General features: G+C 46.4%; 2 protein-coding genes across 3 annotated transcripts; both read left to right on the forward strand.

Annotated features, from left to right (window-relative positions):
* The first annotated feature begins 18,884 nt into the window (after window positions 1–18,884).
* LOC127305853 (ATP-dependent DNA helicase DDM1) lies at window positions 18,885–34,141 on the forward strand. 2 transcript variants are annotated; one of them, XM_051336431.2, is made up of 6 exons: window positions 18,885–18,921; window positions 24,095–24,219; window positions 24,298–24,713; window positions 24,782–24,968; window positions 25,057–25,232; window positions 33,029–34,141. In XM_051336431.2, exons 2-6 carry the CDS (start codon window positions 24,211–24,213, stop codon window positions 33,873–33,875), a joined length of 1,635 nt encoding a protein of 544 aa, XP_051192391.1. In that variant the 5' UTR covers window positions 18,885–18,921; window positions 24,095–24,210; the 3' UTR covers window positions 33,876–34,141. The 2 variants fall into 2 exon arrangements, with proteins under 2 accessions (XP_051192391.1, XP_051192392.1); XM_051336432.2 differs by having other exon boundaries at window positions 24,305–24,713.
* Window positions 34,142–36,828: 2,687 nt separating this feature from the next.
* LOC127305854 (patatin-like protein 1) lies at window positions 36,829–40,267 on the forward strand. Its single transcript, XM_051336433.2, has 4 exons — window positions 36,829–37,310; window positions 38,232–38,412; window positions 39,013–39,174; window positions 39,259–40,267. Exons 1-4 carry the CDS (start codon window positions 36,862–36,864, stop codon window positions 39,787–39,789), a joined length of 1,323 nt encoding a protein of 440 aa, XP_051192393.1. The 5' UTR covers window positions 36,829–36,861; the 3' UTR covers window positions 39,790–40,267.
* Window positions 40,268–72,089: the final 31,822 nt, after the last annotated feature.

The raw sequence follows: 72,089 nt of genomic DNA on the forward strand, positions 1-72,089 counted from the left end.
TAGATGTTACTTTTATGATATTGTTGCAACTTGTTATGCTTGATGCTTGTCACTAGGGCCCGAGTGCCATGATCTCAGATCTGAACATGTTATTGATTCATGAAGATATTCGTTGTTTATGATCTTACCTGCAAGTTGTATACACATGTCGCTGTCCGGAACCAATGGCCTCGAAGTGACAGAAATCGGGACAACCGGAGGGGATGGTAGTGATGTGAGGATCACATGTGTTCACGGAGTGTTAATGCTTTGCTCCGGTACTCTATTAAAAGGAGTACCTTAATATCCAGTAGTTTCCCTAGAGGCCCGGCTACCACCGGCTGGTAGGACAAAAGATGTTGTGCAAGTTTCTCATTACGAGCATGTACGACTATAATTGGAACACATGCCTATAGATTGATTAGTACTTGGATACCATTTTATTATTATCTGCAAATGCCCCTGCTTGACTGTTACATGAGTTTCTCTCATCCATGCAACGCCCGTTCATCCGTCCCCGTGCCTACAGTATTTTAATCCTGATGTTTACTAAAATCACTACTGCTGTCTTTGTTACTCTGCTGCTGTTATTTCACTACTGCTACTGCTATAAAACTGTTACTACTGATAAACTCTTGCGAGCAAGTCTGTTTCCAGGTGCAGCTGAATTGACAACTCCGCTGTTAAGGCTTTCAAGTATTCTTTGTCTCCCCTTGTGTCGAATCAATAAATTGGGTTTTACTTCCCGCGAAGACTGTTGCGATCCCCTATACTTGTGGGTCATCAAGACTATTTTCTGGCGCCGTTGCCGGGGAGCATAGCTTTATTTGGAAGTTCACTTGGATTGATATTGTTCGCTGCAAATTCTCCATCATGGGTAAACCTCGCGATACTTAGGTCGCCATATTACCATCCACTACAAGAAAAGGTACAACTCTGAGTACCTCTGCTGCTCTTGATTCACCATCTGTGATAAGTAAACTTGTTTCACCACCACAAGCTTCAAATGCTGGTACTTCTGCTGAATCTGAAAATTCCCCTTATAATTGTGATGATGCTTCTACTGTGCTTGATAATGATGGTTCGTTAGGATCTTTTATAGATGCTACAATTGCTAGGTCTAGACAAATTGAAAATACTGAAACTCCTAATGAAAATGCTGTTACACCTGTTAATTCACATGAGTCTGTTGAATACTCTAGTGATGATCTTGATGAAGATTATGTGGAACTTGATGATGATTTTATTGAAAAATGCAATGCTACTACTGATGCAAGAAAAATTAAAAAGTTGCTTGCAGAACATGTTGTTAGATATAAACTGTCTCCTGATCCTAAGTTTGCCACATCTCCTATAAACATTAAGGATAAAGATTATGATTTTTCTCTTGATTTATCTCATATAGCTATTGTTGAGAAAACACCCTTTTGTGGTACTGAAAAAGAAAGTCTTTGTTGAACACATGATTGAGCTATCTACTACGAGTAGCTTGTTTTCTGATGATGTTAAGAAGCGTACTTACTTTGTTGCTAAAATCTTTCCATTCTCATTAAAGGATGACGCTAAAACTTGGTATAATAGTTTGCCACCTAATTCTATTAAAAGTCCAAAAGAATTGCTTGATGTTTTCTTCCGTAAATACTTTCCTGCTAGTGCTCAACATATTGCTTTGCAGAGAATCTATAATTTTGACCAGGGAGATGGAGAGAAATTTCCTGAGGCTTTGGCGAGATTTTGCTCTCTTATTAGAGCTCGGCCTGACCATGATTTGGAAAAGCGTGATTTACTTGATATATTTTATAGTGGACTAACCATTGAGTCTAGGGCATACCTGGATAGTTGTGCTGGTTGTGTTTTCAGGAAAAGAACTCCAGACGACGCTGAAGAATTATTGGCTAAAATAGGCTGGAATCATGATGATTGGACTACGCCTGAACCAACTCCAACGCCAATATTGAAGAAGAGGGGTTTAATTAAATTGAATGATGAAGATATGAGGGAAGCCAAGAAGTCTCTCAAGGAGAAAGGTATTAAATCTGAAGATGTGAAGAATCTTCCTCCCATAGAAGATATATGTGAGATAATTCCCCTTCATCCATGATTGAGGTAAATTCCCTTCAGCACTTTACTAGGGAAGATATTTCGTATTCAAAACCTCCTGCGCAATGCTTAGATGAGTTTGATAATTATATTGTTAAGCAAGAAAATTTTAATATGAGAGTAGAGAATCATCTAATGGAAAATTCTCAAGCTATTAGTGAATTGCATGATATTGTGGAGAGAACCTCCAATGATGTTAAGATGCTTGTTAAACATTTTCATATGGTTCAAACTCAAATTGATCAACTCACTAAAGTGCAAAATGACTTGTTGGGAAATAATTCTAAAGAAAAACATGCTTATGAAGTAACAACTAGAGGCGGTGTTTCTACTCAGGATCCTTTATATCCTGAGGGACATCCCAAAAGAGTTGAACAAGATTCTCAACGAACTAAAACTAGTGCTCCATCTAAGAAAAAGAAAAAGAAACATAAGAATGTTGTAGAATCCTCTGAACCTGTTAATGATCCTAATAGTATTTCTATTTCTGATGCTGAAACTGAAAGTGGTAATGAACATGATAAAGCTAATGATAAGAATGATACTCCTGATAAAGAAGCGGTTGAAGAAGAACCTGAAAAGCATGCTAAAAATAAAAAGTATACTAAAGAAGATTTTATTGCTGAGAAACATGGTAATGAAAGAGAACCTTGGGTGCAAAAGCAAATGCCCTTTCCTGCTAAGAAACTAAAATCAAAGGAAGAAGAACACTATAATAAATTTTGTGATTGGATGAAACCTTTATTCTTGCAAATCCCTTTGACTGATGCTATTAAATTGCCTCCTTATTCAAAGTATATGAAAGATATTGTTACTAACAAAAGGAAAATCCCCAATGAGGAAATTTCCACTATGCTTGCTAATTACTCTTTCAATGGCAAAGTTCCAAAGAAGTTGGGCGACCCAGGTATACCTACTATTCCTTGTTCTATTAAGAATAATTATGTTAAAACTGCTCTATGTGACTTGGGAGCCGGTGTTAGTGTTATGCCTTTTTCTCTTTATAAGAGACTTTACTTAGATAAGTTGATACCTACTGATATATCTTTGCAAATGGCTGATAAATCTACCGCTATTCCTGTTGGTATATGTGAGGATGTTCCTGTTCAAGTTACTAATAACTGCTTGATATTAACTGATTTTGTTGTGTTGGAAATGCCTGAAGATGATAATATGTCTATTATTCTTGGGAGACCTTTTCTTAACACCGCATGGGCTGTTATTGATTGCAATAAAGGAAAGGTTACTTTCAATGTTGATGATAGGGAGCATACCGTTTATTTTCCCAAGAGGATTGAGAAAGCGTGTGGAGTTAATACTATTTCTAATGTGAGAACTATCAAAGTGGGAACTATTGATTGTCCTATATATGAGCCTAAAGAAGAATATCAAACTCTTATGATTGGATCCATATCAATACAATTCAAGGTAACATGATTGATTTGAGGTTTATTTCTTCTTATGCTATGTAAAATTTATTTGGTGGCAAGACTTGATCAACCTTGTTAACAAATACTTTTTATATGCATAGAGGAGGTAAACAACATCTCTTTCTTCCTCCACTTGCTCTAGTTGCTGTAGCACTTTTAATTTGCAAAGTTCCTTAGTTAATTGGAGATTTCAAAAATTTTCCTGGCTAGTAATAATAAACTTAATACCCAGAAATGTGCATTTTTCAAAGTTTTCAAAAATTCACAAAAAATTATACCGTTGGTCCTATTTTTCGACGAGGCACCTGGGAGCACCAGAGGATGACCTGTGGGGCACCACAGGGTGCCACACCACCAGCCGGCGCGGCCAAGGAGGTGGGCGCGCCACCCTGTGGTGTGGGCCCCTCTTTGCCCCACTATTTCATCTCTTTCTCCCAGCATCTTCTCTCTCCCGAAAAAAACTCGCACCAGGTTCCTCTCACTCGCGTTTTTGCTCAAGAACTCCAGATTTCTCGATCTCTTTGCTCAGCCCAGATTTCTGTCTGAGATTTGGCACATTTGCTCTTCGGTATGTGACTCCTCCGATTATCCAAGTAGAATTTTGTTTGGTGGAGTATATCTTGAATATTTTGCTGCTGTAGGTAACATGTTTAGTGAGCTTGCATGCTTGTTCTAAGTGGTAGAAACTAGTTTTGATGCATGATTAGTACTCTAGCAAGTTCCTATGGTAGTTTCCCTCAATTATATGTCACCAAATCAAATTTTATATCACTTGTTGAAAATTTTAGAAAAGAGATGAAGAAGTTCAACTTTGGAGAGTTGTTCAAGAAAGGAACAACCAGCACCGGGAGACCTTCTAGGACCGCCACCCAACTTAGGCGATCGTACAATGAGGATATCATCGCGCCTAGCTTCGCGCCCGAAGAGGACAATGGGGCTCCTAATGCTTCATCCTTCCCATGTTATGATTTTCTGACAAATGCAGGGATACTGGATGATTTCTTCACCCTTGTCAACAAGGCGGGCTTAGCCACCTACGTGGGAGATGAAAGGGAGCAATACTACATGCTCACCAAAATCTTCGTCGAGAGCTTCAAGTTCCAAAACACGCAATATGAGCCGATAGTTGCATTCAAGATCTATGGTAATCCTGTTACTATGGAATTGAAAGAATTTTGTCGTGCATTGGATATTGCCCCTGTAGGTACAGCAAGGAGGATTGATGACAACCCCCGGGACTTGTTGGAGCTTTATCGAGGGATCACCAATGATGATTATCGCACCATTCAGCGTGGCAAGATAAGGAACATTCAACTCCCCGCCATTAAATATTTTGCATATTACATTGCTACTAGCATTCTTGGTAGGGAGAACACTAGCAATATTTCTAGTTACCATCTTGCTTTCTTGAATATTGCACTTACTGGACGGACATCTTATCATCTTGGTTCTCTTATTGCTCGCCGCCTGTCTAACAGGGGGCCTATTTTTGGAGGAACTATTGCATTGCGCGTTTTAACACATTTAAGACTTCCTATTGATCCTAATGATGTGCCATTAACCCATAGGAGGCTTGATATCACTGCTATGAAAAGCCATCACTTTGTTACCACTGATTCCACTTTAGATAATATGGTCTATAGAATGTTGTTTGCTGACGGGGATGAGAAAGAAATCCCTCTTCCCCAGCCAGGTTTGTTCTGTATTGACAGGCAACCATGGTCGCGCACTAAGGAGGAGGTGGATGAACATATGAAGATACAAGATTTCCACCAGCAGCATGACTCCGAGGACGCCGAGCCCTCCTACGACTACACCTTCACGTATCCGGGTGCTTCTTCTAGCACATACCCGGAAGATGATCCATCTTCGTCGTACTACGGAGATACTACCTCATGGGGTCGATGGGATTGAACTCCACTTAGGCCCAAAGCCTAAGCTTGGGGGGAGGTATACCGGCATCACTCATTCTTTGCATATTATGGTTGCTGGATACTTGTACATACTTGTTTAGTCTCTTTGAGTGGTTTTCTAATGAGAGGGAGATGATATTTGGGGAAGTGCTGCCTGAAAACAGATTCTGGACTGTTACTAGAAAAATTCGTGCGCACAGCCAGAACGTTATTTTGAGCTGCCAATTTTTGTGCAGGTTCCCCAGGTTGTTATCTAACTTTCATTAGTTGAACACTTTTCGAGCTGAGCAACGTAAGATTTTTGTAAAAATCGATTTCTGTACTGCTGTCAGGTTTTGGCAGATTTCTGCCATCTCGCTTTTCTGTGTTTCTTTTAGTTTTCATTTTCTTGTTCTTGCTTTGTTTCTTTCCTAAAACACAAAAAGACCAAAAATATTTCTGCTGTTTCTCTTCACCATTTGTTTATCTTGGTTTCTTGCATTTGTTTCGCTTTATTTGCTATTGCCAGTTTGCTATAAGAAAACCCAAAAAGATTTTGCTTTGTTTGTTTGTTTCCTTTTGTTCTTGTTCTCAAATTCGAAAACACCAAAAATATTTGTTGTTCTTCTTTGGTTTTGTAAAGTTCTTTATGAGTTCAATGGTCTTCGGTGGCTGGAGCGTGGTTTTCATTTCATATTATCCAAGCTACACAAGTGAAAGGCAATAATGACGATATTCGACAATCTGATTGTGGTGAGAGGCTGGTATGAACTCTATTTGTTTTCATTTTTGTACATATACTCATCCATGTGAGCATGCTTAGTTGGTTCATGTGAGGTATATGTCATTTAAGAAAGTCTAGTAGTTCATGATCTCTCATGTTTAGCTCCAATTTATTAATATGAGTAGCATGTCATGGATGTTTGCTTGCATTGTTTTATTCATAGATAGGTATGATATTGTGGTATCCTCCTCTGAATAATTCGTTTGAATTAACTTGGCACATGCTCACACATGCATATGACTGAACAAGAGTCAATTAAGCCTCAATGATTTACATTGCTTCAGAGTTCTTGTATCACTTTTATGCCTCAGTTAATTTATTTTGCCGCAAGCATGATTATGACAGTTATTGCTCTCTTGATTTGTCGCTCCCTAGTCTTTTGCTAGCCTTCACTTGTACTGAGCGGGAACGCTGCTCGTGCCTCCAAACACATGAAAACCAAGTTATTCCAGAGTGTCCACCATAAATACCTACGCATGGCATTTCAAACCATTCCAAGTAAATTCTCATGCGCTACCTTTAAACCTTCAAAAATGCTTCTCAATTTGTGTTAATGTTTCATAGCTCATGAGGAAGTATGTGGTGTTTAACTTTCAACCTTGTCATTTACTCTTGACGGACCTTCATATGGACTAGTGGCACATCCGCTTATCCAATAATTTTGCAAAAAGAGCTGGCAATGGGGTTCCCAGCCCCGATTAATCAACTTTCACTAATAATTCTCTTCACATGTTTTGCTCTGATTCATCAGTAAGCAACTTAATTTTGCAAATAGACACTCCTCCATGGTATGTGATTGATGGAAGGCACCCGAGGATTCGGTTAGCCATGGCTTGTGTAAGCAAAGGTTGGGGGGAGTGTCACCCATAATAAAACTAAAATACGTGTGTAAACAAAAGAGAAGAGGGATGATCTACCTTGCTGGTAGAGATAACGTTCTTCATGGGAGCCGCTCTTGAAATTCCGGTTGGCGAGGTAGTTGGTGTACCCATTACCATTCGTTGACAACAACAAACACTTCTCAAAATAATTTTACTCCTGCTTTACAAATGAAAAGCTCTAGCGCATGTTAATCCCTGCTTCCCTCTGCGAAGGGTCAATCTTTTACTTTTATGATTGTGTCTCCATCCTTTCTTTGAGCACTTTCTTGAGAGCACAACTGTCATTCTTAGTGTAATATGCTTGTCTCAAAATATGATTGATTGTGGTATAACTTTGATGCTTTTATCTTTGACAATCACTATTTCTAGTCTTTCTATGAACTTCAGAGGTGCCTGAGCATTTATGTTTTGCTGATCAAATATGGGCAAGCGAGATACCACTCTATCATATTCTTTTATGAACATTGCAATCCTGCTTATATACATGGTTCATGATGCTTATTATTAATTGTTGGTACCTTTCCATGATTGACATAGCTATGGATGATCTTATTTGCATGTACCTTATTATGAACTGCCTAAGTGTTAGCCATAGCATGAGAATATTTACATCATATGAACAAATGTGTTCGTGAAAGTTCTTTTATCGCTCAGTTGTTAACTGAATTGCTTGAGGACAAGCAATAAGCTAAGCTTGGGGGGAGTTGATACGTCCAAAACGTATCTACTTTCCCGAACACTTTTGCTGTTGTTTTGCCTCTAATTTGTGTATTTTGGATGCAACTAACACGGACTAACGCTGTTTTTAGCAGAACTATTCTGGTGTCTCGTTTTTGTGCAGAAATCCAACTTTCAGGAAAAACCTCGGGATTTTGACAGAAGGCCCTATTTTCCCAGAATACTGACGGAGCCAGAAGGACAAATCAAGTGGAGGCCCGAGGGCCCCACACCATAAGGCGGCGCGGCCTAGGGGGGGCCCGCGCGGCCCTATGGTGTGGCCCCCTCGGCCGGCCTCCGACGCCCTCCTTCGGACTACTTATCGGCCTCGACCTAAAAACGCACGGAGAGAAGTCGAAGTCGCCAGAAACCCTCCAGAACGCCGCCACATCACGAAACTCCGTCTCGGGAGCCAGAAGTCTCCGTTCTGGCACTCCGCCGGGACGGGGAATTGGAGGAGATCATCGCCGCCATCACCACCGACGCCTCTCCATCGACCAGCCATGTTTCCCCCATCCATGTGTGAGTAATTCCCCCGCTGTAGGCTGAAGGGGATGGTAGGGATTGGATGAGATTGGTCATGTAATAGTCATAAGATTGTTAGGGCATAGTGCCTAGTATCCGTAGATGTTACTTTTATGATATTGTTGCAACTTGTTATGCTTAATGCTTGTCACTAGGGCCCGAGTGCCATGATCTCAGATCTGAACATGTTATTGATTCATGAAGATATTCGTTGTTTATGATCTTACCTGCAAGTTGTATACACATGTCGCTGTCCGGAACCAATGGCCCCGAAGTGACAGAAATCGGGACAACCGGAGGGGATGGTAGTGATGTGAGGATAACATGTGTTCACAGAGTGTTAATGCATTGCTCCGGTACTCTATTAAAAGGAGTACCTTAATATCCAGTAGTTTCCCTAGAGGCCCGGCTGCCACCGGCTGGTAGGACAAAAGATGTTGTGCAAGTTTCTCATTGCGAGCACGTACGACTATAATTGGAACACATGCCTATAGATTGATTAGTACTTGGATACCGTTTTATTATTATCTGCAAATGCCCCTGCTTGACTGTTACATGAGTTTCTCTCATCCATGCAACGCCCGTTCATCCGTCCCCGTGCCTACAGTATTTTAATCCTGCTGTTTACTAAAATCACTACTGCTGTCTTTGTTACTCTGCTGCTGTTATTTCACTATCGCTACCGCTATAAATCACATTATCGATAAACTCTTGCGAGCAAGTCTGTTTCCAGGTGCAGCTGAATTGACAACTCCGCTGTTAAGGCTTTCAAGTATTCTTTGTCTCCCCTTGTGTCGAATCAATAAATTGGGTTTTACTTCCCGCGAAGACTGTTGCGATCCCCTATACTTGTGGGTCATCAGCCCCCTCCTCACAAGGCGGCGCGGCCAGGCCTTGGCTCGCGCCGACCTATGAGGTGGGCCCATGGCGGCCCTCCTCGGCTCCCCCTTTTGGCTCCCTCCGTCTTCTGGAAAAATAGGATTTTTCATATAATTTCCGTCAATTGTTGATCTTCCGAAATATTGCATTCTGACGACGCTTTTTCCAGCAGAATCCTGACTCCGGTGCGCGATCCTCCAATAATCATGAAACATGCAAAATAGATGAAATAACATAAGTATCATCTACAAATATGAAATATATCAATGAATAACAGCAAATTATGATATAAAATAGTGATGCAAAATGGACGTATCAATAACCCATGTTTTATTTTGCTACTGTTTTGTTGCGTCTTGGAAGTTGTTACTACTATAGCAACCTCTCCTTATCTTTGTTTTATTGCATTGTTGTGCCAAGTAAAGTCTCTAATAGAAGGTTGATGGTAGATTTGGATTTCTGGGCAGAAACAGATTTCTATCTGTCACGAGTTTGAGTAGGTCTCTCTGTAGGAAACTCAGAAAAATCTGCCAATTTACATGTGTGTTCCTCAGATATGTACGCAACTTTCATTAGTTTTGAGTTTTCTGATTTGAGCAACGGAAGTACCTCTTAAAAATTTGTCTTTACTAGCTGTTCTGTTTTGACAGATTCTGTCTCTGTTTTTTTTGCATTGTCTCTTGTGGACTTTAAGTAAGGATTTCTAGACGTGGAGAGCTGTAGCTAATGTTTTATTGAGTTCTTGCAATGTGTCACTACAGGACCAAAGTGGATTAAAGTTTTTTGAGTACTAACCCTTCTAATGAAGTTTATGAGAAATTTGGTGTGGCAGAAGTTTTCAAGGGTCAAGAGAGGAGGATGATATATGATCAAGAAGAGTGAAAAGTCTAAGCTTGGGGATGCCCCCGTGGTTCATCCCTGCATATTTCAAGAAGACTCAAGCGTCTAAGCTTGGGGATGCCCAAGGCATCCCCTTCTTCATCAACAACTTATCAGGTCACTTCTAGTGAAACTATATTTTTATTCAGTCACATCATATGTGCTTTACTTGGAGCGTCTGTGTGCTTTTATTTTTGTTTGTGTTTGAATAAATTCGGATCCTAGCAATCCTTGTATGGGAGAGAGACACGCTCCGCTTTTTCATACGAACACTGGTGTTCTTAGCTTTATTTTAATGTTCATGGCGGAGTTGAAAACCGTTGCACTTATTGATATTTGGTTGGAAACAGAAAATGCTTCATATTGTCTTGAATAATTTGATACTTGGCAATTGTTTTGAGCTCTGAAGTATATCATGTTTAAGCTCATGCACCATGTAGTTTGAACCTATTAGTGGAGAACTACCGTAGAGCTTGTTGAAATTTGGTTTGCATGATTGGTCTCTCTAAGGTCTAGATATTTTCTGGTAAAAGTGTTTGAGAAACAAGGAAGACAGTGTAGAGTCTTATAATGCTTGCAATATGTTCTTATGTAAGTTTTGTTGTACCGGTTCATACTTGTGTTTGCTTCAAACAACCTTGCTAGCCAAAGCCTTGTACTGAGAGGGAATGCTTCTCGTGCATCCAAAACCTTGAGCCAAAACCTATGCCATGTGTGTCCACCATATCTACCTACTATGTGGTATTTCCTGCCATTCCAAGTAAATACTTCATGTGCTACCTTTAAACAATTCAAAAGCTATTATCTCTTATTTGTGTCAATGTTTTATAGCTCATGAGGAAGTATGTGGTGTTTATCTTTCGATCTTGTCATTTACTTCTGACAGACTTTCACCAATGGACTAGTGGTTCATCCGCTTATCCAATAATTTTGCAAAAAGAGCTGGCAATGGGGTTCCCAGCCCCAATTAATTAACTTTCATTAATAATTCTCTTCATATGATTTGCCCTGATCTATCAGTAAGCAACCTAATTTTGCAAATAGACACTCCTTCATGGTATGTGAATGTTGGAAGGCACACGAGGATTCGGTTAGCCATGGATTGTGTAAGCAAAAGGTTGGGAGGAGTGTCATCAATAATGAAACTAAAGTACATGTGTAAACAAAAGAGAAGAGGGATGATCTACCTTGCTGGTAGAGATAACGTCCTTCATGGGAGCCGCTCTTGAAAGTCTGGTTGGCAAGGTAGTTAGAGTACCCATTACCATTCGTTGACAACAACAAACACCTCTCAAACTTTACTTTTATCCTCTCTATATGATTTCAAAACTTGAAAAGCTCTAGCACATGATTTAATCCCTGCTTCCCTCTGCGAAGGGCCTTTCTTTTACTTTATGTTGAGTCAGTTTACCTACTTCTTTCCATCTTAGAAGCAAACACTTGTGTCAACTATGTGATACGTCTCAAACGTATCTATAATTTCTTATGTTCCATGCTACTTTTATGATGATACTCACATGTTTTATACACATTATATGTCATTATTATGCATTTTTCGGCACTAACCTATTGACGAGATGCCGAAGAGCCAGTTGCTGTTTTCTGCTGTTTTTGGTTTCAGAAATCCTACAAAGGAAATATTCTCGGAATTGGACGAAATCAACGCCCAAGGTCTTATTTTTCCACGAAGCTTCCTGAAGACCGAAAGGATCACGAAGTGGGGCGACGAGGCGCCGCCACACTAGGGTCGCGCGGCCAGGGCTGGGCCCGCGCCACCCTAGCGTGTGGGGCCCCTGTCAGCCCTCCGACTCCGCCCTTCCGCCTACTTAAAGCCTTCGTCGCGAAACCCTCTGTACCGAGAGCCACGATACGGAAAACCTTCCAGAGACGCCGCCGCCAATCCCATCTCGGGGGATTCAGGAGATCGCCTCCGGCACCCTGCCGGAGAGGGGAATCATCTCCCGAAGGGCTCTTCATCGCCATGATCGCCTCCGATTTGATGTGTGAGTAGTTCACCCCTGGACTATGGGTCCATAGCAGTAGCTAGATGGTTGTCTTCTCCTCATTGTGCTATCATGTTAGATCTTGTGAGCTGCCTATCATGATCAAGATCATCTATTTGTAATGCTACATGTTGTGTTTGTTGGGATCCGATGAATATTGAATACTATGTCAAGTTGATTATCAATCTATCATATATATGTTGTTTATGTTCTTGCATGCTCTCCGTTGCTAGTAGAGGCTCTGGCCAAGTTGATACTTGTAACTCCAAGAGGGAGTATTTATGCTCGATAGTGGGTTCATGCCTCCATTGAATCTGGGACAGTGACAGAAAGTTCTAAGGTTGTGGATGTGCTATTGCCACTAGGGATAAAACATCGATGCTTTGTATAAGGATATTTGTGTTGATTACATTACGCACCATACTTAATGCAATTGTCTGTTGTTTGCAACTTAATATCGGAAGGGGTTCGGATGATAACCTGAAAGTGGACTTTTTAGGCATAGATGCATGCTGGATAGCGGTCTATGTACTTTGTCGTAATGCCCTGATTAAATCTCATAGTACTCATCATGATATATGTATGTGCATTGTTATGCCTTCTTTATTTGTCAATTGCCCAACTGTAATTCGTTCACCCAACATGCTATTTATCTTATGGGAGAGACACCACTAGTGAACTGTGGGCCCCGGTCCATTCTTTGCATCTGAAAAACAATCTACTGCAATTGTTCTTTACTGTTCTTCGCAAACAAACATCATCTTCCACACTATACAATTAATCCTTTGTTTACAGCAAGCCGGTGAGATTGAAAACCTCACTGTTACGTTGGGGCAAAGTACTTTGATTGTGTTGTGCAGGTTCCACGTTGGCGCCGGAATCCCTTGTGTTGTGCCGCACTACACTCCGTCACCAACAACCTTCACGTGTTCCTTGATTCCTACTGGTTCGATAACCTTGGTTTCTTACTGAGGGAAAACTTGCTACTGTACGCATCACACCTTCCTCTTGGGGTTCCCAACGGACGTGTGTCTTGCACGCATCACTATGCATTGATTCTTACATGCTTACTTATTGCACTCATTATATTACTTTGTGTTGACAAATATCCATGAGATATGCATGTTGAAGTTGAAAGCAATTGCTGAAACTTAAATCTTCCTTTGTGTTGCTTCAAACCTCTTATTAAGAATTTATTGCTTTATGAGTTAACTCTTATGCAAGACTTTTTGATGCTTCTCTTGAAAGTACTATTCATGAAAAGTTTTGCTATATGTTATCTATTTGTTAGCAAGCTATAGATCATTGCCTTGAGTCACTTCATTCATCTCATATGCTTTACAATAGTATGATCAAGATTATGTAAGTAGCATGTCACTACAGAATTTATTATTTTTATCGTTTACCTACTCGAGGGCGAGTAGGAACTAAGCTTGGGGATGCTTGATACGTCTCCAACGTATCTATAATTTCTGATGTTCCATGCTAGTTTTATGACAATACCTACATGTTTTGCTTACACTTTATAATGATTTTATGCATTTTCCGGAACTAACCTATTAACAAGATGCCGAAGTGCCAGTTCCTGTTTTCTGCTGTTTTTGGTTCCAGAAAGGCTGTTCGGGCAATATTCTTGGAATTGGACGAAACAAAAGCCCACGATCTTATAATTCAAGGAAGGTTCCAGAAGTCCGAAGGGGAGACGAGGAAGGGCAGCAGGGGGCCCACACCATAAGGCGGCGCGGGTGGCCCCCTGGCCGCGCCAGCCTATGGGGAGGGGGCCCCGTGGCCCTTCCGACTCCGCCTCTTCGCCTATATAACCCCTCATGACCTAAAAACTCGACACCAATTGACGAAACTCCAGAAAGACTCCAAGGGCGCCGCCGCCATCGCGAAACTCCGTTTCGTGGGACAGAATCTCTGTTCCGGCACGTCGCCGGGACGGGGAAGTGCCCCCGGAAGTCATCTCCATCGACGCCACCGCCTCCATCATGCTCCGTGAATAGTTCCCCCATGGACTACGGGTTCTAGCTGTAGCTAGTTGGTACTCTCTCTCCCATGTACTTCAGTACAATGATCTCATGAGCTGCCTTACATGATTGAGATCCATCTGATGTAATCGGTGTTGTGTTTGTTGGGATCCGATGAATTGTTACATTATGATCAGTATATCGATATAAGTTTGTGAAGTTATTGTTGCTGCAATCTTGTTGTGTTTAATGCTTGTCACTAGTGCACGAGTGGCATGATCTTAGATTTGAGCTCTATAATTATTGCTTAGATTGTATCTACAAGTTGTTTGCACATGTCTATGTCCGGAACCCGAGGCCTCAGAGTGACAGCAACTGGGATAACTGGAGGGGAAGGCGTAGGTATGAAGATCACATGTTTTCACCAAGTGTTAATGCTTTGCTCCAGTGCTCTATTAAAAGGAGTACCTTAATTTCCAGTAGATTCCCTTGAGGCCCGGCTGCCATCGGCTGGTAGGACAAAAGATGTTATGCAAGTTTCTCATTGCGAGCACGTATGACTATATATGAAAAACATGCCTACATAATTAATAATCTTGATGTTCTGTCTGAATGCTATTTCAATCCTATCAATTGCCCAACTGTAATTTGTTCACCCAACACTTGTTACTTGTTATTTGAGAGTTACCACTAGTGTAGATAGCTGGGAACCCCGGTCCATCTCTTATCATCATATACTCGTTCTATATATATGTCATTGGAAGTAGTATCAACTATTTTCTGGTGCCATTGCCTCGTGTTCTTTATTCTGTCGTATTCTTTGTTACTATTGCTCTCATATTACTGCTGCTTTCACATCACCCCTGTTACTAGTGCTTTTCCAGGTGCAGCTGAATTGACAACTTAATTGTTAAGGCTTATAAGTATTCTTTACCTCCCCCTATGTCGAATCAATAAATTTGGGTTTTACTTCCCTCGAAGACTGTTGCGATCCCCTATACTTGTGGGTTATCAGTGGTTGCCGGAGCTTCCGCCGCTCCACCAACAATCCCGGCCACCGCTCCCACCCCTGTGACCCCCGCGGTCTCGTCGACGACTGCGGCGAAGAGGCGGCGCGCGGGAACGCATCTGGTCCCGCAAGTCAGTGTCGCGGCGGTCACCGGTGATGGGTCGGCCGTGAAGCCGAAGGCCGCCCGTGCGAGACCAAAGAGTGCGGGTCCGAAAAGGACCAAAGTGAAGGCGGCGACTGTACGTGGCCCCGCGCCTCCCTGCCCATCTCCGCCAATGCCGCCGCCTCCGGAAGCCACCGCGACCGCCGCCCACGACGTGCTCGACGACGGCGCAGCAAGGTACACACGAACTCTTCCTCCATTTTTTCCATTGCAAGTACTGAGGCCTCGTCAAATTAGGAACGATTCCACCTCCTACATGGAGATGTTGGGGGAGGTGAACATTAACCCACTCCCGCCATTCGGCAACGAGAACGACTGCGGGGACGAGGTGGAAGAAGGGGAAGAAGGGGACGAGGGGGGTGAGGAAGAGGACGACGGTGTGGTGGAGGTCACGACCGATGGAAATCGGAAGAAGAGGCGGGCCAACAACTACACGGAGGTTGAAGACGCCACCTTGTGCCGAGCTTGGGCCTCCGTGGGGATGGATGCTGTCTCCGGCACGGATCAACAGGCAAGCGGTACTGGCAGCGCATCGAGGACAAGTTCCACAAGCTCATGCCGCGCGTTCGCCATCCTGTCGATCGCACCTACCGATCCCTCCAAGGTCGTTGGGACGCGATCAAACCGGCGTGTAGCCGGTGGGCAGCAGCAATGGACCAAGTGGTGTCCAATCCTCCGAGCGGCGCAACTGTCGACGAATATGTGAGTGCATATTTGATAAAGCTAATTGTAGTTTAGCTTGGGTGAGATATTGACGATTTGTTGGTTCCTTTTGCATATGTAGGATCGCATTACCGATGCTAGGTACAGAGACATGGCCGGCAGCAAGGACAAGAGCTTCACCATGCGTCATTGTTTTGATGTGCTCCAACACCTCCCCAAGTGGAAATTGAGGGATGAAGAGGTCGCTCCGAAGAAGGCTGCGATGGTTGCGCTCGACGACACCGAGGACGAGAAGGATGGCAGGAACGCCGACAAGCCGGAGGGGAACACGAAGGCGAAGGAAAGGATAAGGCTCGAGGGGGAGGCTGCATTGTTGAGGGACAAGTTTGATCAAATGATGAAGTCGAAGGAGGTGATAGCGACCAAGACTTTGGAGACCAAGCGTGTCATTATCGAGACGAAGAAGGAGGTGAGCCTTGCAAAGGTTGAAGCCAGCCGAGCGGAAGCAAAGAGCAAAGCCAAGTTGGAGGAGATGAGGATCAATGTGAAGAAGGCCAAAGCAACAAAGCAACTATTGGCCGAAGAGAGGGAGATCATGATGATGAACACGAAGGAAATGAATGAGGTTCAGCTGGAGTGGTGGAAGGAGACCTCGGCGGAGATCACGGCAAGGCGAAGAGCTGCTCGTCAAGAGGCAACTGCTGCTGCCGATGTGCCTCCAGGAGGTGGTGCCGATGTGCCTCCAGGAGGTACTGCCGATGCTGCTGATGGCGGGCCAACCTCTGTTTGATGCCGGCGGTTAGATCTGATGGGGAACTATGAACTGTGTTATTTGATGTCTGCACTATGAACTATGCATGATTTGTTTGTGTTTTAACGTTCAGGTTTGATCGATCATATGCAAATCAATTTCATAAACCTTATTTTTACGGGTTCAGATGCCGCAGGCGCAGAACAGAGCCCGTAAACCAAAACTGCAGGCTCTTTCTGCGCCTGCCATTTTCCGGCCCGTAAACACGAATTCGGTGCATCGAACTCGTGTTTTTCGGTTTCACTTTTTACGGGCTCTGCTAGAGATGCTCTAACCCTTGTAAACCACTCAAACTCACTTCTAGTAGGACTGAACTTTATCTCCAAAGCTTTCTCCAAACTACCACTAAAGATAAGTCTTGAGATTTCAGACATTGTACGCTATATGGGGTGCAGCCTATCTACATCGCATAATTAAGCACAAAAGAGAGTAGAGACACTGGACTTGAAAATGCACCGACCAAAATAATATCAGAAGTGGGAAAAGCAAAAAAGGCTCCAGCAACCTTAGTCTCTTTTTTGTGAACAAACTCTTTTTTTATGAAGTAAATGTAGGAAAATAACACGATGTCAGGACAGACCCAGCGATGGGAAATCAAAAGGAAAATGATCCAATCCCCCCGGGGGATAAGAGGCGCTGCAACCTCCGGCTCCGTAGCCGTTGGATGAGGCGCATCGCGCACGCGCTCACGCGGAATCCCAGCACGACGCGTCATGAGTGGCCCCCACCAAAACCTTATCTTCTCGCGTCTCTCTCTCCCGCAACAGCTCCGGCTCCGCTGCAGCGCCCCAGCGACGCCGCCATGATCCATCGCCGCGCTCCGCCGCCACGCTTCTGCTGCCCTGCGTGCAGCCACCGCCTCCCTCGACCTCCTCCTCCGCCGCGCCATGCTCCGCTTTCCCCGCGCGTGGCCAGCGCCTCCGCCGACCTCCTCCTCCGCCGCCGTGCCATACTTCTCCTTCCCTGCGCGCGGCCACCGCCTTCCCCGACCTCCTCCTCCGAAGCCGCGCCGCGTCCTCGTCTGCGCCCACGGCGAGCCTCCGCGCGTGGTCGCCGGCTCCCCTGACCTCCTCCACGTGCAGCCCTCCGAAGTCGCCCTGCTGCTTCTCCGATTTCGACGCCGCCCAAGGTCCCATCGGCGCCCCGGTGGTGGTGCTGATGTGGACATGGCTGTCGCTACAAGGTTCAGCCGGGCTTGCTGCAAGAGGAGGCATGGCTTGCTACAAGGGAGGCTGGGCTTTGCTACAAAAGTCGGCCGGCCTTGCTAACGGCAGTGGGTGGCCCTGCTGCGAGCGGCGGGAGGCCTTGCTACAGTGGGAGAGAGGTCTTGCTACATGCGGCGATGGGCTTTGCTACCATGGGTGCCAAGCTTTGCTACAAAGGGGGTGGCCGGCCTTGCCAGCGGCAGTGGTTGTAGTTGCTACAAGGGGCAGGAGGCATTGCGACAACAAGCACCCGTTTTGTGCTACCTATGGTGGAAGCCTTCGCTGCGAGCGGTGGGTGGTCTTCTCCGGCGACGGCATCTCCAACTACGACGCCTTTTTGCTGCAATTGGTGGGTCACTCTGCTACCAGCGGCGGAAGGCGTTGCTACAAGGGGTGTCCAACGTTGCTACCTAGGTGACGATGTCTTCTCCAGTGAGGTTTCCAGGTTTCCGACGAGATCATCGTCGATGTCTCCGATGATGTCGGTTTTTACTACAATAGCATATTCTTTTTTTTAGCTACAATAGCATTTTCTTTTTGCTACGAGCTCTCCGATGAGGTCTCCGACGAGCTCAACCTTTTTATTTAATTTCGTGATTGAACCGTTTTTTGCTACAATGTAGCAAAAGCGGGTTATTTTTTGCTGCCGGGATGTGTTTTTTGCTACATTCAGTAAAAGCAGATCTGGCCGTTCAAGATGGCTGATCCGACGGCTCGCGACCCGGGGCTGGGAAATCAGATCCCGGGGGACGCCCAGCAGTTTCCAAATTCGGACGCGCGCGCGCGCTCTGTCTTCTCTCCATTTCCCCGCGCTTTCTTCACCCACATCGAACAGAGAGGATAGCAGAACCAGGAGGCGACTGGAGCTCCCGTCGGCGGCGGCAACAGCGACGCGGGTGAGTTCCGCCACCGCCTGAAGCCTTCTTTCTCAATCCCCTTCCTGGTTGCGCAAATCTTATCCTATCTTGCCTCTCGCAGGTCGGTTTGGTGTTGTAGACAAACTTTGGGCAGCCAACCAGATCAAGCCCGAGGTAATCGCAAAAAAATTCAAGCCCGAGTTAATGTGGATGGAAAGATCGATTTTTATTCATTCTTTGATGTGCTACTGTGTACTGTCTTCTTTACCATTTTTTGTTGCATCTTTTGTAAGTAAATCCCCAAATCTTCGTTATCTAATCAGCCTTGCACTTGGTACTACTGTGAGTTGATTCAAAAGCATCCAATCATTGTTATCCAGGCATATTTTTTTCGAATTTTCACCGGGGGGGAGAGGATCCCCACCTGAATTATATTGAAAAAAAAGGGGCAGGCCCCAGATGTTGTACAGCAGAAAGATAGAGGGCAGAAAGAGGTCTATGTTACATCAGTTTACATCAGGGTTGCGGAGGCAGGCAAGCCAGGCGTCAACCGCGTCCTGCAGCCTAGAAGGAAGGCGGCCCCGCCATAGAGTGGCATCGTCGCGGCAGTTTTTCAGCAAGCGAGGGAGAGACGGATCCTCGCCACAGAAGACTTTCGCATTCCGCTGCTTCCATAAGTGCCAGCAACCAAGCAGAATGAAGGTAGAGGCAGTTTCGGCCGGCACACTCAGCGGCGCCCGGATGAGGTGCAGCCCGTCGATGTGAGCAGCAGTAGGCACAGCAACTCCAACAGCGACCCAGAATTTTTCAGCAGCGGGACAGTGGAGAATCAGGTGGCTTGCGGTCTCCATGGAGGCAGTGCACATGGGGCAGCCAGCCTCGGCGACGCTGACGATGGTCTTGCGAAGGAGGTTGTCCCTGGTCTGAATTCGCGACTTGACCAGCAGCCAGGCGAAGAATTTGACTCTGGAGGGGGCCCAACCGTCCCAGAGGAAGCTTGCATGAGCAGACTGCTCGCCGCCGAAGTGGCAGAGCCGGTAGAGCTCAGCTGCGCGAAGGGAGTTTGACGGCCCGGCACAGCGGAGCAAGGAGCGAGAGTCGGGCTCGTCCCTGATCGAGACCGAGTCGAGGAGAGGGCGGAGCAGCTCCAGCTCATGCGCCGCCACCGTGGAGAGGCGCGGAGCAAGGGCATTGTCGATGCCAGCCTGAAGGACTTGCGCCACGGTCGTGTCCGGCTTGGTGGTGTGGGTGTAGAGAGCGTGGTGCGATGCGTCCAGGGCTCCTCCGGGAAGCCAGGAGTCATGCCAGAAAGAGGCTCGCCGGCCATCTCCCACCGAGACAGAGGAGATAGAGCGGTAGAGGGGAATCAGCTTGCGCAGGGTCGCCCAGTGGTTGCCGGCCGGAGCGGCGCGCGCCACCGCATCGACCGAGCGGTCGCCAATCTCCGCCCACTTCCACGCAGCCCAGGGGGAGTCGGGGCAGGCGTGCAGCCGGTGTAGGAGCTTGACGAGGAGGCAGGCATTTTGGACAGCCAGGGCGCGCACACCCAGTCCGCCCTCGCCTTTGGAGCGACAGACCTTGTCCCAGGCCACAAGGCATTTTGCTCCGGAGGCACGCTCGCCAGCGTCCCAGAGGAAGGAGCGACGAAGAGCGTCGAGGGCCTTGATCACCGACGGCGGCAGCATGAGCGCTGCCATAGCGTGGGTGGGAAGGGAGTCCAGAACAGCGTTCACGAGCACGAGGCGGCCTGCCGGAGACAGGAGGAGAGCTCGCCAGCCGGAGAGGAATTTGTCGGCCTTGGCGATGAGCGGGGTGAAGGCGTCGATGTTGAGCTTATCACAGGAGAGAGGGAGTCCCAAGTAGGTCTGGGGAAACCCTTCGACGGAGCACCCCAGGGCCGCAGTTGCCGAAGCCAGCAAGTCGTCGTCGACGGACATTGGGACGAGGGTGCTCTTGGTGAAGTTGATGACAAGGCCGGTGGCGTTGGCGAAGTTGTCGAGGATTTCCTTGAGCCGATCAGCCGCACCAGGGTCGGCCCGGAGGATGATCAAGGTGTCGTCCGCGTACTGCAGCACCAGGGGCGGGAGGCAGTCGATCAGTGGGTGCTAGAGCATGCCATCCTGCTGAATCAGCTTCTGAAGAATGTCAGCCACCAGGAGGAAAAGGTACGGAGATAGAGGGTCCCCCTGACGGAGCCCTCGCTTGCAGTTGATCCAGCGTCCGGGGATCCCATTGAGCAGCACCGCCGACATGGAGGAGTGGAAAATGGTATCCATCCAGTCGCACCAGAGGGGAGGGAAGCCTCTAGCCAGAAGGATTCGCCGCAGGCTGCCCCAGTCGATGGAGTCAAACGCTTTGGCGAAGTCGAGCTTGAGGACAAGGGTTGGGGCGGCGCGCTTGAAGCAGGATTGCACCATTTCCGTCGCGTAGACGAAGTTCTCGGAGATGCTGCGCCCGGCGATGAAGCCAGACTGGTCGACGTCGATCACGCCCGCGATCTGTTGTTGGAGGCGAGTGGTGAGCGTCTTGCACAGGATTTTCATGTCGCAGTTTTGGAGCGAGACGGGGCGGAACGCGCTGGGAGGCAGCATGCCGTCACGTTTGGGAAGAAGAACGACATGAGCCCTGTTGATCCTGGCCAGATCGACGTTGCCCGCGTGGAAGCCGTCGGCGAGGCGCTGCATGTCCTGGCCGACGTCGCTCCAGGCAGCCTGGAAGAAGCTGGGGCCCAAACCATCCGGGCCGGGGGCGCTGGTGCGGTCGAGCCCGAAGGCCGCAGCCTTGAGCTCCGCAGGTGAGAAGGGGGCCACGAGCCTTGGGCCATCGACGCGGCGAGAGTCGCGGTAGAGCCGGTCGAGGTCAAAGGCCCAGCGGGTGTCGCGAGCCCGCCCCAAGAGATCGGTGTAGAAGGCATGCAGCGCGTGCGCCTTGTCTCCGTGGGCGACAGCGATGCTGCCATCGTCGAGCAGGAGCGACCTGATCTGGCGCGTGCGCCTTCTCTCCGTGGGCGACAGCGATGCTGCCATCGTCGAGCAGCAGCGATCCAGGCATATGCATTCGACATTACTACGAGTTGATGTGAAATCCCCCAATAACAATGCAAGTTCTTCAACTGAACTTGCATCAGGTGTAGGGTATTTTGAGTCTCTTATCAAACAAATATTACATGGCAATAGTTTGATGTCGCGGCTGTAGCATCTGAGTATGAGGCGGTGGTTATGGCTAGTTCATATTGTAAATATGTTTCCCATATTAACTTCCTTCACATGCTGTGCAATATTTACTTGCATCATTTTTTTCTGCTTATGCTCTGCTTGAAATATGTGCAGCTACAACGTGTCAGTACAATCTTTAGATTTGCTTTCTTGTGTAACTGAGGACAATAAAATGGGGAATAGGAGAACTTCTTTATGCAATTCTTGTTGTGACCAAGGGAGATTGGACTCTTTAGTGATGACGTGTAGAGGCATGTACGAGGTACTTTCTGAAAAATATGTATGATGAGTCTGAAGTAACACTGTACGAGAAGCTGTGTTTAACTAAAATAACCTTCCGTGACTTGTCAACTATATTTCGTTCAATGATATGTTTGGTGATTACCAAACTAGACGTGCATCCATGGGAGCTGAATAGATTGCATGATTGCTTATAATGGGGTATTATGTGTTCTAGCTTCATCTTGGCGTACCAGCAGGACATATTTGAATGGCTTTCCTAATTCAGGTTTTGTGATAGAACCATATGGTCCGTGACTCTGTAAGATTTTATTCTGATTTGAGCTCGAATGCATGAGTAGCAAACACTTTTAATTTGATGTAGAATGTAAGGACTCTGCTGAATGATGGATCTTTTTAAAATGCTTATGCACTTGCTAATCTAAAAAAAAGTTCATGCACTTGCCGAATAGCTGAATACTATTTATATGGTTTTTATTGGCGGAAATGGTTAACCCAAAGGGTCTATTGGCTATTGCTATAGCTTGTCATGTTATTTTGTTCTTTATGCGTTCCAAACATTAAAATTTGCATTTATTCTAGTATGAGAATAGATACACCGTGTAATTATAAATTTCTGTTGAGTGCAAAAGTTACGTGTTAAGTACAAAGAATCATGTGTAAGTACAACAGTGAGGCTACATAAAAAAATTCTGTCAGGTATGTGCAAATGCTGAGAAGAAACGAATCCTATGCGTCCAAACAAAATTGCAACCATAGCACATTTCCATTCCAGGGTGAATTGAAATTTACACTTTATTCCAGCATACCAATTCAATTATTTTAACTAAACAGAGCCTTAACGACATCTTCCTTTGTGCTGCGCTGCTGTAATGGGAAAGGAACTGTGTTTTGGGAATTCTTACTGGTAGTGAAGCAGTGAGTGTTGGTCATGAGTGATCAGGATTGTGTTGACAGAAGAATCATGTGTTGGCACTCTCTGTGCTGAAAACCCCTCTCCCTTTTGGAGTCCCATTCTCAATGTTCAGGCCACTTCTCTTTTGCCTCTCATGTCCCTCTTTTTCCCCTAGTTTCTCATGCATTTTATAATATCTGGTTAGTTCATCTGCTGTTTCTGCAAAGAGAAATCCCAAGATATGGTCTTTGCAACCTTTCCTTATGAAGGATTCGCTCGTGGAAAAGGTTTTTTGCGAAATATTTTTCTATTTCTGCACCATATTCTTTAAAGAAAATGTTGGTGAATTAGCTCTAGAATGCAATATGTGCTAGATTTCTTGTAACTTATGTGTTTTGATCTACTAGTTTGCTTGTTTGGGCATACTGTGGTATGATGCGGTACAAATTTGACGATGTGGTATTAGTTAGAGTTTCATATGGTCACTTATTTGGAGTGTTCTTTTGTCGGAGTTAATCTGGTGGTGATTTGGAAGACCGACCCCCTCTTGTCTCCGCCGAGGCGATAGGGGGAACATTGACCCCATTGTCATAGTCCCTCCCCACACCCTCCCTCCTCCGCCTCCGCCAAGGGCGCTATCTCTGGAGCTGGGGAGCCCCCGATGGTAGTGGTTGGGGTAAGGCCCCTGAAAGACCAAGGATATTGCCTAGAGCTGTCTAAAAATGGGTGTTTCAACTTTATCTAGATATAGATGTATCTCTAACTAAAATGCATCTAGATACATCCTTATCTAGACAAAAGTGAGACACCTATTTTTAGACGGAGGTAGTAAAAGTCTTGTAACCTATGTGTTTCCATCTACTTGTTTGCTTGTTTGGGTATACTGCAGTCTGGGTGGTACGCATATGATGAAATGGTGTTGGTTAGGGTTTCAGTTGGTTGCTGATTTGTGGTGCTGTTTCTCGGGGTTTAATCTGCTGCTGATTTATGTTTGAAGGACTGGTGACCGTTGTGGCGAATGGGGGTAAGCTAAGATTGAAGCTGCCTCTGCCAACGCTACCGATCCTTCTACATCCGTGGTGCACGAGGTGATCTCTTGAAAAAAAGTCCTGGATGGATGAGGTAATTTCGCTTTCCTTGGGGCAATTTCTGTATTTTGCCTGTTGAGGTTCTCCAATGATTTGACTCTTCTGTGTGAAGATGGCAGAATCTGAGAGACCTGCTTTTGATCCTAACCAAGAATTCAGCACGTTAGATAAGATCCTGACACAAACCCAGCGCTATTCAGAACTTCTCCTTGAGGAAGTACTTACAAAATCTACTGCTGATGAAGCTGCCCTCACAGAAGAAGAAAAGTGGGAAAAAGAGCAAGACAGGCTTATTCCATCAATGGCTGGTGCCACGGTGAAGCCTTACTTGATAAAGGGTGTCAAGTGGCTAAAATTTCTGTGGCAGAATGGGCTAAATGGGATAATAGAGGATCCAGTGGAATTCGGGGCAGTATTCCAGACACTTTTATTTCTTGCTCATCTCAAGGAAAGTGGTTTGCACGGTCCATACATGATAGTTACGGCCGAGCCCTCGAGTCATATCTCATACTGGTTGAAAGGGATAAGGTAAAGTTTCTAAAGTTACGCTGAATTCACTGTTAGTTGATGTCTTACATGGAAATGCTTGGTTTCAGATTGTTCCCCACTATGAAGAAACTGATTTATTTTGGAGATAAAAACAGTCGGGCAAACTGGAGGAGAGAGTTAGTGTACAAAACTGTTGGCCCTGATTTTCCGATCATATTAACTACATATCGTACGGCCATGTTAGACAAAGGATGGCTTGCTGATTATAAGTGGAAATATGTTGTCTTGGATGAGGTGATATAAAAACACGAGCCCATATTATTTTCCTTTTATAGTTTCTCCCTTTTATATTTATATGCCTGTTCCATACTTATTTTTCCAGAGTGATCAAATGAAGCAGTGGGAATACGAAATATTGGAGAAGTTAAAGCACCGGCCAGTGGATAATAAGCTCCTTTTGGTAAGGTCACATTCTACAAAGAGCCTAGCAGATCTGCGGTCGCTATTGAAGTTTGCGTTGCCTCCTGTGCTCTCATGTCTTGAGGAATTTGATTCATGGTATGATTTGCTAGTTAACACTCAAACCGTTGATCACCCTGTATCTTATGCACATTTACATGATGTTCTTCATTTCATTCATATTTTGTGAGCTGGAGAACTCTTCGTGTCCATTAGTTATGAGGCCAAATGGCATTTATTGATAGTTGCCTGAATTTTCTTGTGTAATATTACCTATCTTCAGAAAGGTTTTCCCTGCCATTGGCCTGTTGTTGTATTGATAACCTGGGCTAGTTTATATGGATCTAACAGAATGGGTATGCTGATGGTGGTTCTAGCCAAGACATCTCCCCTGACTTGTTAAGTTAGAATGGTCTTGATACTTATTGTGGTTACACCAATTCAAACGGATCTGTTAAATTAGGGAATACAAATTCTCTTACTATGCACTATCTGTCCTAAATTCATAATTGTATCGATTTCACTATTCGAATAGTACTCTTGCAACGGTTTTCCTGTACTTGTATGTAATAATTATATATCACGAGGTTCCGAAACTCTGTTGTCCTACAATGCCACATAGCAAGGGTCAGAAGCTCTATTGCCATATAAACTATTTTTGTTTTCTTATTGTAAATTCGAGAATTCTAGCCTTTGTGAAGCACAATACTTTTTCGCGAAAACGCAAAAGACTTGCGTTTCGATGCATTGATAGATAAAGAGAGTTAGTTATGTACATGCCCCTCCGAAGAGAGACCAACACCCCGCAGTACAACTCGACCCAAGACCCTAATCTAGGGGAGTAGCTGGCGGACACCCCGGGCTCCCGCGTCCGCCCATTGCCGCGCTTCCGTCCTGATGTCGCTGAAGAGTGAAGGCACCGAGGGCTGTGCATTGTCGAAGATCACAGCATTCCGATGCTTCCAGATCCACCACGCCGTGAGCATGATGAGCGACGAGGTACCTTTGCGCAGCTGGCGGGGAGTAGTACGCACCACCAGTGACCACCACTCCACGAAGTCGCCCCCATCCGGAGGTCCCGACGTGGATCGGATCCACGAGAGAACCTCGAACCAAATCGTCCTGGAGAAAGAGCATCCAGTGAGGAGGTGCGTCATGGTCTCCATAGACTGATCACAGAGCGGGCAGGCGGGCGCATGCGGGAGGCCCCGACGCGCCAGCCTTTCCCCTGTCCAGCACCTGTCTAGACAGGCCAGCCATATGAAGAACTTGACTCTCGGAGGCGCCCAGGATTTCCAGTTTAGCTCCCAAGATGCCGAGGTGATCGCCCCCTGAAAAAGGGCCTCATAGCATGTGTGGGAGGTGTACTGTCCATCCGTCGTCCACAGCCAGGTCATCCTATCTTCTTCCGCCGATAGCTGGAATCCTCTCAGCCTGACCCACAATTGCACATACTGCCACAGTGCGAGGGCGCTCGGCGCTCCCACTATGTCTGAGATCCAAGTGCGATCAAACAGCGCCTCGCGCACCGTACGCACCTTCCTGCGTCGCTTAGGTACCAGCGCATGCACCTCCGGCGCCATCTCTTTGATGGATCTGCCATCCACCCACCGGTCCTCCCAGAAGAGGGCGGACTCTCCATCGCCCACCACCATCGCGGTGGAAGCTGCGAAGATGTCCAGCTCCACCTTCGAGAACTGCATGTCCAGCCCGCGCCACGGTCTCAGGGGGTCTGTGCGCATCCTCCAAAGCCAGCGCACCCTAAGGCTGGTGGCCGTTCGCTCAAGGTCTGGGATTCCAAGCCCTCCGAGATTAAGCGGTCTGCACACCCTAGCCCAATTCACGTGGCAGTTGCCACCATTAGCCTCAGCCTTACCCAGCCATAGAAACCCTCGCAGGATTTTGTTGACCTGCTTGAGCGTCTTCTTGTTCAGGCCCAGTACCATGAGCTGGTGTAGCGGGATGGCCGCCAACACCGCCCGTATCAGCGTCAAGCGCCCAGCACGCGGCATCATAGATGCGCGCCACGTCGGCAGCTTGTCAGCCAGTCTGTCCAGGAGGGGCTGAAAAGATACCGCCGACAGCCGCCTGGTGGACAGGGGAATGCCGAGGTACTTCACCGGGAAAGGCGCTAACTGACACTCCATGAGTTCCGCAGCGCCAGCCGCTTCAGCGTCAGTGCAGGCAATAGGGGATACCGAGCACTTCGCGAAGTTAGTGCGTAGGCCGGAGGCTTGTCCAAAGAGCTCCAGGATGCCTCGAACCGCACGCAGGTCTGTCTCATCCGGGTGGCAGAAGATCACCACATCATCCGCATAGAGGGACACAGAAGTCGCGAGCTCCCGTCGCGCCAACCGTCGCAGGATACCCATCTCAGTAGCTTTAACAAGCACCTTGTTGAGAGAGTTCATAACCAGCACAAACAGCGATGGCGACAGGGGGTCACCCTGTCTCAGGCCCCTCCGATGCCAAATAGGGGGGCCTGGCTCGCCATTGAGCATCACCCGAGTACTGGCAGTGGCGAGCAACAAGGAGACCAGCTCCCGGAAACGTGGTCCGAACCCGATCCTCTGGAGAACCTCCAAAAGGAAACCCCAGGATACTGAGTCGAAAGCACGCGCTATATCCAGCTTCAGCATCACCCTCGGTTCCTTTCCCCTGTGCAGGAACTTGGCAGTCTGCTGAACCAACATGAAGTTGTCATGGATGCACCGTTTGCGGATGAAGGCGCATTGGTTGCTGTCCACCAGCGAGTCCATCCGGGGAGCCAATCTAGACGCCAGGACCTTTGCCACCAGCTTGGCGAAGATGTGGATTAGACTGATCGGCCTATAGTCAGCCAGCGCCGCTGCATCCGGGCGCTTGGGCAGCAGAACTAACAAGGCTTGGTTGAGGCCTTGAAATCCGCGCCCACACATCGTGTAGAGCTTGTCGAAGGCTGCCATGAAGTCAGCCTTGACCACATCCCAACAATTCTGCAGGAACTCGGCCGTAAACCCGTCAGGTCCGGGGGCCTTCCCTGGCGGTAGGTGTCTGATAACGTCCCAGACCTCATGCTCAGTGAAAGCCGCCTCCAGCTCGGAGAGGTCCTCCGCGGCCAAGCCCAGGAAGTCCAAGTCCAGCGAGTGCGTCCTTTCCACCTCCGTGCCAAGCAGACCCTCGAAGTGAGTAAAGGTAGCCTCAGCCATGGCTGCTGGTTCTGAGATAACCGCGCCGTTCACCCGCAAGCTGTGAATCCCGTTCTTTTGGCGCCTGTAGGCAGCATGCTGGTGGAAGAAGGCCGTGTTGGCGTCCCCCTCCCGCAGCCAAGCAATCTTTGCCCGTTGGCGGGCCATCGTTCTCTCTAGGGAAGCCAGCCCTAGGTAGGCTTGTTTGAGAAGCGCCCGGAGACGACGCTCATCAGGGGAGAGCTGTCGGGATTCCATGGCGATGTCAAGCCTCAACACAACCTCCCGCGCTATCATCAGCTGCAGTTTAACACAACCGACCTTCTTATCACTCCAGCTCATAAGCTTGCGCGCTGTGAGTTTCAGCTTAGCGGTGAGCCTTCTGAAGGGGTCCGTGTCCCCCTGAACCACCCCCCAGGCGTCCTGAACCACCTCGCTGAACCCATCAAGCTTCAGCCAGAACCGCTCGAACTGGAACCTCTTCCGCCCCGTCGACTGTGTAGTACAGTCGAGGAGGAGGGGGCAATGGTCCGCAACCACTGTCGCCAAGCAGCGTAGATTGCAGCTGCTGTGGAGTTCCTCCCACGTCACCGTGACAAAGACTCGGTCGAGCCGGACTAGCGTAGGAGTCTCGCGCTCATTGGACCAAGTATATCGGCGGCCGTGCAGGTAGATCTCCTTGAGCTCGCAGTCATTCAGGAAGCGGCAGAATCTACCCATCATCCTACGGTTGAGATTACCGTTGTTCTTGTCCTCAGCCCGATAGATCATATTAAAGTCCCCACAGAGGGCCCAGGGGCCTTGGTGGGACCCGCGGATATCGCGCAACTCATCCAGGAAGGCGATCTTGTCAGCCTCAGCTTGTGGTCCGTATACGCAGGTCAGCCACCACCATGGTGCCCCCCCAAAAGGTGCCACCTTGGCAGTGATACTGTTATCCCCTATGTGGGCGCTGTCAAGCTGCACCTCCCTGCTCATCCAGGCCACAATCACCCCACCCCGAGTATCAGACGCAGGCAAGCAGAAATAAGCATCAAAGTCCGCGCCCAGCGTTTCCACAACAAGGTCAGGGGTTACAACCGCTAGCTTTGTCTCCTGGACACACACAATAGACGCACCCGTAGTACCTACTACACTCCTAACACCCGCCCGTCTTGCGCGATCATTAAGGCCTCGCACATTGGCCACCATAATCTTTGGTTCGTACAACATTAGAACGTTCATCCAGCACCCGAGCGACCCGTGACAGGGTCAAGCTGCCACAAGGCGACCACCCGACATCCCCAACAGCGGGGGGGAACACCCTCTGATCGAGGAGAGCGTCCATCCGTAGAACTCCGCGATCGCCTCAATCATATCATCCGTGAGTGGAAGCTCATACATCTTGTGGTAAGCTTCCAGAGCGGCCGCTGTAGGCGCCTCATCCCCAGAGAGAAGGCCAAGCTTGCGCATCAGGTTCCGCACCGCCCTCATCTCAGCATCCATCCCTCCAGGCTGCTTCGCGATCCTTGAGCTACGACGCGGTTGGAAGTTCAGCTCAACCAACCTCCGCCTGACAGCTGGGGTGCGTAGAATAGCGTCCGAGCGCGATTTCGCGGCTTCAAGGAACTCCCCCAAAGTTCGTGGTCGCGCCAAAGGTACCGACGCCCTAGGTGCCGATGCTTGTCGCGCTCTCTGGAACACCAACGGAGGTGAGGCAAAGCGGCATGTCGACGGAGAGGTGGCAAGGGGTACCCCGGTCTCCTCCTGAGAAGGGGGTGGGTCTACCACGATCTCTTCATCAACCGCCTCGTCATCACCCACACCCACCTCAGTAGCACCCGTCTCCACCACCCTAGCAGCCTCCAAAGTCGGCGAGGGGGGAGCAGACAGTATCAGGGCTTGACAGCGCGCCCTGTCTACATCATCGGGCCCAGCATCATCTTGGCCGAACGGCCCAGCAACCTCCTGCCCGAACGGCCCGTCCTGGTGGGCTTCAACTGGGGAGTCGAGGTTGGCAAAGGCCTCCAGGCCCAACTGCATGCGCGGCACGAACGGGCCTGCCACGCTATCCAGCGTTTGGAGGGAAGGGGGCTCCCTGGCCGAAAAATCACGCGGCGAGGCGGGAAACGACACCGTGAATGCACCAACGCGGAAGCTTCCCCCACTGGCCCCACCGTCCGTCTCCGCCAGGTTTGAAACAGCCGCAGATGCCTCCAAGACCGGAAAAGCTGGGCTATCCGTCAGAGGCCCCACCACGACTCGCGCGTCCTCCACGACCGCCCGTTGTGCGACCATGACTTAGTCCACGGGCCGCTGCGCCGGGCCATGGACCAGGAGGTCCACCGATGCATGCAGCGGTGCATGGCACGCAGTCACCGGGGCGCCGATACCCACGTCATCCGCGGCGGCGGCGCTCGCAGCAGCCACCACCCGAACAGCACCGGCAGCGGCGGCGCTCTCACCATGTGTCACCCGATCATCCGCGGCGCCCACGGCTGCCCCTCCGTCTCCTGTTCTTGAACGCCCATCGTCCATGGCGGCGGCGGCGCTCTCAGCAGCCACCACCTGATCATCGTCGGCGCCTATGGCGGCCAACTCAACGACGGTCTCCTCGCCGGCGGCATTGGCAGCGGCGGCGCGAGCCCTAAGCTCGCGGACCTTGCGTCCACCACGCTTCCTCCTCTTGACGCGCCGTGACTGGTCGACGGCTAGCTCGCCAACGATTGCCCCGGACGCCAGCACTCGTGTGTTCCCGCCATGGCCTCCCCCTCCATGCCCCGAAGGAGCAGGGTGAACGGCACCATTGCCACCGCCTCCGTTACCTGGAAGGACATCAGGTATCCCCCTGGTATACGTGTACTGTCTGCGGGTCGGCCATGCCGGCGTGCTCCCATCGCCATCGACCACGCGATCACCCGGGCCTTGGCGCGGCGTGCTGCGGCGGAAGTCCGCCGTCGACGTGACGTGAATGAGCAGCGGGTATGCGAGTGTGTTGATATGCGGTGGTATCACCGCCTGTGCCGGCGCCGCCAAGTCCTCAAGTGACGGCGGCTCATCGGGTTCGACGATGTGCAGGTCCACCTCCCGTGGGATCAGTGCAGGGTCCAAGCACCAAGCCGATAAGCGAAACGTCCCCATGTCCGCGCGGCTCCTGGTGAGCGGGTGGAGCCGCTCAACCCACGCCGCCGGCGCCAAGATCGTCTCCGCCATGGCCAGGTTCCAGGCGTTAGCAGGGACTCCCTCCACCTCGATCTCCGCATGCACACAGAGGCCACCGGAGGCAGCGTGCGTGCGACGCGCCCATGGCCATAGCAGCAAGCGGAAAAACGGCGACGCGATCACCTCCTCGCGCAACACCCTGTCACGGACTTCCTTGGTGGCGAAGAAGATTAGGAAATCCTCCGGCCGGTGGCAGTGGACGGAGAAGCTCCCCGGCGGCAGCCGGTGAATGTCCTCGAGTGCCATAGACACCTCCTCCGTGGTGACCGCGCGGCGCACCCCCACGATCACAGCAAGCAGCGCATTGGAGAGCGCCGCTTCCGCCTCGTCGATCTCCACAGTCCTTGGCAGGACGCAGGCCGCGCGCGCAGGGCGGCGCGCCAGCTCGCCCCCCACCGCCGGCGCACGCAGCGCCAAGGGGGCCACTTGCCCATCTGCGCCACGTCTTGGCCGCGGCGGCCCTTCATCACGGCGCGCTTGAGGCAACACCGGCGCGACGGCCCTCTCCCCCACAGGAACAGGAGCCACCGCCCGCGCGTCGCCCGCAGCCGCGACCACCATGCTCACCTGCGCGACCTGGCGCCCAAAGGCAGCCCTTTGCGGCGGGTCAGCTCTCCGCGGCGCATCCATGGCCCGGCGCGGCGCAGCTGCAGCCCTGGCCGGCGCGTCAACCCGTCTCCTCACCACCCTGCGACCAGCATCCCGGCGCACATCCCTGGCAGCCTGGTGTACCTCCGGCGCACGCGCGCGGTGGTCACCGGCGCCGTCAACCACCCTACGGCCGCGGCCCACTTCGTCGCCACGTTGCCTGGCTGTCTCCATGGCTTCCGGCGGCGGCGACGGAGGCCTCGGCTGGCGGGGGAGCGAGCACTCCCTCGCCATGTGCCCAGCCTCCCCGCAGCGCAGGCAGACCGGCCCGACGGTACACTCCGCCGCGCGGTGGCCAGGCTGTGTGCAGAGAAGGCACAGCCCGCGGTAGTCGTCGTAGGCGCCGGGAACGCGCACCGGGCGCGACGGCCGCGCCGCCACCTTCTTCCCAGCCCTCCGGCCGCGCTTGCGGGTGACGTGTGTGGGCTCCTCCCACGGGACGCCATCCTCTTCCTCGAACGGGTCGTCGGAGTCGTCGAGCGCGTCGAAGGCGGCGCTCTCCTCCTCCCGCACGACCATGGATCGCACCTCCCTGAAGCACAATACTTGAAATGAAATTTCTGGATTAGCAAACGTGCATGCTATTAACTCTTGTTTGCTGGTTATTGTTAGCTCTCATACTTAAATATATTATATCAATTAAATATTATCATAGCTTTATACTTTGTATTTTGCTTATCTCCATGGTATATGCTATCTTTGCTGAAATGCTTACCGATGAATCAAGCAGCATTCATATCTATATCTCACAACAATCTACATGTATTTCAGTTGAACTATGTGTCAAATTTGTTACACGAAGACACTGAAGTTGCTTGCTAAAAATTATCTTTATTAAATTTGATTTTGCGCCTCTAGCTGACAACAATTTTCTTAAAGGTTTAAATTTTCTGGCAAAGAAGGCGAGGAACAACAAACTGAAGAGGAAAGGAGGACCTATCTTTCGAAGCTTCATGCCATTTTGCGTCCATTCCTTCTAAGGCAGATGGAGGATGTAGAAAACAAGGTCCCCCAAAAGAAAAGTGCCACATGCTACAAGGCTAAAGTTGTTCAGCACCCGAATGCAATTGGCGTCAAATGCTCTAAAAACCATGCAACGAAAGAAGTCACAAGGACTGGTGTTGAGAGTTGTCAAGCTGTAGCAGCAGAGGTTCCCCCAAAGAAAGGGCCCACATGCTCAGATGCGATGAGTGTCACACGCCCCAAAGACCATGCAGCGATAGAAGGTGCAAGGACCGGTGCTGAGACTCAAGCGGTAGCAGCAGAGGTTCCCCAAAAGAAAGGTGCCACATGCTCAGATGACGTTATTGCCACACGCTCCAAAGACCATGCAGTGATAGAAGGCTCAATGACTGCTGCTGGGAGTTCTCAGGAGGTAGCAGCAGAGTATGTTTCTGAAACAAATAGGAAAGGTAGTGCTGACATGCGATCCAGTCAATTTTACCTGGAAGGCAATGAGGTTGTAAAGAGGCAGCGAACAAATGATGCGCTTATCACACCGCTTGGAGAAAGCAATTCAGCTGTGCATGCGCATGTGCAAGTGACCAAGTCAACTTCCTCTGAGCTAATCTTCAAGGCACTCCAAGACATACCTGACTTGGCCCGTGCTGATATTCTAAGAGCTTACAGTACTCTTACCCGTGATGATCGCCAGTTTGAATCTCTTATGGCGCTCCCAATGGACATGAGGAAGGATTGGCTGCTCATGGAGATTGGAAACAAGTAAAGGTTGCCCTAAGATCTGTCTACCCACATCCTCATGTAAAAATATATACTCTTCATTGTATAAACTAGCACTTGTCTGAACCTCATAATTCACTTCCATTTAGAATTGAAAGTAAAAAGGAGTTGTAGTGGTTCTGTGATGGTTCTGCCATCTGATCTCATGAGTTGAGCATGTTAGTTGTGCTCAATTCTAAATTTGCAACACAATGCTACATAGTGTGTTTTTTGATTACCTTGACAATTCTATGCAAAGCGAATTTACTTTCAGCAAGCAGTGCTATAAACAGTTAAGAAACACTAACATTCCGAAGCTTAATTACTAACACCTTTGTCTTAGTTTCTCACCTTAAGGGTGAGCTTACAGGATAGCACGAGCATTCTCCCAGCAGATTATGTCTACTAGTCAAATATCAGAGCATCATGTAGACTAATTATTCCGCACATCGACTATGGTTAGCATCGAAAATACGCAACTGGACATGGGTACTCATGAATCCTATAACTTGCCGGCCCAAAATTTGTATTCTGGTGCTCTAAAAATTCTAAAATAGAATTTGCGGGTAGAGGACGCACATATATATGTGTGTGCCAATTTTCATATCCAAATTTAAAAGTATGTAACTTAGGCAAAAATCACAAGTTTTAAATAAACAATCCAAAGGAAACTCCCCCTCCCAAAAATTGAATAACTTGATTGTCGGATAACTATGTAACTTAGTACCGAAATAAGTTTAATCGGGTTTAACAGTACCTATGTTCCAAAAATCCGCATTAGGTTGGCATGGCGCTTCATGAAACGTCGCACTTCAGTAGTAAGGTATGTAGCGGGTTAGCCGATGGAATCTGGAAACTCTCCTGAAAGGGCACAAAGGTGAGGGTTAAAACTTAAAAACGAACATACAGTTGGGCATTCACATTGTACAAGAGCTCCAAAACTCACCATGGTCTATATATAAGGGTAACCATGGTACACGAGCTCCAAAAATCACAAGTGTTTGGCTAGGTTTCGTTGAGCTGATCAATGGAAGCGGGGATGAGATGTCCCTCTTGCTCTAAAAAAAAACCCATGGTATGGGTTAAATGCTTCCGCCAGGGAGCTTTGGGGTTGGTTGGTGGAGCCACGAGGGGAGAGACATTATCCTCAAGCTCAGCCAGACATCATCTGATCCGTATCATCTACTTGGGCGCAACTTTGTCAATCCAACGACTCCCTGGCGGTCACTTACAAGTTACAATACTTAGAAGTTGAGCGGAGCCTTTTGAAGTGCCGCCCCAAAGCTCTCTGGCAACCCGATTCCGTGAAGTTTCACTTCAAGGTGTTGCCACACAAGATTGCAGCTCAACAACACGATAACTGCCGCGAATGATTGCTTTCGGTGCAAAGCAACAAAGAATCTTCGATTTTGGGGACGCGAGATATCCCTTTTTTTTTGAGAAAAATGGCAAAGATTCGAACAAATGCTAGACAGCTAGGGCTGAGCAGAGAGGAATAACAGAAATCACCGACATAACGAAGTAGTGTCTATTTGTTGATAGATCAATTGGGGGAGTTTCAATCAGCCATACCCGTGTTTATATAGGGTGCCCGGTCTTCGACAAATAAAGCAGTTTTCTCATGTCACGTTTTCTTCACCTGCAAGGTAAATAAGATATTCATATCCCTTCTAGCTGAACCGGCCACCATCTAATAAAGTTATGAGATATTAGCTTAAGGTTTCCTTAGCTTAGTTAATTCTGGTCTGTGTGGTCGGAGGCTAAGACTTTGTCCGTGGCGACATCATTTTTAGCTCAGCGTGTTATACCTCAGAAACAGTCTAGGACTTATCCTCGGTAGTCGCTATCCACACAAATCTTTATATATTTATTCTGGCAAAATATTTGCTACGCCTGATCCACGCAAACCAGGTAACTATTGATTTTCGAGAAAAGCAATGAAGAGGCTTAGAAGAGAGGAAGGGCAGAAAAGACCAACGTAATGTGTATTTGTTGATAGATCGATTGGGGGAATTTCAATCGATCATGCCCGTGTGGTGCCTGGTCTTCGGCAAATAAATCAATTTTCTTCATCGCGTCACGGTTTCTTAATATGCACGGCAAATAAAATATTTCTATTTTTTCTAGCAGAACTGGCCACCATCTAATAAAGTATGAGATATCATAACTTAATTAATTCTGGTACGCGTGGTCGAGGGCTCGAGGCAAGACTTTGCCTGTGGCGACATCGTTCTTAGCTCAGCGTACGTACGTATTATACCTAAGAAACAGTCTAGGACCTCGATCGGTAGTTGCTGTCCACGCAAATCTTCATATATTTGTTCTGGCAAAAATTTGCTACGCCTGATCCACCTCTGTATTGGATTTTGATCATGTTTGCACTTTGAACTAAACAACAAGTCCAAATACATATATCCTTTAGTAATCTAACCACAATCATTTAAACTAACCTGGCCCGTAAAATATATACCTTGAGCTCAGGTCCCAATGTTGACATGCTTGGCAACAAGAGGGTGCGCAATACGCTCGACATCCAGCTGCTCCATCCCATCATCTTCTCCACGTACGAGGTTGCTAATGTAAATAGTGCCGCTAATTTGGAGACGGACAAAGTATTTCATACGTGGTTTTCTCCGTTAAGGCTCTTCCTTGTCGATCTTACCGACCGAACTTGAACGACTTAATCATCAAATAATAACTTACTGTAATAAAAATGTGCACAAGGAAAACAAATAAGCATGGGTGCACAGCTGGACAAGCCTAATCATTGCCTCATTATTTCCGCTATGATTTCTTGCATCCAACCTCCATTTTCGGTCCTCCCTGTCGCTTTCTCCTCTCCGCCGTCAAGTATTGGAACAGGTCCAACAAACCAGATCGAAGCTAAATGAACCAGACGGCAACAAATTTCTTCTAATCTATATAAGCCAGCATAGGACTGCCGCGACCAAGGTGGCTGGCACACCGAACATTATCCTCTCTGTCTGCGTGCCATGGCTCTCTCCGTGCCAGCAAGCAGCCTTCTGGTGCCGCTACTCATCATCACCATCACCATTGTTCAATTTTCGGTTCCGGCCGCCACAAGTAACGTCTCATTCGGTCGAACCACCGCACATGCTGAAGTCGGCGGATTTGAGGACGTGTGCCGCGGCGCCCGGCCGGGTACGCCGGCGCAGATGGTGAATGTCCTCACCATCGACGGGGGTGGTATAAGGGGCCTTATACCGGGTACCATCCTCGCCTACCTCGAAGGCAAACTCCAGGACCTTGACGGGCCTGACTCAAGGCTCGCAGACTACTTTGATTGCATTGCCGGCACGAGCACGGGTGGCCTCATCGCAGCGATGCTGACCGCACCCGGCGAAGACAACCGCCCACTCTTCGCCGCCAAGGACATCAACCCGTTCTACATCGAGAACGGCCCGGCTATCTTCCCCCAAAGGTGATCCCCTCATGATTCATGACTCTTATAGTCTCTATTCACCAGCCCAAAATCAAAAATATTGCCAGAATGGATTTTGGGTTTTGCCTCAAGCTAGCATCGATTTCGGTTGAGACCCAGCATAAAGCAACTTGATTCATGAACTGGTTAAAGGTAAAGATTTGAGAAGCCATGTAGAGGTTTTAGGTGAGAGACATGAGGAATCCAAAAAAAAAAAACTTTGAGGGTTGAACGAAGGAGAAATTTTATGCATGCCAGGTCGTTGACTTTCTGTTCCCTTGCAGTTACCTGGTTTTTTTTGTCTCATGGAGGGTAGGTAGAAGCTAAACTTGTTCGGTAGCTAGTCCTTTCAAGCTAGACTACTTGTTGTAATGTTTCGATACCAGCGAAAAGGCTCCCGTGTCGCCTCCGTGGTGGCCCGGGGCCGACAAATCCTAGCCCGGCGGTGAGCCCTCCCCGCCTCTGGCCGCGGTGGCGGCGGGCCGTCCCCAAACGGCGGGCGGGGTTCCTCTGGCACGCCATGGCAGCAGCGCTTCGGATGGCGCCGCCAAGGACCGTCGCCTCGGCCAGACGGATTGCTGTCCCCGGGAGGCGATGGCGCGAGCCCTTCTGGATCCAATCGTGCACGTAGTGCTTCTGGTCCTTTACAATCTTGGAGTTTTTTGTTATTTTTACAGATTTTTATGTTTTTAGCTCTTGCAAATTGTAGGCGTGTTTTTTGATCGCTGTTTTCTCCATGTGTTTTTGAGAAAAGACTTTGATTTCAATCAAAAGATGGGCGAAAATGTCTCTTCTATAAAAGAAGAGAACTGTGCCCATGTTGGATTGTCGATCGACTATCCTTGAGAATAGGATCGAGTAATTGCATGTAAGTGCTAATGGAAATTGGTGACTGATCGGGGAGTTTATTGATTTTTGCAGGACAAACACGTTCTTCGCTTTTATGGCATCGCTGATACGCCCGAAGTATGATGGCAAGTATCTGCGGAACAAGATTAAGAGCATGCTTGGCAACACGAGGGTGCGCAATACGCTCACCAACATTGTGATACCAACATTCGACATCCAGCTGCTCCATCCCATCATCTTCTCCACATACGATGTATGTTACGGTATACAATCGGATTATGGGCAGATCTAAGTGGCAATTGTGTTCAAGCCTGACCTCAAAAAATTGGGAATTTCTTCTTATTGCTAGTACTTTTTTTCAGGGGTTTATGAGTTATGACTAATAATCAGTGAAGCTAAACCTATCTTATCAGCCCCCAATGAGAAAAAAAAACAGCTGGCCATAGCCTTTTACATAATCGATGGCCAAAGCTGAGAAGGCAACAATTTCCTAACCCGTGTAGAACCCTGCTTGCTGCCTTGCTTGATGCATGTTTACTTGCTAACCCATGTAGACCAGTGTTTGCTGCCTTGTTCCATGCATGTGTCTTTTCTAACCCTTTGTAGAGCCGTGCTTGCTGCCTTGTTCCATACATGTTCTGTTTCAAACCCCATGCACAGACACACTCTAATTTAGTTTTTTTTTAGCTTCACTCTAATTTAGCTTGTTGTCGTTTAGATTTAGACTACCCTCAAACTTTTTTGGGCTAGATTCGCCGGACCGATGGGATTGATCCTGGCTCATATATGGAGTATTGACCGACTAATTTGTACCTCTGGATAAACAAATAAACATATTTTATATGGTTTACAGGCCAAGAACATGCCTCTGAAGGATGCACTGCTCTCGGATGTCTGTATCAGCACCTCCGCTGCTCCAACCTACCTCCCAGCTCACTACTTCCAGACCAGTGACGCCGATGGCAAGACGCGCGAGTACAATCTCATTGACGGCGGTGTCGCCGCTATCAATCCGGTAAATGTCCGTCCGGTATTAAGATGCGCCTATACGTACCGAGCAGAGCACTGACTTTGATTGTTACATTTCCCGTGTGTGCAGACATTAATTACCATGACGCAGATCATCAAGAACATCATGAGAAAAGGCAAGGAGAAAATGTACCCAGCGAAGCAGACGGACTGCAAATTCCGGGTGGTGTCCATCGGGACCGGGTCATCGTCAGATCATGGTCTCTACACGGCAAAGCGGTCCTCCCGGTGGGGCATTATCAGGTGGCTGATCCCCATCGTTGACATTTTCATGGAGGCCAGCTCCAGTGTCGTCGACATCCAGGCTTCCATGCTCTTCGAGTGGTTGCACCGCAAAGCCAGCTACCTCCGTATCCAGGACAACTCGCTCCGGGGCGCGGCGGCCACTGTGGACGTGGCTACGCCGGAAAACATGCAGGAGCTTATAAGGATTGGTGAGCGGATGCTTGATCAGCCCGTATCAAGGGTGGACGTCGAGACAGGAAAGTATGTGGTTGTTCCTGGGGCGGGGAGCAACGCAAAAGCGCTCGCCAGGCTCGCGAGGCAGCTTTGGGAGGAAAGCAGGACGAGGAAGCGGCATAGCGCAAGCGGTGGAGAGTAAGTGCTGGCTGTTTAAACTACTACCTCCGATCCATAACAGGGTTTGTTCAGTTATGCCCGTCCATACAGGCATGGTTTGCACCCAAGCTGGATTGGCCAACTGAACATGCCTAAGAACTGCGACTTAATTGGCGCGACTCCTAAATTGGAGCGAGTCTTGTTTTGGACCAGAGGGAGTAGTGATTTTTTTTTTTGAAAAGAGAGGAAGTAGTGATTTAAGTAATGTGCAGAAGTAGCATTAGACGGCTGGATTTGTTATGATAGTAAGGTTGTCGAATCTTCGTCTGTCAGTTTCAACTTTTCAAGAGTGCTGCCCAGTTGAGGTTCTGCAGCTCGGCTTGTAGAAGGCATCCAAGCCACACTTCTCTCGCATATAGGCATTGGGTAATAATATGATCTACATTGTCCTCCTCAACTGACGCAAGCATCGGGTAGATCTTGCAGCCCATGTCCGACGGCGAACAGATGCCCACAGCCGATGTTTTTTTTTTTTTTTTTTTGAGAAACACAGTACAAACGCAGACGCTCACATACACACGCATACACTCACCCCAATGAACGCACACGCGCACACCCTACCCCTATGAGCACCTCCGGAAGACTGAGCCGGCGGATTGGATCTTGAAATTGACGAAGTCACCACAGGCGCCTCGCTGTCGACGGGAACGTCGCCTCCCACTGAATGAATATTCCGCCTTTTATGAGACACACAGATGTCAAACCTGGGGTTTGAACTCTGGTGGGTTGGGGATACAACCATCCTCCTAACCACCCAACCTCAGATTGGTTCTCCACAGCCGATGTTTTAGTGCAAGCCAGCATAAGATTTTACACCTTAAAGGGGCAACGGATTTCCATATTGGCCTGAACTTGGTGAAAACTGTATTTCCTTGACAAAGCATCTTGTTGGTGCCTCTTGCAGAGTAAACTCCGGATGCAACACCCTTCCAAGAGATTCTGTCATTGATGTGGTCTAAGACCCCGTGTGTGGCCCGATCTCGCGATTGACCCGAAATCCAAAGAGGAAGGAGAGGGAGAGCACGAAGAACACGACGAACACGAAGAACACGAGGAACTCACGCACGCACACCAACCCGATACAATCGATACTTACCCCCGTGGCTCGATGGACCACGCCAATAGAATCAACCCGGAAGAGACGCGCGGTAGAATTCCGAGCGGAGAGATTGGTGAGGGAGATGAATCTAGAAGTGGGAGAGAGAGTGGGTAGCACTAGAATCTCACACACCAAATCCAATCATCCAACAAGGGTAGCCTTGATACAAAGGGGATGAAACCCTAGGGAGACAAAGCGCAAATTCATGTCTAAGCCTAAATCTTGTCTAAGGGGTAAAGGAGGGGTCCAAGTTGCTTATATAGGCCTACAGGGCCATCAAGGCGAAAAGGTACATAAGTGGATAACTTAGGCAGTTTGGTGGGGCATTCCCGTCGGATCCGGTCCTGGGGCGGTCAGACCGGGTCTGTGACCGGGCGGTCCGGTCGTGGGGACGGTCGACCGGTCGCCAACCGGAAATGTCGCAGATGGTACGACGCCGGTCAGGACCGAGGAAATCCGGTTTGGCGACCGGTTGACCGGGCCTGGGACCGGCCTGGCCGGCCTGGGGCCCGGTTGGCCGGCCTCTGGGCCGGCTGGGCCTCTTCCTCCCGCCTCTTCTTCCTCTTCCTTCTTCTCTTCTTTCCTTCTTCTCTTCCTTGCACCATGGGAGTTCCTTCTCTCTTGGTCCTTGTCGATGTCGGCACCTATAGACACCATGATGATAGGCATGAGATAGCATACCATTCAAGTTGGTGTTGAGGTCGACCATAGAGAGGAAAGAGTTCACCTTGACATATATGGCGGGGGTTTGTGTTGTTGGTCCACTTGGGGGACTCCTTGACCATGGTGTAGCGTCGACGATAGGCGGGGCTGCACTTGATGGTCTTGAGGTGGAGGTGTCCGAAAGCCACCCCGCATCATCTCCCCCCCCCCCCCCTTGGGGAAGATTCGTCCTCGACTCTTGTTCCTCCTCAACGATGATGTAGATGTTGAGCCTTGTAGCTTGTTGAAGGACTTGTATAGTTGCCCTTGTATCCTTATGGATGCTCGTCGTGGTATGGGCGTCCTTGTTGTAGTCCTTGACGGTTCTCCCATGTGATGGTGGAGGGATAAAGTCGCGGTCGAAGAAGAACTTGGGGAAAAACAACTTGCGAATGGAAAACTTGTGCATGCCAAATTTGTGATCGGCGAACAAAAGGCTCTCAATAAAACACGAAGCATCAAGTCGTTTCTGCAAGAGGCATTTGGCAAAAATGGGAACCAAAAGAGTGTCGATGTATCCAAAATGTGGTAGGGAAAAAATTTGTGCATGTAAGAGTTGTAAGGTGTCAAAAATGTGTGGTGTAGCATTGTCCCAAACAAGTGGAACAAACAAAAGGCAAGTGTCGGCGGCAAAATTTGGGGCAAAATTGTTATGTGCAATGGCAAAGCGATGGAGACTTCGAACTTGGGAGAGTATGGTTGGCTTGAGCCGAGTATGAGTGTCCTCAAGTGTGAAAGAATCCATTGCAATTGCCAAAGATGAAATGAGAAATACAAAGAAGAGCAACTTTTTGTGTGACATGTGGCACAAGATGCATAAGGTGTCTCTCACATGTATGACATGGTCCTTGAGAATCTCGGAGTGTATGATGATATCATCAAGACCTACAACAACCATTGTGCCAACAAGATGTGTCAAGATATGTTGCATAAGAGGCAAAAGAGGTGACGAGGAATTGGACCAAACCGGAAACTCGACAAGGCAAGTCGGAAACACACGAGGGCGAAGGTTTGTGGGAACATACCCTTTGGTGTGATTCCCGCGGGTTAGGTCCTTGTTGGGGTAGCTCTCAATTGCGCGTTTCGTGAGCTCATGCTCCGTGGCGGTGGAAGTTGTTATTTGGGTACCTATACACACGAAAGAGAAAACAAAAAGCGTGTGTGCATGGTAAAGGAATACATCATCCATCATGATGTTCCATGTCTCGTGCACATCACCATGAGTGTCAAGCAAGATAGTATGAAATGCATGGTGATAGTGCAAATGGAAAGAAGGTGCATTCATGGCATGTGGCAACTCATGATCATCAAAAATGGAGAAGGCTATGGGGGCCATCTCGTGGACAATGAAATAGGCATTCTTGCATACCAAGCATAGGAAAGAGCAATTATTCACAATCTTGGATGCAAGGATCATGGAATGGTGTAAACATTTTGGGAAAAGCATGCGGAAGCTAATGTCATCCTTGTCATTATCATTGCAAGCAATACATGGGAAAGAGCAAGTGGTCGACATATTGCAAGCAATGGTAGAAAAATTGAAGCTCTCATAGCATGGCATGGTCATGGTATCACAAGCACTCACTTCCACATGATCAGCTGTTATCAAGCAAAGTATCGCATGGGAAAATGAAAGTAGCATGTGATGTAGCAATTGTATCATCAAGATCATGCATGCACTCATAAGTCATCATGTCCACTAGTGGGATCATGGCATCACCAACACCTATGTTGTTACCTTTGTCGGCCGACTCATTTGAAGTAGGTGTTGTGGAAGTAGTAGGATCCATGTGGTCGACATGTCCATCTTGGAGCAAGCATGGTGATATATCATCATCTTCATGCACCATGTACATCGTCTCCATGATCGGGAACTCGTCCTCCTTGGAACCTAGTGGAACATAATAAGACACCAAAGAGGGAGAGGTTAAGGTGTTAGCCAAAGCGATGTCCTCCATGGACCTATCATCTACCTCTCTCAACTCACTTTGTGTATCACTCATGTCCTCCAAATGGAAGCACTCAAATTCACATATGGGGTGGAAGTCACTCAACTCACTATCACTCTCACTCAAGTGGGCTAAGTGGCTCTCATGCTCACGTGGGATTGGTACCAAATCATCGATCAAGCATATAGGAGTAGGCTCGACTTTCTCATCTCCATGCGCCTCCTTGGTTGAAGGGAAATTCACATGCTCAACCATCTCAACTCCATTGCCTCCCAAGTCGTCCTCTATCGGTGGCGCCATGGTGTTGTTGAGAGCTAGGCTCGGCTCAACTTCACCCTTGAGTTCACCTTGGCGATCTTCATCTTGAAGTGTTGGCGTCAAAGGCTTCTTGGTGGCTTGGGCTTGTAGCTCGTCGAAGTAGAGTGTCTTGGCGCTTGGCTTTGTGCATTGCCATGCCTCGTGACCCTTGGCCTTGCATACCTCACATAGGAGATTGGGACATTCCCGTGGGCGGTGGCCTTGTTTCTTGCACTTGTAGCATCGGAGTCCATAGGCATGTGACGAGCTAGGGGCCATTGTGGTGGTGGCACAAGAGGCGGCAGTCGCCATATGAGGAAGGTATGCGCGATGTGCACTTGCCATCCTTGGAGTGGTGGACACTGATGTCTACGCACGCTTCTATTCCTGTAGACAGTGTTGGGCCTCCAAGAGCAGAGGTTTGTAGAACAGCAGCAAGTTTCCCTTAAGTGAATCACCCAAGGTTTATCGAACTCAGGGAGGTAGAGGACAAAGATATCCCTCTCAAGCAACCCTGCAATTACGATACAAGAAGTCTCTTGTGTCCCCAACACACCCAATACACTTGTCAGATGTATAGGTGCACTAGTTCGGCGAAGAGATAGTAAAACACAGGTGGTATAGATGGTGGTAATATTGCAAGAAGTAAAGATGCAGTAAACGAACATGTAGCAGAACAGTAAATAAACGGTGCCGGAAAATAGCTTGCTGGCGTGGGAGGAGTGTGAGTGCCTTTTCTATTCGGAAGCAAGACCTAGGGATCATACTTTCACTAGTGGACACTCTCAACATTGGTCACATAATAAAACCACTCTACACTCTCTTGTTGGATGATGAACACCATTAATTGTGTAGGGCTACAAGAGCACCTCAATACCGGAGTTAACAAGCTCCACAACATTCGATGTTCATATTTAAATAACCTTAGAGTGCATGATAGACCAACGCAATTATACCAAGTACTAACATAGCATGCACACCGTCACCGACAGACTATGAAAGGAGGAATAGATCACATCAATACTATCATAGTAATAGTTAACTTCATAATCTACAAGAGATCACAATCATAAACTACGCCAAGTACTACATGATGCACACACTGTCAACATTACATCATGGAGGAGGAATAGAGTACTTTAATAACATCACTAGAGTAGCTCATAGATGAATAGTGATACAAAGCTCATATGAATCTCAATCATGTAAGGCAGCTCATGAGATCATTGTATTGAAGTACATAGGAGAGATTAACCACATAGCTACCGGTGCAGCCCTTAGCCTCGAGGGAGAACTACTCCCTCCTCATGGGAGACAGCAGCGGTGATGGATATGGCGGTGGTGTCGATGGAGATGCCTTCCGGGGGCACTTCCCCGTCCCGGCGGCGTGCCGGAACAGAGACTCCTGTCCCCCAGATCTTGGCTTCGCGATGGCGGCGGCTCTGGAAGGTTTCTCGTACCGTGGCTTTTCCGTATCGAAGATTTAGGTCAGGGGGCTTCTTATAGGTGAAGAGGCGGAGTCGGAGGGGCTACGGAGGCTCCACACAACAGGGGGGCGCGCCCCCCTGGGCCGCGCCGGCCACATGTGTGGCCCCCCCAGGGCTCCCCTCTGGTGCCTCTCCGGTGTTCTGGAAGCTTCGTGGAATTGTAAGATGATGGGCGTTGATTTCGTCCAATTCCGAGAATATTTCCTTACTAGGATTTCTGAAACCAAAAACAGCAGAAAACAGGAACTGGCACTTCGGCATCTCGTCAATAGGTTAGTTCCGGAAAACGCATAATAATGACACATAATGTGTATAAAACATGTAAGTATCATCATAAAAGTAGCATGGAACATACGTTTGAGACGTATCAAGGATCCCCAAGCTTAGTTCCTACTCGCCCTCGAGTAGGTAAACGATAACAAGGATAATTTCTGAAGTGACATGATATCATAATCTTGATCATACTATTGTAAAGCATATGAGATGAATGCAGCGATTCGAAGCAATGGTGAAGATAACGAGTAAACAAATGAATCATATAGCAAAGACTTTTCATGAATAATAATTTCAAGACAAGCATCAATAAGACTTGCATAAGAGTTACTCATAAAGCAATAAATTCTTAGTAGAAGGCATTGAAGCAACACAAAGAAAGATATAAGTTTCAGCAGTTGCTTTCAACTTGTAACATGTATATCTCATGGATAGTTGTCAACATAAAGCAATATAACAAGTGCAATAAGTAAACATGTAAGAATCAATGCACACAGTTGATACAAGTGTTTGCTTCTAAGATAGAAGAAGTAGGTAGACTGACTCAACAATAAAGTAAAAGATTGGCCCTTCGCAGAGGGAAGCATGGATTACTATTTTGTGCTAGAGCTTTTCATTTTGAAAACATAGAAACAATTTTGTCAACGGTAGTAATAAAGCATATGTGTTATGTATAAGACATCCTATAAGTTGCAAGCCTCATGCATAGATTACCAATAGTGCTCGCACCTTGTCCTAATTATCTTGGATTAACATGGATTATCATTGCATAACATATGTTTCAACCAAGTGTCACAAAGGGGTACATCTATGCCGCCTGTACAAAGGTCTAAGGAGAAAGTTCGCATTGAATTTCTCGCTTTTTGATTATTCTCAACTTAGACATCCATACCGGGACAACATAGACAACAGATAATGGACTCCTCTTTAATGCATAAGCATTCAACAACAGATAATATTCTCATAAGAGATTGAGGATTAGTTGTCCAAACTGAAACTTCCACCATGATTCATGGCTTTAGTTAGCGGCCCAATGTTCTTCTCTAACAGTATGCATAGTCAAACCATTTGATCATGAAAATCTCCCTTACTTCAGACAAGACGAACATGCATAGCAACTCACATGATATTCAACAAAGGTGTAAAAGTTGATGGCGTCCCCAGAAACATGGTTACCGCTCAACAAGCAACTTATTAAGAAATAAGACACATAAGTACATATTCTTCACCACAATAGTTTTTAAGGCTATTTTCCCACACTACAAGAAAAGTTGCCATGGCCGACGAAGTTGAAGTCGCGCCGTGGTTGCTGGTGTACCATGGACGACGATTTTGGGTACGTCCATTGTGCATGTCAAAATGTTTTTTTTCTCGTTTTTGAGGCCACCTAGCCCGACGAAAACGGCTAAAACGTTGCGTATGGTGGCCAGGGACGTGGTGCATCTCGAATTCTCGGGTTCGCCGGCCGAGTCAACGCAAATCCGCACCGCCGAGGGATGTAGGGCCCAGATGGCAGCCTCTCCGGCATTGTTTTTTTTCTCGATCGCGCCATCTCGTTCAACGCTCTCCGATCGAGCCGTTTACGATGCAGGATCATGGGTCCCGCATGTCATCCTCTATGAACCAAAATTCTTTCTATTCTTGGATTTTTTTGACCCGCTGATTTCTGGCTACTTCCTTTTTCTTTTGATCCCTTGTCGCCTTGGAAACGTTGAGACCGCTGCTGCTAATTGGGACCCGCATGTCATCCTCTATGAGCAATCAACTTTCTTTTCTTGGAGTTTTTTTTGGCACCTCAAATTTGGTCACTTGCCTTTTTCTTTCGATCCCCTGCCGCCTCTCAAACGGTGATACCGCTGCTGCTAAATGGGACCCGCATGTCATCCTCTATGTACAATAAAACTTTCTTTTCTTGGATTTTTTTGGCACCTCATATTTGGTCACTTACCTTTTTCTTTCGATCCCCTGCCGCCTCTCAAACGGTGAGACCGCTGCTGCTAAATGGGACCCGCATGTCATCATCTATGTACTATAAAACTTTCTTTTCTAGGATTTTTTTGGAACCTCATATTTGGTCACTTGCCTTTTTCTTTCGATCCCGTGCAGCCTCTCAAACGGTGATACCGTTGCTGCTAAATGGGACCCGCATGTCATCCTCTATGCACAATCAAGTTTCTTTTCTTGAATTATTTTTGGCTCCTGATATTTGGTCACTTGCCTTTTTATTTTGATCTCATGCCACGTTGAGGACCCTGCAGGCTCATGAGACCCGCATGTCATACTCTATGTACTATAAAACTTTCTTTTCTTGGATTTTTTTGGCACCTCATATTTGGTCACTTGTCTTTTTCTTTCGATCCCCTGCCGCTTCTCAAACGGTGATACCGCTGCTGCTAATTGGGACCCGCATGTCATCCTCTATCTACAATCAAGTTTCTTTTCTTGAATTTTTTTTGGCTCCTGATATTTGGTCACTTGCCTTTTTCTTTCGATCTCATGCCACGTTTGAAACGTTGAGGACCCTGCTGGCTCATGGGACCCGCATGTCATCCTCTATGTGCTATAAAAGTTTATTTTATTGGGTTTTTTTTCACCCTCTGATTTTTGGCTATTTCCTTTTTCTTTTGATCCCCTACCGCCTTGGAAACGTTGAGTAAGCTGCTGACTCATGGGACCCGCATGTCATCCTCTATGTACAATCAACTTTCTTTTTCTTTTGATCTCAAGCCACATTTGAAACGTTGAGACCGCTGCTGCTAATTGGGACCCGCATGTCATCCTCTATGTACAATAAAGTTTTTTTCTTGGATTATCTTTGGCTCCTGATATTTTGTCACTTGCCTTTTTCTTTCAATCTCATGCCGCCTTTGAAATGTTGAGTAAGCTGCTGGCTCATGGGTCCCGCATGTCATCCTCTACGAACAATAAAAGTTTCCTTTCTTGGAGTTATTTTTGACCCCTAATTTCTGGCTATTTGCCTTTTTATTTTGATCTCCTGCCCCCTTTGAAACGATGAGGACGCTGTTGGCAGGTCGGTCCCACATGTCATCCTCTGTGAACAATAAAAGTTTCCTTTGATGGATTTATTTTGAACCCCTAATTAATTTCGGGATATTTCCTTTTTTCCTTTGATCCCCTGCCGCCTTGGAATCGTTGAGGATGATGCTGCCTCATGGGTCCCGCATGTCATCCTCTCAGAACGGTAAATGTTTCTTTTCTTGGATTTTGTTGACCAAACAATTTTTGGCTTATTTTTTCTTTCGATCTCCTGCAGCCTTTAAAACATTCAGGACGCTGCTGGCTCACGGATCCCACATGTCAACCTCTATGAACAATAAACGCTAAGGATGCTGCTGCCTCATGGGTCCCGCATGTCATCCTCTCAGAACGAAAATGTTTCTTTTCTTGGATTTTTTACCAACAGATTTTTGGTTTATTTTTTCTTTCCATCCCCTGCCGCCTTTAAAACGTTGACGACACTGCTGGCTCATGGGTCCCCGATGTCAGCCTCCCCGTACAAGAAACATGTGATATCTTGATTATTTTGCAGACAATAAACATTGTATTTCGCTCTGAGCTATTGCAAACGGATAAATTAAATCTTTATTTTTACATAAACAAACTTATATGTTGAATCTCCTTGTTTTGTGGCGAAGCATAGGACTTTCCTGTTTTTTTTAGAAAAATCCGAACTTTCCTGTTTTGGAGTGGGCTGAAATTGTACGAGTCAAAAGGCCCAGCAGGATAGTTCGAAGGCCCAGATGTCCAGATGCAGCCCAATTGAAATCTTTCTTTTCTTAGATTTTTTTCACCCCCTGATTTCTGGCTACTTCATTTTTCTTTTGGTCCTGTGCCGCCTTGGAAATGTTGAGACCGCTGCTGCAAAATGGGACCAGCATGTCATCCTCTAAGTACAATAAAATTTCTTTTCTTGGATTATTTTTGGCTCCTGATATTTGGTCACTTGCCTTTTTCTTTCAATCTCATGCCGACTTTGAATCGTTGAGGAAGCTGCTGGCTCATGGGTCTCGCATGTCATCCTCTATGAACAATAAAAGTTTCCTTTGTTGGCTTTATTTTTCACCCCTAATTTCTGGCTATTTGCCTTTTTCTTTTGATCCCCTGCCCCCTTTGAAACCATGACGACGCAGCTGGCAGGTCGGTCCCACATGTCATCCTCTATGAACAATAAAGGTTTCCTTTGATAGATTTATTTTTGACCCTAATTAATTTCTAGCTATTTCCTATTTTTATTTTGATCCCCTGCCGCCTTGGAATAGTTGAGGATGCTGCTGCCTCATGGGTCCCGCATGTCATCCTCTCAGAAAGGTAAAAGTTTCATTTCTTGGATTTTGTTTACCAACTGATTTTTGGCTTATTTTTTTTGTTTCGATCTCCTGCCGCCTTTAAAACGTTGACGACGCTGCTGGCTCATGGGTCCCCAATGTCAGCCTCCCCGTACTGCAAATCCTCTTTCTGCAAAGGTTGTATTTCTAGCTAGATAGCTAAGGTGGATTCGAATCTGCCGTGGTTCAGGCAGCTCAGGTAAGCCTTCTTGCACTGATTAATGGAACTAGTGTATAGCAAGGTCAAGACATGTGGCTTGGTGTAATGAATCTATTTGAATCATGTTGTGGATTCAATCTGATAGTTCTCTAACAGGTCAGCCAAAATAGAAATTAAGTTTTTTTCTAAAACGGAAATGCAAATTAAGATGAACACAAACATTAGTTATCATAATAGCTGATCATACATACATACTTGCTAAGAGCAAAAGCTTGCCAGAGTTTTACCACCCATACAATTAATTAGCAGTTCAGATAAGATAACCTTATATAAGTATAACTACAAATGCATTTGCTAAGGGCTCATGGGACAATAGAACTAGACAACCGCAAACTTGATGACCAGCATGTCACAGCGGCATCGAAAGATCTTGACCTTCAACTTTGATCCAATGCGAAGTTTGGCACCGTCAATGAACTTTTTCCACCTGGAAGTAACAGCCAAGCGGCCATCTGTGGGACTGACGGAGTACCGTCCCTCCACGGTGAGACCTTCACTCTCCATGACGAGGGAAATCTTGCCCCTTCGGCCAGCATTGAGATCCTTGGCGATACTTTTAGGCAATTTCTGATTCAAAGCAAGAGATACCAACAAAAATTAGTCAATGGCACCAATGCACTGAAGACTGAACCATGTGAGACTTTGAGCAGAGAAGACATCAAGATAAGAGCAGTTATGCTGTCCTGGTCACCACACGGGTGGCCACAGCAATGAGATGAGACCTCGGTGATCTGGCTGGGGCAGGTGCAGGAGCCTGGGCTGGTACACGAGCTGGTGCTGATGCAGGAGACTGTTGGGCAGGTGCAATAAACGGTGCCTCTAGAGGAACCGGTGCTGATGCAGGAGAATGTTGGGCAGGTGCAGTAAACGGTGCAGCTAGAGAAACCAAAGGTCTTGATGCAGAGCCGCCTGGGCAGGTGTAGTATATGGGGCCTCTACAGAACCAATGCTGATGTAGGGGCCTGCTGGGTAGATGCAATAAACGGTGCTGGTACAGAACCGGTGCCGATGCAGAGAGTGGGAAGCCGGTGCCGGTGCTGGTGTGGGTGCCCTTTGTGACATCCGCTCCTGTTCCATCAGGGGATCTGCAGCTTTGATCATGTTAAACCCAGCAAGCTAGAACAGAGGGAATGGTTTAGAACAACTGCTCAGAATGCAGTAATCAAAGGATATGAGTACAAAAAAGTTACATATTATATATTTGGAAGTGTCTCCAACTCGTAAGCGATTACGTATATCTGCCCGTTTGAGTTTCTGATCCTCAGCTCGTCGCCCTTCTTCAGACCGTAGTCAAAAGCAAACTTTCTCCAATCATGTCCATACAAATATGTGATGGCCTGCGTCTTGTAGACATACACCTCATAGACCGTGTAGGTGTTCATCAATTTGCCATTGCCATGCATAGTGAAAGACCCTTCATGCGGACACATCTGGTTAATCATTGGATGAAGTTCACAAGGTACAGTCTGCAGGTGAAAATTGATACTAATGTAAGAAGCAGGAAGACTAAAAACAAGACTTTACTATATACCAATTCATGCTAAACCACTGAGAATACATACATTTAACTCTGTGAAGGAGTTATTAGAAAGGTAGATAGAGCCATAGGAGGTGTTATATGCGGGGTATGTACATGGGCCCGAAATATTCCCGCAAGCTTGGCATCGGGATGGTGAAGGAAACATGGGAGGTACTACTGGTGCGTAGCGCTGAATGTAAGTGGAAGAATTAGGTTGTGTAAAGTGCATAGTTCAGAGCAATGCAAATGTTGACAAGCGAGTGCATAACACTATGTTACAAACTAAACAGTCAAAATTTAGTGTATGATGAATATAAGCATGCTAATTTGGCGTTTCCGAATTCCAAGAAGCATTAGACAGAGCCGGTGATAATATCAGACATAAATCATGGCATGTATATGTGGCTTAAGAAAATATACCCGAACCCTTGGATGGTTACGTCCCGGCTGGTCCTTGGACTTGAGCTTATATAAGCATCCAGAAGGTGGGGCTGACAGTAATTTGGTGGCAGCCTCTGCAGATGCCTCATCAGCAGCAGTTGCAATCCTTTTGATCAATGAAGGCTTAGCAGTTTCAGTCTGCATATGAAAATTGAAGAGCAACAGACATCAGCATTGATATACAAAATGAATCTATGAGACACTGATGCATATAGTGCTGGATGTAAGTGGAAGAATAGGGTTGTGTGTGTTTCTGAACTATTGGTAAGCATAATTAGACAAAGCCGGAAATAAACAGACAAATCAAATCATGTATGAGGATTAAGAAAATATACCTGCTTAAAAAGGATACCACCCAGCTGGCCCGTGGCCTTGTGCTTGAGGAGGTTTTCAGAAGATGGTGGCGGCACCATCGTCTTCACAGCAGCCTCATCAGGATCATTTTTTATCCATTTGAGTAGAGGCACAGAAGCTTCATCCTGCATATGAATAGCAACAGAACTCTTCATTGATATTTAATAAATCTATGAGATGGACTGATGCAAATAGTGCGGGATGTAAGTGGAAGAATAGGGTTGTGCATAGACAACAGTTGACAACAATGCAAATGATTACAAAAGAAGCCAACGGAACTCAACAGTTTATATACTGGATGAGACAGACTGAAAAGTGAAAAATTAGTTATGATGATTGTAAGCAAACGCAGTGTTTCTGAACTTTTGGTAAGCATTAGGCAAAGCCAACAGTAATTAAACAGATAATAATAAAATCATGTATGTGGATTAAGAAAATATACCAGATTCATTAAAAGGTCACCACCCAGCTGGCCCATGGCCTCGTGCTTGTAGAGGTTTTCGGATGATGGTGCCGGCACCATCGTCCTCACAGCAGCCTCATCAGCCTCATTTTGCATCCACTTGAGTAAAGGCGCAGCAGTTTCAGCCTGCATAAGAATGGGAACAGATCTCAGCAGTGATATTGAATGACTCTGAGACAGACTGATGCATATAGTGCTGGATGTAAGTGGAAGGGTATGGCTGTGTATGGACAACAGTTCACAACAATGCAAGGGTGTGTTCGGTTCTGAAACAGCGTGGAATGGAACGGAATGGTTCCATTTCAGAGGAATGGAATGGTTACATTTTTTCGGGTTGGAAAAATGGAGAGCAGAACAGATCAAGGTTAAACTAATCATTTGCCTCAAAATTGTAATTAGCAATTGCAAATGACATTTTAATCTCAAAATCGTAATTAACAGCGCCTAATGGTGCTCTTTTAATCTAAAAATCGTAATTAACATCATTTTTTGTTGGGTTAGGGGAACTGGAGAGTAGATGAACATTACTGTATGATGATTGTAAGCAAACGAATTTGGTGTTTCTAAACTTTTGGCTTCGAGATCTTATGGGCTTCAACTATAGCCTACCCCAACTTGTTTGGGACTGAAAGGCTTGGTTGTTGTTGTTGTTGTAAACTTTTGGCAAGCATTATAAAAAACCGACAATAAACAGTCAAAAATCAAGGCATGTTTTGTGTATTAAAAAAATATACCATATCTATAATCTTCTATTCCTTAATAGGAACCCCCCACTATATGATTTTGCTGCTCTCTCGTGATGCCACGTCATCACCAATTTTCTGCTCACATCGATCCCGCATGTTGGTGCGTTGAGTCTCCTCATTCTCTCCGTGTCTCTCCGCTTCTGATTTTTTCTACACGGGCTGGAGAAACAACTTCATGTTTGGGTTGGTCATCGCTTCCTGGGCTGGCCGAGGCAGTCTCGTCATCCTTTTTTATTTCAGACCTTGAGCGGTCTCGCTACCCTCCCGAATTCCGATTGATTTATTGCCGGTCTGTCCCCCTTCATCTTCTGCACGATCAATGAATTCCCTCTTCATACTTTTTAAACAGAAGGCCTCACGGCCCGGCTTTATAAATAAAGCCCTCCTGGCAACGGTACATGCAAGTTATAGTTATACAGACCATACACGCACACACGCCCAAGGCGTCACTAGTACGACCCTCCCAGGTCCAGAAGGCATACAACCCACACGATACAAAGCCGAACGGCACAGCTCAGCGGGCTCAACCAAAGTAGATAGAAGCTGAAGCAAGATCTTGGTCAAGTCGCCGCCTGGGTCCTCCGCTACTCAGCCCGTAGTCGCGCGTAGAGCCTCCTGACGTCGTCCACCGCCGCGTCCAGCATCGCCCGGTCCCTCTGTCTGACCAGAACCCTCCAGGACTGCATATGAATGAGCATATGATAGAAAACATCAGCTGGGTTCCCGATCATCTTTCCTTCAAAGACTAGTTTGTTGCGCGTGTTCCAAAGAGTCCAACACATGGCAGCAAACGTGAACCAAACTAGCCTACGAAGGGGGCCGTAAAGCCCCTGGGCGATTGCAATGAACTCCCCCGGTCCCGTGGGGTTCCAGTCGCAGTGGAGGAGTTCCCTAACCCCAGCCCACATGAGTTTGGCGATGGGACATGAGAAGAAGATGTGATTGCAATCTTCAATCTCCTGGCACAGAGCGCACCTCCCGTCCGAGGGTCCGTGGCGCTTGGCAACTTGCTCAGCAGAAGGTAACCTACCACGGATGAGTTGCCAAAGAAACACCCGAATCTTAGGGGGAACCCTGGTGCGCCAAGCTTCTTTGAAACAGGTGACCGTCGCTCCCTGCGTCAGTGCAAGATAGACCGAACTGGTGGTGTATGTCCCTGATGCATCAAGGGACCAGGACACCTTGTCATCCTCAAGACCCGGCTGCCAACCCATGGCCTCCCGACGAAGGTTGTCCCATTCAACCATTTCAACCATCCCAAATTGCCGCCGAAATACAACACCCCACTCCCCGGGGTGCCCATCCGGTGGCTTGGCATCAAACACCGAGATGGACGGATCCGTGCAGCAACTGAATAGGTGGGGGAACCTGGCCATAAAAGGGCCCCTCCCAGTCCACCAATCCAGCCAGAACCTGGTGCGCCTCCCATTGCGCGCCACGTGCTTGGCTCCAAGTTTGAAATACCATTTAATCTTCTGAATGGAATTCCAAAATTGGGAGCCTCTGGTAGGGACCGTTTCGTCGAAGAGATCCCTTCCCCTTAGATACTTAGCACGGATGATGTCCGCCCAGAGACCATCCGCGTCTTGGTACAGCTTCCAAATCCATTTGAGCATCAAAGCGATGTTCATGAGTTTGGTGTTGAGGATTCCCAATCCTCCAAACGCTTTGGGTTTACAAACCGTAGCCCAATCCACCATGTGGTACTTGCGTTTGTTGCCCACTCCTTCCCAAAAGAAGCGAGCCCTGGGTCTGTCCATGGCTTTATGGGTGCTGTCAAAAAGCATGTACAAGCTCATGGCAAACTGCGGGAGGCTGGACAAGCACGAGTTTGTCAACTCTAGCCTGCCTGCCGAGGCCAAGAATAACCCCTGCCATGGGTCCACCCTGTGCCCAATCTTCTCTGGCAGGAAGTTCCAGTCCGCTACCCTTAGCGCCTTATCACTGATAGGTAGGCCCAAATATTTGATGGGGAATTCCCCCCGCTTGCAGTTAAGCATGTGGGCCACCTGATGTTGAAGTTCCAGTGGTACCCCGGTCACCACCACTTCACTCTTATCAAAATTGATCTTCAGCCCTGACATATTCTCGAAACACAACAGGATAACTTTGAGGTTCGCAATCCCTGCGCCTGTTGGTTTGATCAGAACCAAAGTATCATCAGCGTATTGTAGATGTGTCACCCCCCCAGGGATGAGATGCGGGACCACTCCCTCAATGTGTCCCGCCCGGTTAGCCTTAGCCAGGATGGCCGCTAGCCCATCTACAATGAAGTCGAATAAGATCGGGGAGAGTGGGTCCCCTTGTCGGACGCCCCTCGCATTCCGGAAGTACGGACCAACTTCCCCGTTCACATTTATCGCCGTTTGGCCCCCTTTGACCAACTGCATAAGGCGATGCACTACCCGTGCCGAGAAACCCTTCCGCAAGAGAATCTCCTGCAGGAAGTCCCAGTTGACCCTGTCATAGGCCTTCTCGAAATCAAGTTTAAGAAGCAAGCCCTCTTGCTTTCCCACTCGGAGTTCATGTGCAATCTCGTGGAGAGCCAGAGCGCCCTCATGCAGACATCTCCCTTTGATGAAAGCAGATTGGCTCCGGTCCACCGTCCTATGAGCTAGCGGTGCTAATCTAATCGCGTACGCCTTAGCCACGAACTTGAAAATGACATTGATCAGAGCGATAGGTCTAAACTGCGTGATCCGCTCCGCCCCTTTAACCTTGGGAATTAAAGAGATAATCCCAAAGTTAAGCCGGGCGACGTCCACCCTCCCTAGGGCGAAATCATTCAGCATCTGGAGGATGGGTTCTCGCAGGATTCCCCAGAATCGCTTAAAGAACAGAACCGGTAGCCCGTCCGGTCCCGGCGCAGAGTCCGGTTTCATACTAGCCAGGACCTCATCGAGGTCCTCAGCGGTGAACGCGACCTCCACGCCCCAATTTTCCTCGTCCGAAATCTTCTGATCTGCATCCCAGAGATCAGGGCCAAGGGCAAAGACCCGCTCTTCCCCTTTAGCCCCCATCAAGCCCTGGTAGAACTGGTAGATGTGCTCCATGAGGGCTCGCGGCTCCTCCACCTCGCCCGCCTCGGTGATGAGCCGTGGAATAGAACACTTGCGTTTGCGGCCATTTGCAATCGCGTGGAAGTAAGCGGTGCACGAGTCACCCTTCAGGGTCCACTGAGTCCTACTTCGCTGACGCCAGTATTCCTCGTCCACCCTGTCTAGTGCAACGAGTTGGTCCTCAAGGAAGTACCGGAGGCCCCACCCCTCCTCATCTAAACCGTTGGCATCCGCCACCCGATCTAGCTCTTCCACCTGGCGCAGAAGGTTGGTACGGAAGTCCCTCTTCTCTTTACCCAAGTTGGTCCCTCTTCATACTTATCATATTCTCCACTGAATAAATGTATGAGTAACCGATGGAGCCACATTTCTCTTCTTAATCAATGGTCTGCTTGATCCATTCGCACCGTGTACATTAGACTGGGTTTCAACATCCCTACTTTCGAGCCGCCGTCGAACGCTGGCCCCTTGCCCCCCATGGCTTCACGATCAACGCGTTGGAGAGGACGAATCTGAAAGAGGAGTCGGCACCAACGTCTCTTAGCGCCGACTAAAGTTCATGATGGCGCGGTGCTTCCAAGTCATCGTGGTCCGTGGACATGCTCTGCGGCCGTCTTGTGGCGTCGTCTCTCGATCATTGGAATGTCCGCCACAAAGAACAACGTTCCTCTCGCTCGCTGGAAAAAGTCCCCTACAATCGGCGGCGCTGGACAAGTCCCCTACTTCGCGTCTGAGGCTCTGAGCAGGTAACTAAGCGATCCTGTTAACCCCTGATTAAACTTTCTAATTAACCCTCACCGTGCCGTTAATTTTGCATCCCGCGTGGGCAGTTTCTGCTCATACACTGATGCCTCCTCCTTCACAGCATTATACTAACGTCTTGATTCAGCACATGTTCCTGATTCCTCTACTTCACCGTGACTGTGTGAGATCATGCTGCAGGATTGTTGATTGCAGCCTTCTGTAATTATTTCTTAGATGAATGAGTGTATGTATTATTTGCAACCTCACTCTGCATGTTTTTTGGTTGTTCTTCTGAATTAATTGTTGTCGATTTGTGCCATCTGATATCACGTAGTAGAGTACCAAACCATAGATTGTCATGGTACATGGAGGGGTGGAATTCCATAATTTACTTCTACTGGGAACAGCACGCAGTCTTCCTACTTCTCCTACTGCAGTATATTTGCACAACGCAAAACAAAACAGGTTAACATCAGAAGTGTCAAGCCTTCCTTGAGCACTGCGTACTTTTTTCCTACTACATTAATAGGATACCGTAAGTATCTCATTAGAAGTTTTTTTTCCAGTTATCCAATCATCTGTTTTCTCTGGGAGACAGGGTCGCAGCATCAGTTTCACCGGGAGATCTTCCATTCTCTCCCAGTTATGAACCAAAACATCAGCATAAGTATGAAGAGACTATTCTAAAACTATTTCAGTCGTTTTCCCTAAGTTTCTTCTTATTTAGTTTCTGAAATTTCGTACATGGAATTTGGTAAGATGATCCATGACCAATCACAACCCAGGTAAGTAACAAATTGTTGTGTTTCTGTTCTTGAAATTTTTATCGTGGGAATACTACATTAGCTAGCTACAGGGATCATCTTGCTAACTCCATTCGGCTAGACTGCTAGCATCAATCTTCAGAAGTCGTTCAGATACATGTCGCCATGAGGATACTATTCTAGGTGCTCCAGTCTCCCCCTATCTTTTATTATTATCTTTCTTGAAGTAATCATTACTGCGTATCGTCTTTTCCTACTCAGATATGTGTACCCAGAGCAATCAAATTACATTGGCAAGATTGTTGTTATTCTGTCGCTAGCGATTAATGGAATCTACCTTTCCTGGTTTCAGTACGTAGATGAGGAGCACAAGAAACACATGTCAAGTTGTGAACTCGCTGATACTTTGTGATGGAAATCATGTCTGAATCACAAGTTACAGCGTTCTTTGGCTATCAGCTGTGTACTCATTTTTATGTGAGATTTAAGAGTGAAATGATTCGCTTTATATTGTTTTGCGATTACTTAATATAACTTCACACTTTATGAACATCGCATATTCATGACTAAAAGCAGCGATACCAAAGGTTTCATCTATTTGGCTTTAGAGATCCATTTCACAGCTAATCATCTATTTGGTTAATATAACCATGATCCAAATCGTAGGAAAATTTTATTTACATCGAACGTCATGGTTAGTAGTTCGTTATGTTTACATTTTGCGACCTGGTAATGTGTAGATATTATCTCCTCTTTCCTTCTTTTTTTTATTTCAGTTATGCCTTATCGATTTACAATTTTATAAATATATGTTGGATAAAATTTCCCGCCGTAACGCGCGGGGTATCATCTAGTATCTATAAAGTTGATCCCCACTTTCTTCATTTAATGTTTGCAAGCTGCACATGCACACTATCCACGTCATCCTATTAGTTTGGTAATCCCTGACTATGTTTCAAGTCTGTTTGCCATCATGTTTTCAGCGATCCATTCGTCATATTGTCTCTAAGAATGGCTGGATGAAACCCTTGAAGCCTTGACTGGCCCAGTCCAAAAATATTGCCTTCACCCTAGGCCAGCCCAGAATTGTTTCTTTCGTCTTCTCAGGCTGCAGCCCGGAGCAAAAAGGAAAAAAAAAACATGTCATCGTCCAGACCGAGCGTCGCCATCAAAGCCGCTTCTTCTTCTCTGAAGTCCCAACTGCTCCACCTCCTCCAGATCAAGCGTTGCCATCTGAGACGCTTCTCCTCCCAATTACTCGCATTCTCGGCTGCATGTCTAGTAGTACTATATATTCCCCCTCCCCTGTCGATATCACTATTCCTCCCCAGCTCTCCTTGAAACCTGGTCATGTTCTCTATTTAAGTTCGGTCTTTCTTTGTATTGTTGTTTGCCATGCGATGATTTATTCTTCAATCCTGGTCTCCTTCTTGCCCATCGCCTGAGTTGTGTTTGGAGATGTATGGAATAGTACATATGGTGGCTATTGCTTCGTATATTGGCACCGCATGGATCGTGGTTGTGTGGCTATCTCAGCCTGTATGAAATAGTCATCCAATTCGCTTACCACCGGTTTCCATGGCTGTGCATCTCTGCAACATGGTGGGATTATGTATTTCCTTGCTGTTTGTTATCTTCTGTGCAGGGACATGGTTTGTAAGTCTCAAATTGTGCTCCATGTTATGATTCAGGAGAAAGATGGAAAGTTGATTCCTCTACCACACAATCCCCGCGAGAAATAACAGCAGATGAAACCGATATGGGCGTACAAGAAGCTCCTGGATAGTTTTTCCTATTTAAATTCGAAGCCATCGCCCTTTTAGCCTTCCACCGCCTGTTGTCGATCACTCCATGGTCCTTCCCAATCCTCAGTTTTCTCCTTGCTCCTTCCTGCACACCCCTTCTACGGCCACCATAGGCATCTAAACATCATCTTCAGTGCTAGCTGCTCTTTTGATTCGATTCCTTGCTGGGCAGACCCATTTCTATTTCTCCCCCTACTGATCTATCAGCGACCAATCACCCCATGAATGTACGAACTCAATCTGTCCTTTAAAAACTGATTTGATGTGTTTCCTATTTTGTATTGCAGGTTACATCAATTGTTACGGTCTGGCATGAGCCTCTATGGCTTCTATCTTCAGGTTAACTGCCTTGCACACAGTATACAGTTTTCATATTCCGAGCCTACGCTGACAGAATACAATTTTGACTACAATTAGTACTGTAGCACTGTTGTCTTTCAACTGTAAGAGCTGACGTGTGCCTTAGCGTGTTTCAGGTGTGCTTTGCCTCTCAAATAATATTTGGGTGTGGCATAATTATCAAGCATACTTTTGCTAGGCGAATCAAATCATCTATGAACCATGTGAGGCTTCGGCTCTGTGGTTTGCGGTGTGTGCTACCATTCTCTGCTATTTTCTTATTGGTGTAATCTTATGGTGTCCTTTCTCTGTTATGTCTGATGCATGTCTCTTTTAAAGCCAATTGGGCGTGTCTTTCATTCGGCAGTGCTAGCTCTAATGAATACAATTCCAGGTATTTTTATCCCCTAATATGTACGTGGGTATATTTTTTCCTTCATGTACAAAAGTCATTCAGCTCTGATCTAAAGAATCTCACGAGCACCTCCTTATCTCTCATGGATGGTTGATAAAAAATGCACATGCGCAGTATATGCCTAACAGATTCACACATATTCGTTCTCTCTGGTGTAAAGCTTACTAATTGAGTTTAGCCAGATTGCACTATTCATCTGTAAAAAGAAGAAGGACAGGTTTCTCCATACTAATATTAATGTCCTGGAGTTGGGCTGACTAAGTTTCAGATATATATTACCATCTCAATAGGTTAGGGTAGATTAAAAGTACATTCCTCTTTTCTCATTTATCTACATGTCAGGTTCGTCAACCCCAGACTCTTACTTTCTTCTCAAACTGTACCTCATGGCTGCACTATGGTTAAAGGTGTCTAACCAAGGTTTTAGCTTTGTTTATATCTAATAGAATTGCAAATTATGAAAGCTTTATGATTTCTTAGTAGATTTCATTTACACATTTATTTAAACCTCTTGATTAAGTGTTCTGACATTGTCACTATTAGTTGCTTTGTAGAATCCAACAGTAGATTTTGTATGGCAGGTTGTAACTATTTATCTATGTGCTTTCCTACAGTGAAAGCTTTATGAAAGCTTTATGATTTCTTAGTAGATTTCATTTACACATTTATTTAAACCTCTTGATTAAGTGTTCTGGCATTGTCACTATTAGTTGCTTTGTAGAATCCAACAGTAGATTTTGTATGGCAGGTTGTAACTATTTATCTATGTGCTTTCCTACAGTGAAAAAAATAAAATCTGGACAATCATAATACACAAGTCAGCTATCATAATTTCATATAATTGCACATTTTATTTTGCAGAAGCGGAGATAATTGTTGCAAGGAGATTGTATCCACTGAAAACAACACGATAATTGTAAACGAGGGTTGACTATAAATGACTCATAACATGAACAACTCCGGCATGTCTCAGTGGAAGTGGTCTTATAGGGACATATGTATGTCAAGCTACAAAACTTTTATTTTGTATGAATCTATGGTTACTTAAGTGGTTTAGTCCAAAACTACCAATCATTACCTATTATTTTGAATGAAAATAAAATTAGACTTAATATGATTTAGATGTCATAAATTCCCCTTTTTTCTCCTAAATTGTGTAAACCTCAATCCACATAAATGTTCCGCAGCAACGCGCGGGGTATCATCTAGTTCATTAAAAGATCACCACCCAGCGGGCGCGTGGCCTTGTGCTTGTAGAGGCATTTAGAAGATGGGGGCGGCATCAACATACTGGCAGCCTGATCAGCCGCAGTTTTGATCTTCCTTTTGAGTAAAGGCCCTAAAGTTTCAGTCTGCATATGAATAGCAAAACAAAAGGCAGACCTCAGCAGTGATATTGAATTATTGTATGAGATAGATTGATGCATATAGTGGATGCTCTTAGCCTTTTGCACCATGAACACTAGCTATGGACAGACAAAAAAAACTACTCCAGTTGACTCAGCTTTGTCTAGATACCTCCATCCCAAAGCTTAAGGCTTATTTATTTTTGAGAAATCAAAACAAGTAAAGTTTGACCAAAATTTTAGAACATTCTATCAACAAATATAATATTGTGTAGATACCGTAGGAAAATATATTTCACAACCTATTTAATGATATTAATTTTGTATTTTGCATGTTAATGATTTTTGGTAAAAGCTTAGTCAAACATGGTATAGTTTGACTTTCTAAAAATAATATAATCCCTAAGCTTTGGGATGGAGGTAGTAGTATCTAGAGCTAAAAACACATCTAGATACATCCGTATCTACAGATAGTTGAGTCAATTAATTTGGATCTGAGGGAGTATCAGATTCAGACTACATCATGGTAAGTTGGTTAAAAAAAATTACCCCTCGGCGGTCCCTGCCCAGCTCGGCAGTGGCATTTCGCTTCTTGTGCTGCAGATCGGGCCATGCTCCTGCAGCAGGTGGGGCGCTATTCTCGTTCCCCATAGCCTCAGCACGGAACCTGGAGGTACCAACCTGATACAGAGAATACAGAGCATGGTGTCACAGAGGCTTTATACACAAACAGCTGAAGACATGTGCTACTTTAAGCATCTTCCAGAACAGGAACAGATTGAGGATGCAGACAGACAGAGTGGATAAGCAAACGGAGTACCTGCTTTGCGGGGCTGGGGACGCAGCTCAGGCTCAGCCAACTGCCCACATGCGTGGTGGCCTTACGCTCCATTGCCCCCCCCCCCACCACCACCGAGGTATTTCCTTTCCTGTACAAGCTGACAAAAGATACATTGAGGATCTGCAGAAACTACAAAGGTTGCAAATGTCGACAAATAAAGGAAGAACACCCCAATCCAAGCAAAGGTAGCCCCCGCCCCCACCCCCATCAATCACTCCCAGCGCGAGGGTGACCAGAAAGACACCCCTTCGCCCAGAATAGGAAATAGTAGATGCGCAAGATATCGAGGTGAGGAAAAAAGAACCGATCTCGAGAAAGGAAAGAGCATTACTAGTACTACCTAATCCGCTTGGTCTAGATGCAGCTTGCCCCTGCAAGCTGGATGTCTGGACGGTGGAGGCGAAAGGAGGGGATCGAGCTAGCGGCTTGCATCCGTCGGCTGTCGGCACTCGATCGGGAGAGACAAAGGGGGCTACATAAAGGGGAGGGGTAACATATTTTATTACACAGTGAACTTACTGATGTGACTAGTCATTACATGTCTCACTGAAACTGGGGCCCATAGTGTGGCACCCCAAATTCACTTGAACCTGCCCGGCGGGACGCATTGGCGCGTCAAGAAAACCCCCGAATTGTAGCGGGGAAATGAAACATTTCACAAAAATTCGAAATTCAAGCACACTGCCACGCGCCAAGCACGCGGGTTGTTCCTTCCTCTTCCTCGGTTCCTCCTCCCCTATCCAAAAAAACCCCAAATCCCAAGCTCAAACAACAACAAAAAACCCCAAATCCCCTGGCCGCCATGCATGTCCTCGTTAACCCGCTGGAGATCGTTCCCGGACGAGGCGGACCCCCCGCCCTGAGATCCCGAGTTCGTCCGTTCCGTCCACCTCGAGGCACTGCGTGCTGTCTCGCAGCGGCGGCTTGAGGGCGCTGCAGAGGAAGTTCCACCGGAAAGTGCTCATGGCAACCGTGCAAGCTCACCGGCGTGCTGTATCCCGAGAGGAACTGGTCAAAGCTTTGCTATTCGCAAAAAAAAAGCGGGCCAAGATCTGGTCAAAGCTTCGTCGATGGCTTGCCGCGAGAGGCTTGGAGTCCAGAGTCAATAAACTAGCTGCTCGAGGACTTGGGCGGTTTACACCGATTCATATTAACTGACTCAAGTTTGTTAGTCTAGTTAACAAATGCATCTAGATACATCCATATCTAGACAAAATTGAGTCAATTAATATGAATCAGAGGGGAGTGCCTGAAAGTGTTTCATGCTACCAATTAATGCGCTGGCAGGACTGGCTGTAGAAGTAATTGTGCTACTACTCATACGATGAACTGATTGTGTGGGTGTCAAATTTTGCAACGCGATCATCCACTGAATGCTTAATTATAGTTCTAGCGCCAAAGGCGTACAAATCATAACAAAGATAGTACATACTATAGCACCAGAACATAAGAGTACGAATCATAAAGTAGCTCAACATTTTGCATCAGGGCTGGGTGGTCCTGAGACTACCGGGACGCCCCTGATGATCTCCGGGCGTGCATCCGCTTCAACGCAAAGCTGTGTACTCGGTCCACGGCCTCCTTCTGTAGGCTGGATAATCTCAGGTGCAGGACCTTCATCTATGAAAGGCTCATCATCAGTACCATCCACAGGTGCATCAGGGCTGGGTGGTCTTGAGACTACCCGGACGCCACTGATGATCTCTGGGCGTGCATCCACTTCAACGCAAATTTGTGTACTCGGTCCACGGCCTCCTTCTGTAGGCTGGATAATCTCAGGTGCAGGACCTTCGTCTATGAAAGGCCCGTCATCAGTACCATCCACAGGTGCATCAAACTGAGATTCATCTTCAAATCTCCCATCAAACTGAGAGACCTCTTCAACTCTATGCTTCTGCAATTAGTACATCAACAGATTAGACAAACATCTAAGGGATGCAACCTGAACAAATGCCGTTTTACATATTTACCTTCTCATCTGGCACAGCACATGTCCCAGAGCTGAAACCCGGTTCCTGAAGAAAGCGCTTTTTCTCTCCTTCCCGTCCATCCATCTGCAACAAGTTAAATTTGAGTACAGAACCTTGCACAGCAATGCAAACTATTGATCGAAACAGCGGCAGCATCAATATAAATAATTAACTACATATGCCAGCACACATACAGTGTGAGCAAGATCTGCTTCTCCCGCGGAAGGATCATTATGTGGTTCACCATGATAAACCCACCTAACATATGTGCGGTCCATCCCAAAAATGTGTAAATGATCTTCCACTACATGGTGAGGCCTCTTCTCACCATTCATACATGTGCAGCGCGGGCAATACACGTCCAGGTCGTGACCTTCATGAGCTCTAATAAACCCCATAAAGGGTTGAACACCATTTATATATGAAGGGGAAGATAAGTGTCCATGCAGTATCCAAGTTCTGTCCATCTGTTTAATTATGAGATACAATGGTTGGTGATTAATTTAAGGCAAAGTAGGAAATGTATATCCATCGAGTACAAAACTATACTAGTACATGATTATGCATTTCAGCAATCATGTCGAGTACAAAACAAAAAATGCCCATCGACATTTTAGCAAACAGATCGTGTACAAAACTCTGCCATGGCATTTCAGAAAATTAACGGATCGAGTGCAGAACTGACTCTATATTCCCACGCAAATGAACAAATTGATCGAGGACAAATCGAGCGGAAAACTATAAAGTGCCAATTAGTTCGAGCATACTGACGATTTTTTTAGCAGCATCAAGAAAATATAAATCGTTAGGCCGTCTTGCCCGATGCATGATTGAGCTAGAGATAGCAACCCTACCGTGGATCAACTTGACCGCCGGTGCGTCTCGAGAAGAACGACAGGGAGGGGAAGCTTCTTCTTCGCACGGACGGGACGGGGAGGGGAAGCTCTTTGCACGGACGGGGATAAGTTGTGTAGCGGTGGGTGGGGGGTCATGCGGCCGGGCCGCCCGGTAGGTGGTGTTTAATGGAGTTGCGTGTGTAATTTGCCGTGCACAAGGTTGAGGAATAGGCGGTTCCCTTTGCCGCGCGCACAATTCAAACTATCCCGCCCATGTAGTTTAAATTCGCCCTATTTTCGTTAAATCAACATAAAGTCATGTGAGTGGGTGGAAATTAGCAAAGTTGTTTGAAAAATAGTAAAACTCTGGAATTATCCTTTAAATATGCTGTACTTCGTGTGAAAATCGGGGTGTGGAGGCATGTTGAGCTGTTTTATTTGTACCTTCTTCATTAAAACTCCCATTTTATGCACTTTGGATGGAAATAAATCATTTGTACATAAATTTTGACAACGCCATTTGCAAACATTAATTGTTTTACATGCCAAGATGCACCCATCCACCAAATATGGGGCAAAAGTTTATCACAATCTAGATATATATATGTATAATTAGTGAGGGACCCCTTTTGATTTTGTGCAATTTCCACTAATTAGCTAGAGAGAAGGGGTCGGTTAATTAGGCCATGTTAGGGGCTATGTGTTTTAGATTAGGGTTGTGTGGATTCAAATACAACTTCTATATTTGTGTGCTATGATTAATCAAAACTAGACCGATCGACTGCGCACACATTATTAGAGGCACATGCCTTTGTGCACAAAGTGCATGTGTGTGTTGTTGGCCACCAACGAGAGAGCGGCGAGAGAGCGATTGAAATCCCCAAATTAAACACATATATAAGCATACATGGTTAGGTCATGCATGCATATTAATTATATATATTGTGAGGCAAATAAATTAAAGTGCATGCGTATATGTATAAGTGTGTTTCTTGGCCACCAACGATATATAGATCGAGAGAGAGAGATTGAAATATATATATCCCCAAGAATATGTTCAAACATATATTGAAATATATGCACGAATGATATGCAAGGTATGCCATGCGCACATGCACACTAATTATATATATATTATGAGACAACTTAATCAAATATGTTTTCATTCGAGATCGAGAACTTGTCAAAAATTAAGTTAATTAATTTATCAGCGCTAATTAGTTGGTCGCCTACTTGATGCGCAATTAAGTGTCGTTGGCCTATATATATATGTAGGGTTTGATTAGGGTTTAGGGTTTAGGGTTAGCTAGCTAGCTAGGGTTTTAGGGTTAGGGTTAATTAGGGTTTACGGTCTAGGGTTTAGGGTTTAGTGTTTAGGGTGTTTAGGGTGTACGTTTAGGGTTTAGGGTCTAGGGTTTAGTGTTTAGGGTGTTTAGGGTGTACGTTTAGGGTATAATTAGGGATTAGGGATTAGGGTTTTAGGGTTTAAGGTTTAGGGATCAACGATTGAGTGCACACACACATTATTAGAGGCACCCGCGCCTTTGCGCATAAAGTGCATGCGTATATATAAGTGTGTTTCTTGGCCACCAACGATATATAGATCGAGATAACAGAGAGATTTAAATAAATATATATCCCCAAGAATATGTTCAAATATATATTGAAATATATGCACGAATCAAGTTAATTAATTTATCAGCGCTAATTAGTTGGTCGCCTGCTTGATGCGCAATTAAGTGTCGTTGGCCTATATATGTAGGGTTTAGGGTTAGCTAGGGGTTAGGGTTAGGGTTAGGGTTTAGGGTTTAGGGTTTAGGGTTTAGTGTTTAGGGTTTAGGGTTTAGGGTTTTAGGGTTTAGGGTCTAGGGTTTAGGGTTTAGTGTTTAGGGTGTTTAGGGGTGTATGTTTAGGGTATAATTAGGGATTAGGGATTAGGGTTTTAGGGTTTAAGGTTTAGGGATCATCGATCGAGTGCACACACACATTATTAGAGGCACCCGCGCCTTTGCGCATAAAGTGCATGCGTATATATAAGTGTGTTTTTTGGCCACCAACGATATATATATAGATCGAGAGAGAGATTGAACTATATATATTTATCCCCAAGAATATGTTCAGATATATATTGAAATATATGCACGAATGATATGTGCAAGGTATGCCATGCGTGCATGCACACTAATTGTATATATATTATGAGGCAACTTAATCAAATGTGTTTTCATTCGAGAGAACTTGTCAAGATTCAAGTTAATTAATTTATCAGCGCTAATTAGTTGGTCGCCTGCTTGATGCGCAATTAAGTGTCGTTGGCCTATATATATATATATATATATATATATATATATATATATATATATATATATAGGGTTTAATTAGGGTTTAGGGTTTAGGATTAGCTAGCTAGGGTTATAGGGTTAGGGTTAAGGTTAATTAATTAGGGTTTAGGGTCTAGGGTTTAGGGTTTAGGGTTTGGGGTTTGGGGTTTAGTGTTTAGGGTTTAGGGTCTAGGGTTAGGGTTTAGGGTATAGTGTTTAGGGTTTAGGGTCTAGAGTTTAGGGTTTAGTGTTTAGGGTGTTTAGGGTGTACGTTTAGGGTATAATTAGGGATTAGAGATTAGGATTTTAGGGTTTAAGGTTTATGGATCATCGATCGAGTGCACACACACATTATTAGAGGCACCCGCGCCTTTGCGCATAAAGTGCATGCGTATATATAAGTGTGTTTTTTTGCCACCAACGATATATATATAGATCGAGAGAGAAAGATTGAAATATATATATTTATCCCAAATAATATGTTCAGATATATATTGAAATATATGCACAAATGATATGTGCAAGGTATGCCATGCGCGCATGCACACTAATTGTATATATATTATGAGGCAACTTAATCAAATATTTTTTCATTCGAGAGAACTTGTCAAGATTCAAGTTAATTAATTTATCAGCGCTAATTAGTTGGTCGCCTGCTTGATGCGCAATTATGTGTCATTGGCCTATATATATATGTAGGGTTTAATTAGGGTTTAGGGTTAGCTAGCTAGGGTTTTAGGGTTAGGGTTAAGGTTAATTAATTAGGGTTTAGGGTCTAGGGTTTAGGGTTTAGCAGGGTTTGGGGTTGGGGTTTAGTGTTTAGGGTTTAGGGTCTAGGGTTAGGGTTTAGGGTTTAGGGTGTAGTGTTTAGGGTTTAGGGTCTAGGGGTTTAGGGTTTAGTGTTTAGGGTGTTAATTTAGGGTGTACGTTTAGGGTATAATTAGGGATTAGGGATTAGGGTTTTAGGGTTTAAGGTTTAGGGATCATCGATCGAGTGCACACACACATTATTAGAGGCACCCGCGCCTTTGCGCATAAAGTGCATGCGTATATATATAAGTGTGTTTTTTGGCCACCAACGATATATATATATAGATCGAGAGAGAGAGAGATTGAAATATATATATTTATCCCCAAGAATATGTTCAGATATATGTTGAAATATATGCACAAATCATATGTGCAAGGTATGCCATGCGCGCATGCACACTAATTGTATATATATTATGAGGCAGCTTTAATCAAATGTGTTTTCATTCGAGAGAACTTGTCAAGATTCAAGTTAATTAATTTATCCGCGCTAATTAGTTGGTCGCCTGCTTGATGCGCAATTAAGTGTCGTTGGCCTATATATATGTAGTATTAGGATTTAGGTTTAGGGTTAGGGTTAAGGTTAATTAATTAGGGTTTAGGGTCTAGGATTTAGGGTTTAGGGTTTGGGGTTCAGTGTTTAGGGTTTAGGGTCTAGGGTTAGGGTTTAGGGTTTAGTACGTGTTTAGGGTTTAGGGTTTAGGGTGTAGTGTTTAGGGTGTAGGGTCTAGGGTTTAGGGTTTAGTGTTTAGGGTGTACGTTTAGGGTATAATTAGGGATTATGGGTTAGGGTTTTTATGTTTAAGGTTTAGGGATCATCGATGGAGTGCACACACACATTATTAGAGGCACTAGCGCCTTTGCGCATAAAGTGCATGCGTATATATATATATATATGTGTGTTTCTTGGCCACACCAACGATATATAGATCTAGAGAGATTGAAATATATTTAGCGTTTAGGGTTTAGGGTCTAGCTAGGGTTAGGGTTTGGTGTTTAGTGTTTAGGGTGTTTAGGGTTTAGGGTATAGGGTATAGGCCGGGTTTAGTGTTTAGGGTGTTTAGGGTGTACGTTTAGGGTATAATTAGGGATTAGGGTTTTAGGGTTTAAGGTTTAGGGATCATCGATCGAGCTAGTGCACACACACATTATTAGAGGCACCCGCGCCTTTGCGCATAAAGTGCATGCGTATATATATATATAAGTGTGTTTCTTGGCCACCAACGATATATAGATCGAGATAAGAGAGAGATTGAAATATATATATCCCCAAGAATATGTTCAAATATATATTGAAATATATGCACGAATGATATGCAAGGTATGCCATGCGCACACATGCACACTAATTATATATATATATATATTATGAGACAACTTAATCAAATGTGTTTTCATTCGAGATCGAGAGAACTTGTCAAAAATCAAGTTAATTAATTTATCAGCGCTAATTAGTTGGTCGCCTGCTTGATGCGCAATTAAGTGTCGTTGGCCTATATATGTAGGGTTTAATTAGGGTTTAGGGTTAGCTAGGGGTTAGGGTTAGGGTTAGGGTTAGGGTTAGGGTTTAGTGTTTAGGGTTTAGGGTTTAGGGTCTAAGGTTTAGGGTTTAGTGTTTAGGGTGTTTAGGGTGTACGTTTAGGGTATAATTAGGGATTAGGGTTTAAGGTTTAGGGATCATCGATCGAGTGCACACACACACATTATTAGAGGCACCCGCGCCAATTTGCGCATAAAGTGCATGCGTATATATATAAGTGTGTTTCTTGGCCACCAACGATATATAGATCTAGAGACAGATTGAAATATATTTAGGGTTTAGGGTCGTTTAGGGTCTAGGGTTAGGGTTTAGGGTTTAGTGTTTAGGGTTTAGGGGGGTTTAGGGTCTAGGGTTTAGGGTTTAGTGTTTAGGGTGTTTAGGGTGTCCGTTTAGGGTATAATCAGGGATCAGGGATTAGGGTTTTAGGGTTTAAGGTTTAGGGATATCATCGATCGAGCTAGTGTACACACACATTATTAGAGGCACCCGCGCCTTTGCGCATAAAGTACATGCGTATATATATAAGTGTGTTTCTTGGCCACCAACGATATATAGATCTAGAGAGAGATTTGATACGTCTCCGACGTATCGATAATTTCTTATGTTCCATGCCACGTTATTGATGATATCTACATGTTTTATGCATACTTTATGTCATATTTATGCGTTTTCCGGAACTAACCTATTGACGAGATGCCGAAGGGCCAGTTGCTGTTTTTTTTGCTGTTTTTGGTTTCAGAAATCCTAGTAAGAAAATATTCTCGGAATCGGACGAAATCAACGCCCAGCATCTTAGATTCTCCGGAAGCATCCAGAACACCCGAGAGTCGCCAGAGTGGACCCACAGGGGGCCCACACATGGTGGCGGCGCGGCCAAGAAGCCAGGCGCGCCGCCCTATGGTGTGGTGGCCCCAGGCCCCCTCCGAGGCTGCCCTTCCGCCTATTTAAAGCCTCCGTCGCGAAAACCCTATCACGTTCAACGAAACCCGCAAAAACTTTCCAGAGCCACCGCCATCGCGAAGCCAAGATCTGGGGGACAGGAGTCTCTGTTCCGGCACGCTGCCGGGACGGGGAAGTGCCCCCGGAAGGCTTCTCCATCGACACCGCTGCCATCTTCACCGCCATCTTCATCAACGCTGCTGTCTCCCATGAGGAGGGAGTAGTTCTCCATCGAGGCTAAGGGCTGTACCGGTAGCTATGTGGTTCATCTCTCTCTCTATGTACTTCAATACAATGATCTCATGAGCTGCCTTACATGATTGAGATCCATATGATGATGATTGTAATCTAGATGTCGTTATGCTAGTCAAGTGAATTTTACTTATGTGATCTCCGGAGACTCCTTGTCCCACGTGTGTAAAGGTGACAGTGTGTGCACCGTGTGGGTCTCTTAGGCTATATTTCACAGAATACTTATTCACTGTTATGGATAGCATAGTGAAGTGCTTATTTATATCTCTTTATGATTGCAATATGTTTTGTATCACTATTCATCTATGTGCTACTCTAGTGATGTTATTAAAGTACTCTATTCCTCCTTCATGATGTAATGGTGACAGTGTGTGCATCATGTAGTACTTGGCGTAGTTTATGATTA

Source organism: Lolium perenne, chromosome 6 (assembly GCF_019359855.2).
Source record: "Lolium perenne isolate Kyuss_39 chromosome 6, Kyuss_2.0, whole genome shotgun sequence".
In the NCBI taxonomy this organism is placed as follows: Eukaryota; Viridiplantae; Streptophyta; class Magnoliopsida; order Poales; family Poaceae; genus Lolium; species Lolium perenne.

Excerpts from the sequence above, each read along its gene's own strand:
- LOC127305853 (XM_051336431.2), top strand. Across the intron at positions 24,969-25,056 it reads AATATGTTGTCTTGGATGAG|AGTGATCAAATGAAGCAGTG; the intron begins GTGATATAAAAA and ends TTATTTTTCCAG. Across the intron at positions 25,233-33,028 it reads CTTGAGGAATTTGATTCATG|GTTTAAATTTTCTGGCAAAG; the intron begins GTATGATTTGCT and ends ATTTTCTTAAAG.
- LOC127305854 (XM_051336433.2), top strand. The coding sequence starts at position 36,862 with ATGGCTCTCTCCGTGCCAGCAAGCAGCCTTCTGGTGCCGCTACTCATC. Across the intron at positions 38,413-39,012 it reads TCATCTTCTCCACATACGAT|GCCAAGAACATGCCTCTGAA; the intron begins GTATGTTACGGT and ends TATGGTTTACAG. Across the intron at positions 39,175-39,258 it reads GTGTCGCCGCTATCAATCCG|ACATTAATTACCATGACGCA; the intron begins GTAAATGTCCGT and ends CCGTGTGTGCAG.